Below are 60,948 nucleotides of genomic sequence, written 5' to 3'. Positions count from 1 at the left end.
AAGGGGCAATGAGAGCACCTACGATTTACTCCACCATCTTGGCTCCCAGAAGTTCAAGTAGGTGACTTGAGTGGCTGCTGCTGCTGCCACAGGCTATGCGCTTCTCTCTTACCCATCTCCAACAGACCCCCATCCTGTGCTGAGAGGTTTGGGAATTGCCACTGCTACCAGTGACTCAGTCTGCCAAGGTCTGTTCCCGCTCCACTATCTTCATCATTTCTTATACACAGTAGCATTCCATTGTGATCCTGTACAACTTGTTCAGCCATTCCACAACTGATGGGCATTACCTTCATTTCCAGTTCTTTGCCACTGCAAAAAGAGCTACCATAAATATTTTTTTTTTCAAAGAGGTCTTTCCTCCTTTTCTTTAGTCTTTTTGTGATTCAGAACTAGTAGTGGTATTGCAGGGTCAAAAGATACGTGCACAGTTTTATAGCCCTTTAGGTATAGTTCCAAATTGTTCTCCAGAATGGTTGGATCACTTCACCACTCCACCAACAATGCTTTAGTGTTCCTATTTTTCCACATCCCCTCCAGCATGTGTTAATTTTCTTTTCTGTCATGTTAGCCAATCTGATGGGTATGAGGTGCTACCTCAGAACTGTAATTTGCATTTCTCTAATTACTAGTGATTTAGAGCATTTTTTCATATGACTTTTGATAACTTTGATTTCGTCCTCTCAAAATTGCCCGGTCATCTCCTTTGACCATTTACAATTTGAGGAATGGCTCTTAGTCTTATAAATTTGGCTCAGTTCCCTATATATTTGAGAAATGAGGTCTTTATCAGAGAAACTTGCTGTAAAATTTTTCTATCAGTTTGCTGCTTTCCTTCTAATTTTGGCTGCATTGGTTTTATTTGAGCAAAAACTATTTAATTTAATGTAATCAAAATTATCTGTTTCATCTCCCATAATCCTCTATATTTCTTGCATGATTGTGAACTCTTCCCTTATCCATAGATCTGACAGGTAATTTTCTCTGTGTTTCATTAATTTGCTCATGATACACCCTTTATGTCTAAATCATGTTCCCATTTTGAACTTTTGTTAGTAGGCAATGTGAGATGTTGGTCTATGTCTAGTGTCAGAGTAAGGAACCTGTGGCCTTAAGACCATACGTGGCCCTCTAGGTCCTCAAGTGTGGCCTTTTGATTAAATCCAAACTTCACAAAGCAAATCTCCTTAATAAAAGGATTTGTTCTGTAAAACTTGGACTCAGTCAAAAAGCCACACCCAAGGACCTAGAAGGCCACATGTGGCCTCGAGGCCACAGGTTCCCCACCCCTGGCCTAGTTTATGCCCCACTACTTTTCAGTTTTTGTTGAATAGTGAGTTCTTTTCCCAATAACTTGGATCTTTGGGTTTACCAAATACTAGGCTACTGTGATCATTTAATTCCCTGTATAGTGTTGATCAACCACTCTGTTTCTTATCCTGTGCCATATTGATCTCTTCCATTGATCAGGCACTCTATTTCTTATCCAGTACCATATTATTTTGATGATTACCACTTTACGGTATAATGTGAGATCTGCTAGGTCACCTTTCTTCACTTTTTTTCATTGATTTCCTTGCTGTTCTTGACTTTTTGTTCCTCCTGATGAGTTTTGTTATTGTTTTTTCCCTAGCTCTGTTAAAAAAAAATCTTTTGTAGTTTGATTGGTATAGCATTGAAAAAGTAAATTAATTTAGGTAGTATTACCATTTTTACTATATTGACTTAGCTTACTTATGAGCAATTAACATTTCTCCAGTCATTTAGATGTCTTTATGTGCATGAGGAGTGTGTCGTAATTGTGTTCATATAGTTCCTGCATGTGACTTGGCAGGTAGGCTCTTAAGTATTTTATACTGTCTATAGTTATTTTAAATGGAATTCCTCTTTCTCTTCCTTTTGAGTTTTGTTGGTAATATGTAAAAATGGTGATTCTCTGTGTGATTTATTTTGTATCCTACAACTTTGCTAAAGCTAAATTATTTCAACTCATTTTTTAGTTGATTCTCTTGGGTTCTCTTGGATTCTCACCCTGGCAAGACAGCAGCAGGCTGAGCCTTGGCAAGCCAGCCGCAAGGCTCTACACCTTTGTGCAAGATGGCCAGCAGCGTGCCAAGCCTGGTGCAAGGTAGAAGCAGGCCTTGGGGACAGCTATATTGGCAATAGCAGGAGTTTTCAGCCCACAGATGATGAGGGGGTTGGATAACTGGTCAGAAGGAAATTACAGGGTCCCTTTGCTGGCAGTGGGTGCAGGACTCTGCTGCATTGCCCGTACACTGATCTGGATTGTAGTCTTAGGGTAAGGAGGAGCCCTAGCACATCAGAACTTGTGGCCACAGGGGAATTAGGATTCTAGTCACAGTTCCAGAGTGTAAAAGAGTGCTTGTGGTTGCTCACAGACCAGAAGAGTAGTAAACACAGCTCTCCTTAGATTATACCATCTGGGAAAAACTGAAAACTTACAGACCCCCAGAACTAGCACTGAAAACAGCTGTACAAAAAAACCCTGAAGCTTGGGACAGTACCCTCGCCACCCCAGGAACAGAGCCCAACTTTAACATAAAAGTCAAGAAATAGACTGGGAAAATGAACAAACAACAGTAAAATAGCCTGACCATGGAAAGTTACTGTGATGACAGGGAAAATCAAAACACACACTAAGAAGAGAGCAAAGTCGAAACTGCTACATTCAAAGCCTCAAAGAAAAATGTGAATTGGGTCTCAGGCCCAATTCCTGGAAGAGGCCCAAAAATCTACTGAAGAGAATTACTCCTTAAAATGCAGAATTCTTCTCCTCCTCCTCCTTTTCTTTCTACTCCTCCTCTTTCTACTTCTTTCTCTTGTCTTTCCCCAAAATCTTCTGACCACTACCTCCCTTAATCTGCCCTCCCTCTTATCACCCACCCCTTTCTGTTAGTTCCTTCCCCTCCTATTTCTCTAGATTTCCAGACCCAGTTGAGCCTCTGTGTGTGTATGTGTGTATTCTTCCCTCTTTGAACCAGTTCAGAGTGAAATTTAAGTGTTGCCTGCACCCACCGCTTTCACTCTCCAACGTAAATACTCTTCGTTGCACACTTCTTTTATAACAGATGATTTTCCACATTCTTCTTTTCTCTTCTCCCTTCTTCCAGTGCATCCCTCTTTCGCACACTTCCATTCTTTTTTAAAAAAATCATCCCAACACAGTCAACTCACAGCTGTGCCCCCTCTATGTTCACTTCTTCTAACTGCCCTAATAATAATAAAGTTCTTAGGGGTTAAGTATATCATCTTCCTATTTGGGAATATAAACAGCTTAACCTTATTAAATTCCTTATGATTTCTCTTTCCTGTTTATCTTTTTATGCTTCTCTTGAGTCTTGTTATTTATAAGTCAAATTTTCTATTCAGCTCTGAACTTCTCATCAGGAATGCTTTAAAGTTCTCTATTTCATTAAATATCTATTCTTGGTTTTAATCCTGACTCCTATAAACTAGCTTACAAATATAATTTATCAGGCCTTCTAAAAATCACACAAAAGTTTTTTACCTAAACATTTACACAAAATATTTTTTTACTTAAACATTCTTTCCTAAAATATTTTTCCTTCTTAAAAACAGCTTAAAATTTTCCATTACATAGTCATTAGAACCTAATGAAGTAAATTAGTTGGAAACCTCCAAACTTGCATATGTCTTTTATTGAACTTTAAAGCAAAAATAAATCCTTAAAGTTGGAATTTATCAAAACTAAGTTGGTATAAAATGTTTTAGATATCATGAATAAGTCCCCAAAGTATCATTTTCTCCACAAATTTCTAATTACCACCCCCTCTAGTAAAAAGGAAGAGATTCAGTTTTTCTAAGTGAAGCGAGCAATGCCAAAAATGTATCCAATTAAATTAGCCTTATCACAATAAAAAAGTTTACCATGCCTTTAAAAATGTATTCAATATCCTTTTCTTCCTTTTGTATTTTCCTAGAATATATACTCATCCTGGTGTGAAATATATTACTAGAAATCAAGAAAATAATTACATCCTGGAATCCCACATAGATAGTGAATATATGCTAGTTCACTAAAACACCTAGAAAAACACTGGCCAATTGCTGTAAACCTCCAAAGAACTTAGTTAACAATCCCTTAATTTACATAAATAATAGCCAGATAATTTTAGATGAAACTTCCTCCTAAATATAAGCAAACGTGGAAGCTTATAAGTTCTTAATTACAGTACTTCAGAATATTACAACATGTGATTAGCAGGGCTGATAAATAACAGTTTTCAGACATTTTTCCCAAGAGCATAGTTGATACAATTGTTTGCCAAATATAAGAAAATTTAGAAACATAATAATACCATAAACAATATTACGTACTATAACTTGAAACAAAACCCATTACTGATCAGGTGGCCTCAGTTCAGTTGAATGCGTCTCCAGATCACCTTACACAGAACGTCATTCATCTCATCACCATTGGCATTGTATACTGATCACATCTAAAAACCCCATATAAAGTTATCAAGTATAAAGCAATTATGTCTAAATAATGACATAATAATAAAAATACCAGTTAACATCAGTATAGTCATGTGATCTCCACAAGAGCCCTGGGAGGTGGGTGCTATGTTATCCCCTTACAGAATCGTAATCTGAGGTAAACAGACATAAGGTAACTTGCTTGAGGTCATACAGATAATAAATTTCTTAATGCCAAATAGAAAATGCCTTTTATATTATGTTCTGATTTGCCATAATTATTCTGACAGAACATACTCAGATCATATTCTGATTTACTTCAGGACAGATTTTGGCTTAAATCAAATCCAGATTTATAATCACTAATGGTAACATATCTCCAAAGCCCAGCTATTGTTAACAATTCAAAAGAAAAAATATTATTATCCATAAATTCATATATATATATAATATATATATACAGACATGTATATGCATCCATACATCCATATATGTATATGTGTATTATATATATACATTTAGAAATACATATAAAATTTTACAAACAGTTTGAATTCACACCTGTTACCATTAGGTTAACTTAAAGTGTCCTGGGCTAAAATATAAAATTCTAGACGGGTCTGTGCCTGAGCCGATAGCCCTATGCGGTTTCTGGCAAGGTGTGACCAGTTTCCTCAGAACTTTCATAGGAGGGAGTTAATTAAATAATTCTAAATTTGAATAGTACAAGGAAACATTTAAGGTCTTATGTAATAGTCACAGATTACAATAGCCAATTTTTTTGTCATATTAAATATTTGTATAGTGTTAGATTTAATACAGCTTCCCATATATTATCCTGAAAGGTGGGTGGACATGACTAACCAGATTTCTTAGACTAAAGCTGGTTAAAGACTGATTTACCAATATTATGTATAAAAACAGCTTTTACAATGGTAAAACATTTTAGACATTTTAAGCATAAATCACTGAAATCCTCAAAGCGATTGCTGGTGACTTTGCACAGCTCTCCTCACTTAAATCCAATTCACTTGCAAGTCATGGCATCACCTTCCCAATGTTAAGAATCTGGAGTGCAGAGCTTGGTTTCTTCATCTGGTCACCAAAAACTGTGATGTTTAAAAAGTTTGAGAGATGTTATTTCTGGGTAATTAATCATTTTGTTAATCATGCTAACATATAATTAATAAAAGGGGTCAGTGATACTCTTGAATGCCAAAGAATCCACTGACTGCTTATATGCCCTTGGAAGAGTAGGTACTCCTTAGGGTGGAAATCAATTCTGATTAGTTAACAATTAATGAGAGAATGAATATTATAATGAGAGACAAGCCTATTCTAATGAGGGTTTGGGGTATATGACTCTGATCACTTAGTCTTGGTCAAAGAGACTTATCTAAATCTGTATCACCCCATCTTGGATAATCTAAACAAATGAGGGAATCCACTTCTTCCCAGACCTGTCTGACTAAAACACAAGAGGCTGGAATCGACCAATTCACCTAGACTTAGAATTTCTTTTATCTTTTGATCAGATCTGAATTTCCCAGATTTCATCTCATTATTAGCCCTGCACCTTAAAGGCTATCTGAATTATCCTACAAGGGTTGATTTCTGGATGAGAAAGTAGAAAACCCTTTGTCCTAATTCAATAATTGGTTATTAATATAAGAAAGAAATAATTATTTAGAGAAACACCAACAAAGAAACCAAAAAAAGCCCCAGACAGAAATGGCCGAAAGATCCAAGAAGAAACTACAGTAAGCCCAAATCTGCAGAGACTACTGGAGGCCTGTGGGTACTAGGGAAGGGGTCTAGATAGAAAAGCCTAGCCTGGGAGTACAGTGAGTAGATACCCTTGAACTCAGAGATTAGGGACAAAGCAGGGAAGCTTAAAGCCTGAAGCTGTATGCTGAGGGGAAGGGAGATAAGAACGTGAACCAGGGTCTAGGCAAAGATGCCTGGAGCCTTCAGAAGTGCTGTTCTGACCATGATCTGGGACTAGGCCTGGAAGAGCAGTGATAAGGAGATGACTTAGATATGACTTAGAGTGTCCTGGCTGATTCCACTGGCTGGACTTGCCAGAGGTCCTTGAAAAAACTTAGCACTCATTACTTAGATTTCAAAATACATGATTTCATTTGAGCCTCACAAAAATCTAGAGGTATTGTGGCTATTATAAATGAACAGATTGAGAGTCAGAAAATCCAGTAATTTGGTCCTGGTCACACAGCTACTCCTTGTCAAGAGTCTTCCAGAGTCTCTGTCCAGCAGCTTATCCTGCTGTTTTCTTGCAAGTGAAAAGGCCTTATTTTAAGTGTTTCAAAGAGGAGAAACCAAGCACAGAGAGATGAAAGACTGGTTCCCTCAGTAGCACCAGAGCAGAAATGAAAAAAGAATCCAGGTATCCTAGCTCCCAGATTGATTCTGGAGGGCTGGCTAACTCTGTCTTTGGCAAATCAGAAGCAAACCTGCCACCTACCTGTCAGGCATCTCCTCAGGCAGCCAGGTGGTGAATATAAGGCAAAGGTGTTCTCGTAGGCAGGCCGTCCTTTCTTTGCAACTTCAGTGCCTAGAGTGATCTAAGCCACTGGCCCTCAGCTGCTAAAGCAGAGACATCTTAGGATAAACCCTAGTCTCTTCTCCTTCAGCTCTCCAAAGGTCTGGAATATGCTGGGATTGGGAGCTCTTAAAGGTGAGCTGGGCAGGGCTGGGTTGTCCCAATGGTGCAGGGTCTTCCTCTATTGCCCAATTCAGCCAGGATGTGGAGCACCCAAGGTGTCAGGCTCTGGGTTTAATTGGGACCTTTATGATGGAGGGCTGGGGGAAAGGCAGTCGTCTCTCAAAGGAGAGTAGGAAAGTATTCCCTAAGTTTTAGGAAGCTGGCCTTTTGAGATGATGGCATGCATCAGAGTGGCAGATCTAGAGAGAACGTTAGGGATCATCTGACCCACCTCCTCATTTTAGAGTGGGTAAGGTAAGGACTCTGTCAGAGCCCTGCAGTTTGAGCCTGGCATCCAGTCTACCCACCGGCAGAATTTCGTTGGAGGTAAAGGAACAGCTCTGAGCTCCTGGGTAAGCCTGACTGACCGCTGCTAAAGTCAGAGGGAGAGAGCCTGGGGGTTGGACGCTTACCTCAGTCTGGGAACCCCACTAAGCCCGGGTGTCCTGTCACCTCGATTTGGTTGCGTCTGTACCCTTAGAGGGAGGATGTACTCTTGGCAGCCCTCTGTCCTCTTCCCTCTCGTTTTGTCTCCATTTCTGTCCTGTGACTCCAGGATAGATGGGACCCAACCTGCTGTTTTCCTCTTCTGACCTTCGCATCTGTCCTTCAGCCTGCTCCCCTTCTGAGAGATTTTGTCTGAAAAGAAAATACTTGCTGTCCACATCCTTCCCCTTCTCTGCCAGGTTTTGAGTGGGTGGCTGCAGACTTTATGGTCCGCCTGGGCAGAACCTTGGTTCTGTGTTCATGGAGGGAACCAGGAAGGCAGTGGAGAAGTAAGAGCAAGAGGGGAGAAGCAAGGAGGAAGAAGAGGAGAAAGAAAAGGGGGGGGGAGAAAGCCAGCAAACAGAGGGAGGGGGAGGATTGGAAAGGAAGAGAGGGTAGGTAGAGAGGAGGAGGGAGAAGAGTGGAGGGGGAAGGAGAAGATTGGAGGGGGCAGGGAAGGGAAGAGAGTGAAAAGGAGGAAGATAGAGAAAGGTAGAGAGAGGAGGCAATGGGGAAGGGAGCTGGAGGGAACAGAGAGAAGAAGGGAAGGACAGAAATGAGAAGATGAAAAGTATGAATTCTATACATGTCCAAGGTAAACCTCATGATGAATCCTGGAAGATGGAATGCTTAGCAGAACAGGTATTTCATGCTCTTTGCTACAGATTTTTCCCATGGCTGTGCTCCAGAGTCCTGGCCACCAATCTCCAGTAACAAACTTCATGCTGGGTGGGGAACAAATCCACACAAACAGCTCTGAGTAAGGTTGAGGTCTCCCTTTCCAGTTTCTGTCTGGGAAGGAGGAGCCTGCCTTACTTGGGCTTTCCTGCAGGGGGCCAGTTGACCTTCAGGTGCCCTGAGAAAGCTATTTGCGTATATTTCTCTGCACCTGTGCCTAAGGAAAGCGGTTTCCTAACTTCTTCCCCTCCACGGCCTCCAGGTCCACAGATCACTAGATCCATGCACACCCCAAAAGGAAGGAATAGTGTTAGATAAGACTCCGAATCTGCTTTTCCCCAAGGAAGACTGACCTTGTTCAAGCATAGGTCAGCATTACTGTACTGTTCACTTATTAATAACTAATTTATGTACATTTGTGACTGAGGGTTTCTGTTGTTTCATAGTTATTGTAAAATATAAGGTGTAAACTGTTTGCTCAGAAAATTGTCTGTTACATGGACACCCTTCCACCCTTTTCCCTCCTTCTCTCCTACCTCTTCCTTTCTAACCCTCTCCCACCCCCTTCTCTCCTGGATTTCTCCTTCTCCCCACCCTTTCTTTCTCCTCTTCCTCCTTGCTTCTCCACTCTTGCTTTTACTTCTCTACTGCCTTCCCAGCCCCCTCCATGAAGACAGAACCAAAGCTCTGCCCAGGCTGTGTACTCTGACAAACACCATCAAGTCTGACGCCATCCACTCAAAACCTGGCAGAGCCAGCGGGCTGCTTTCCCAACTGTATTCTTTTCAGGCAAACCTCTCAACAAAGAGGTGGGCTGAGGGACAAATGCAAAAGCCAGAAGAGGAAAGCAGCAGGTCTAGTCCCATCTGTCCCTGAGTCACAGAACAGAGATGTAGCCTGAAATCTTCCATGTGGCTGGACCTCAGCCAGCCCAGTGCTGTAGGGACCTGGTGGGCAGATTAGGGGAAGGGATTGTGTGTAGGGGAAGATTGCCCGTTGTTGTGGTTATTGTTGTTCAGTCAAGTCCAATTCTTCATGAGGCCCATGGAACACAACTATGGAGTTTTCTTGGCAGAGAAGCTGGAGTGGTTTGCCATTTCTGCCTCCAGTGGATTAAGGCAGACAGATGTGGATATTCAGGGAAGATTAGCCTCTGAAAGGAGAGCTTCCTGAGCCCTTTTCAAGGCTGCTCATCCATTCTTGGTGTTTACTTTCACCCAACCTGTGGCTCCAAGAAGCTGTAGGGCATGCAATGGCCACACCCCGATGAACCATCTTGGCCAAATCAGGCTAAGACAGGCTAAACCAGGTTGAGGGTAACCTACAGCCCTCAAACCTCTTGGTGAGATGGGGACATGTTTACCCCAAACATGTGAAGACTGTCTCTGGTGGAATGGGCGGATGAGAAAAATTTGTTTCCAAGGTCATGAAAGGGGGCTGAAGCAGGTGCTGTGGAGTTGATGAGGTTGGGGGTGGAGAATTGAGGGACCCGCCAAGGACTGAAGTACAGGGGAGGGTCATGGACTCAAGCATTCTATAAGTCAAGGTGGCAAGGGTTTATTGTAATGCCAATATAGTGAGCACAGCTCCTTAGGAAAGTAGCATTTCTTAAGGAACTTGCCACTTAACAGGAATGATGCCAAAGTTTATATAGGAAAAGCAGTGGATTATCTGGCTGATATGCTAATTAGGTGATAACTTACAACCTTGATCACTGGTGTCATTCACTACTGGAAACCAGGGGACAGGTTTTCTCAGGGGTGTACTTTTGGTCTGTTACATTTGTAGCAAGATATCTTTGAGAGTTGATGTCTATAGCTTGACATCTGGATTGAACATGATAACTTTGGGAATCAATACATAATAATTCTGTGGTTATGCAATAGTCCTGTTTATGCAAGAGATTTTCTTCAGAGGTCAGCTTGTTCTTGTGATGGGGAAAGATAGTTTGTTTTACTGGAGACCTGCTTATGAATAATTGCGGGGAAAGGTAGTTTGTCTTACCGGGGCCCACTCATGAGTTATTGCTAGGCATAGTATCTTTGGACTGGGGAGAAAACTGTCAGGCATAGTGTTTTGAAGTTAGGGAGAAACGTGATCTTGGAATTGGGGTCCAAGCACAAGCACCCAAGCACTCCATCAGGGTGCTTAGAGCTTGTTCAGATATCAAAGATGTCAAGGTCATCCACTGCATCCCGAGCCATCAACAGTTGTCCTTACTTTTGTGTTGCTACTGGACTTCAGCGACACCGGAAGAGATGATGACTTTGTGCGACTCTGCCTCTCTTATATTCAATTCACAAATCAAGACATCACCCCATGACATAGTTGTCCTCTTTGAAATGAAAGACAAATAACAAGGCAAACTGAGATCAAGTGACTTGCCCAGGGTTGCACAGCTAGTGAAGTGTCTGTGGCCAGGCTCAGTGCTGTATCCACTAAGTCACCTAATTGCCTACTTTGATCAGTTTAGGATTTTTTTTTTATTCTGCCAGGTGAATAGTACAGTAATGTGGGCATATACTTGAAAAAAGTCAGTCTTCCCAGAGGCAAACACAAGATACACAACTTTCTGTGATTAGGTTAACAAAAGTGCAAGCTAAGCTCAATTGACCCTTGCTTTTTAAATTGTAGAACAGGTAAATACTGGATGTTTCCTAGAACAACTGAATTCTCCATATTGTGATATGCCCCATTCTCTAGTCCTTCAAAGTCCCTACAGGAAATCCCAACCAAGCTTAGGATCCAGTTCTCTAACTTTCTCCCGTGGGCGATTCTGAATGGTTCACCATTTCTTATGGACCCTGTCAGTAAGCCTTGAGGCCACATGTGATCTTCTAGGTCCTGGACCTAGATGACACATCTGCTGGAAAGCTCTGCATTTAAGTTTCTCTGTTTACTCTGGGAAGCTGTAAAGCCTTTGAGTGAGTCCAAGTTTTACAGAACAAATCCTTTTATTAAGGGCATTTGTTCTGTGAAGTTTGGATTCAGTCAAAGGGCTGCACTTGAGGACCTAGAGGGGCACTTGTGGCCTTGAGGCCGCAGGTTCCCCATCCCAACAGCCTAGATCCATCAGCTTTCATTCTGGCCGCTTCTACTTCTGAAGAGTACTTAAGTCAACGATACCATGGAGAAGGTGAGACAGTTGATTGCCAATCCAATCCAGTAGATGTATATTAAGCACCTACTGTGCTTAATGGTGCTAAGTGATGACCTTGGGCTATTTACCCCCTTCCTCCCTGCCCACACCACCCCTCCATGGTCATTTTGAAAGAAAAATAAATATCTTCCAGAAGACAAGGGTCAAGGGAGTGGCTAGAGAGAAAGTCACACTTGAGGAGAGGAGCCAATGCATGATGCTAAGTGCTAGGCATACAAATTAAGAAAAAGAAAGAGAGACCCTGCCCTCAAGGAGCTTACAGTCTAATGGGGTGTATAAGACTCAAAAAGAGGCAGGAAAGCAGGGTGGGGGTAGGATACCAAGGGATATCTTGTGCACTGGAGTTGAAATCAGACCAAGCAGCAGATACAGAGTGGGGAGAGTTGAGAACGTCCAGTTTCTACCCTCTATAAAGGAAGGCATTGGAAGGAGTTTGGCACTCCACCCTGTAGTCCTCCAATCAGAGGCCACTGACGTCTGTTCCATACCAAGTATGGAACCATATTCTCAGAGCACCTATTATGTAAGCATAGACTATATTCCCTCAAGGATTACTCTTCCCCACATCCCATAGACTTCCCAATACCACACTATAAAAAGAACCTAGGTTCCACTAGATGCTGTTGTCCCAGTTAAGCCTTTTGCACTTCCCTCCAGAAAGGTACTTATAAGAACTTAATGTATAGACTTTATGTTCCAGAAGTAATAGACACTATCGTGAAGAGTTACGTCATCACTCTGGAGTAACCAACCTACTTCTTTGGCGGGGGAAAGGTTCCTAGTACACTCATCTGGCTCTTTCTCTTACACAGTGAGTTTGTCCTTTAGCAGAATATTGGTGGTTAACAGTATCTGGTTTCAAAGTCTTTGTGACTCTTCAGAGTCAGCTTGAGTGGTGGAATAAATTTCATTCCATCCTGAAAGTCTATATACCCAAAGAACATTTTCATCACAGTCTTTAGTTCTAGGAACGTAGATGATGATGAGGTGGCGCCACTCCTTCCCAGTCATTTCCTTGGCTCCTCTCCTCAAGAATGACTTTTTCTCTAGCCACTCCCTTGGCCCTTCCCTTCTGGAAATTATTTATTTTTCTTTGAAAATGACCATGGAGGGGTGGGGTGGACAGGGAGGAGTGGGGAAGACACTTAAGAAGGGGATAAACAATGGGAGGAAAAATGACTAAGGGCCAAGGTTGTTACAGCCTCCCTCAACCAAATCTGATGACACATCTGCTGGAAAGCTCTGCATTCAAGTTCCTCTGTTTACTCTGGGAAGCTGTAAAATAGAATTAATCATTCTTATTTCTACAATTCTGAGACTCCATCCAGCAAAACTGTCCAGGTGAATATAGATCACAATTGTGAAATCTATTTTGCATTTTCTCTAGGCATATTCTCTTTCTCTCTGTCTCTCCCTCTCTGTCTGTCTCTGTTTCTATCATATGTATTGTAAAATCATCTTTAAAAGACAAGGTGAGAGGAAATAAACTTTAAAGAAATACATTATAGGAGCATGGAGAAGCAGGAAGAAAAGGAGCAGGGGAGTGAGGAATCACTAGTCCTGTTTCTGTCCCTCTGAGTAAACTTGGCAAAACTAGGATTTGCTTGTAACCCAGAAATCCAACCATATTGATTTCCTTGTTGTAACTGCTCCTGCTTCCACGGTGATTGTGCTTTGAAGTTTCCGTCCTCCTGGGCTCCTACTGTCCCTTGTTGGGGCTGCACCTGGTGTGTCACATCCTCTGTGACTTCTCTCATGTATTCCTGCCCACTTTGGTGCACATTCCCAGGTCTGTGGCTTCTGTCTTCCTCCTCCTTCTCCCTTAGGAAGGGTTAGCTTATTAGGCAAAGCGTGGTCCCTGTAAATCATAGATCGAAGGCAGCTCTGTAGGGGGTGAAGGTGGTAACTGCAGCTACAACAAGGATTCCCTAGAGCTGGACTCTGAGGTCATGAAGTATGTTTGAGCACATCCTGCTTTTTCTGAGCTCACCTAAGGGTAAGAGTCAGAGGCATTTAGGGTTAGAGTTGCTCATTCATCATCTCCTCTATACCCAAACTCACTTTTAGTACAGGTTGAACAAAGTCCTCCTGAGAATTGTAGTCTTGCTCTTCTAAATTTGAGCACAGGGAGCACTGGACTGGCCAGCAGCATCACTATGCTCTGCGTGAGTGTTTTTGGAGTCTTTGGAGTCAGTACAACTGATATTCGAGGCAGGCAAGGCATTGTCTAGGGGTTCAGTCAGAAGACCTTATCTTGAAAAGGCCAAGGTTCCCCACTGCATCCTGGGGCATCTCTAGTCATCCTGATCCATATCAGGCCACGGCACCCGGATGGCTCCAGAGGAGAAAGCGAGGCTGGTGACTTTGCACAGCCCTCTCTGACTTAAATCCAGTTCACTTGCATTTCATCCCTGATGTCATGAAGGGAAAACAACAACAACAACAACCTATCAGAACTAATTGTTGAGTTGCTGTGTACTTTTTCTTTAATTGAAACATCTTTCTCAATTTATGCAATAACAAGGACTCTGTCCAATGCAACAGTAAGCCATGAGTCCATAGTTGAAGCATGCCACTGACCTCCTGGCAGAGAGGTGATAGACTCAGGGAACAGAGACATACGTTTTTGGACATGACCAAATTGAAAATTTGTCTTGCTGGACTATGCATATTTATTATGAGAACTTTCTCTCTCTCTCCTCCCCTCCCTCTCTCTCACTCCCTCTCCTTCTCTCTCTCCTTCTCCTTCTCCCTCTCCCTCTCCTTCTCCCTCTCCCTTCCTTCCTTCCTCTCTCCCTGCCTCCCTCCCTCCCTCCCTTCCTTCCTTCCTTCCTTCCCTCCTTCCTTCCTTTTATTGTTCAGTGAGAGGTTGGGAAGAGAAGTAGGAGAGAAAGATAAGAAATGCTTGTAAAAATAAATAACTAAAATTTAAAAAAAAAATTTGAGCCATTGCCCAGTTCAGAGAGTCTTTGCACAATCTTCAGGAAGTCTCTTGCTGGTAGTCACAGCTCTTGTTCATCAGGCAGTCCATTCACCTATGAGCAATAGGTGGTTGCGGTGAATTGTCTTTCCTGGGCCCCCATCCATCTCTGGTGGTATTTGTTAATGGGCAAATTGTTCAGATTCTCCACGTCTAGGTATGGAGCAGCTTTCCAAGAATCTGCTCGTTTGTGTGTCCAGCCCTTGAATGCCAAGACTTCTCAGCAAATTTCTGTCATTTGACAATGAACTCTGGCATCATACCATCATTTGTTTTTGCCAGAGTTCTTCTGAGATGAAGTTGTATCTGGAGCATCAGCCTCTTTTGTTGTTACCGCAGCCATATACTACGTGAATCACATATTTAACAGAGCCTCTGCAGTGCTTGAATTTGCCTTTTGAAAGCCTCAGGCCTTTTTCCTCTAGCCAATCCAACCCTTTTGTCAGTCTCTTCTTTGTCCTGTTGACAATAACAACTACCTGCAGAAAGTTTCAGGATTACTCTGCTGTACGTATCCCAGATATGACTATTTTTTTGTTACCCATTCTTCCAAGTCTAAGCCTTTTCAGGCTAAAAAAGGTTGTCTTCCCCCTGCTTCCCCCCCCCCAAAAAAATCTTTAATGAAGCAGTAGAATATGATCATCACTTTACCAGCACCTCTCAGAAGTCTAGATAGAATAAACCCTTGAGGAGTTGATGATTGGGTCATGCTTACTACTGTACTTATGCAGTCTGGGTAACCTTTTCTGGCCCTGTTTCCTTCTCCCAATGCCATTCCTAAAGACCTTTGCTTCTGCAGCAGCAAAGCTTCATCCTCCTTACAAGGGCATCTAACCCTCACATGACAATCTTCCCCACAGTTGTTATAGAAGTATTGTTTTTCTGTTTGTCTCCTGATAGTGATGTTTCTTATCAGGTTGTCCTGGTCTCCATTCCCTTGACCTGATGACCTTTCCCATTGGAGGGGTTTTGTTTGGGATTTCTTCCTTCATGAGGTTTCCAGAAGCCTTCTTCTCTTGACCCTGCATCTCTAGTATCTTGCTTTTCCCCCATATACACTGGAACATGTTCTCAAGCTGTTTGCCAATGGGACTTCCCAGTGAGAATCCTTCTCAGCAGCTCTAGAGATTGCCCTGACTCTTGTCAGCTCTTCAAAATCTGGTGCATTCTGTCAAAGTTCTTGGCTACCCAATTATATTCTCATTTTGTGGGATATCAAGTCACTGTGCGCTCAGTGTGATCTGATCTTTTTTCTATTTCAGGCCATTCACCTCTCTCTATCACTGAGTACTAGCTAAGTGTTTGTTTTCCCCAGCTCTAACCTTGATATTATTGTGGTCAAAATAAGGTAAACTGAGGCACAAAGTTCTGAGCATATTCAATTTATTGGTAAGGTTAGCAATTACCAATAAAATGTTTCCCTTGTCCCCTCAGTCAGCCAAAAGACCATGAGGTAAGGCTTACTAGCCTTCTTATAGTTCTGAGAAGTCCAAGGGAACAAAGAGTAAGAAGTATAAAGCATATAGATGATGGAAAATGATATGGTTGTATGGAAGCCAGGAATGCAAAATTAGCAGCAGTTCCTCCTTCCATCTTGTTGTTGTGGAAAGTCCATTAGTGGTGTCTACCTGCATGGTTGGTTAGAGTCATAGCGACAATAGTCCAGATCAGGGATTGGGAACCTGTGGTCTTGAGGCCACATGTGGCCCTGTAGGTCCTCAAGTGCGGCCCTTTGACTGAACCCAAACTTCACAGAACAAATCCCCTTAATAAAAGGCTTTATTCTGTAAAACTTGGACTCAGTCAAAAGGGTGCACCCAAGGACCTAGAAGGCCACATGTGGCCTCAAAGCCATAGGTTCCCCACCCCTATTCCAGACTTTCTTGAAGGACAGCCAGCATTACAGAGATAACATACTTCCTGATGCCCACCTGCATCTTACAAGGCTTGTTAGCCAGATAACAGATCTCCTTTAATTGTGCATGGGTAGTAAGATATGTAGAGGTAATTTTTTGAATTAAGATGATTTATGGACAACTTAGCTTAGAGAAGAAAGCTAAACTTCTGAATTTAACTCAGAAACAAAGAAACCTGGCTTAGGAAATTTTATAATACAGAATAGAATCGATTACAAAATGGGATCACAATCAATTTAATTTTCTCTAAATTATTTTTTTGTCTGTTTTTTGGCAGGCAGTTGGGGTTAAGTGACTTGTCCAAGATCATACAGCTAGTACATGTGTCAAGGGTCTGAGGTCAAATTTGAACTCAGGTCCTCCTGACTCCAGGGCTGGTGCTCTACTCACTGCACCACCTAGCTGCCCTGATTTTCTCTAAATTATTTGCAGTCTTCCAAATCTTTGACCTTTCTTTTCAATTTTCTTCTAGTAGTTTTATTTTTATTCTTTGTGTTCAATTCTAATATCAAGAGATCCTTATGAATTTCTAGATATAAAAATTACAAAACTTTTGAAGCAACTTGGACCTCATTAAGGTCAAATACATCATCCCTGAAAGCAATATTATACATACCACAATATGTAAGCAAACTAGATACAAACTATTATACCACAATGACATAATAAAGAGATCCTCTAAGCAAATGACATACAGCATTAAAGCAAGTATTCAAATTAATAGCAATGTCTGCAGCCACACAGGAAACTAAATTACACTTAATGACATCAGCAGCATCATTGAATTCCATTCTTTTTTTTTGTTTAGTATTTTGTTTTTTCCCAGTTACATGTAAAAAAAAATTTTTAACATTAGTTTTTAAAACTTTAAGTTCCAAATTCTCTCCCTTCCTCCCTGCCCTCTCCCCGCCCCCCATTGAGAAGGTAAGCAATTTGATATAGGTTATACATGTGCAGTCATGGAAAGCATATCCATAATAGTCATGTCATGAAAGAAAACATAGACAAAAAACCCTTAAGAAAACTAAAGAGAGCAAAAAAAAAAGTATGTGTCAATCTGCATTCAGACACCATCAGTTTTTTCTCTGGGGATGGAGAGCATTTTTCGTCATAAGTCCTTCAGAATTGTCTTGGATCGTTGTATAACTGAGAATAGCTAAGTCATTCACAGCTGATCATCTTACAATATTGCTGTTACTTTGTCCATAGTACATTTCACTTTGCCATCAACCCATGCAAGTCTTTCCAGGTTTTTCTGAGAGCATCTTCTTCATTATTTCTTATAGCACAATAGTATTCCATCATAATCACATAGCACAATTTGCTTAGCCATTCCCCAATTGATAGGCAACCATCAATTTCTAATTCTTTGTCCCCAGAAAAGAGCACTATAAATATTTCTGTGTACATAGGTCCTTTTCTTTTTTGTTTTTTATCTCTTTTGTACTCAATTACATTCTCATACAAATATTCAACAAAAGTGCAGCAAATTTCGCAAAGTAGCAAAATTGTTCATAAGAAACTAGAAGACAAAATGCAAGGCAAAAAGAAAGTCAAAACAAAAACAAGCTAAAAATAGTAATAGGATTTGAAAGAGTCTATACAACTTAAGTGACAAAAGAACAAAAGCATATTTTTTAAAAATTGGGCACCAAAATTACAAAATAAACAAACAATAATTCTTCCCAAAAATAACAACAAAACTTGAGCTTAATCCAACTCAAAACTCATGGGGAAAAAGGGTAAATTGCAGAAACACACAATGAATAAAATCTGAAAGTATTTTTGTTTGTAAGCAATAATGCTGGAAAATTTTGCTTAAAAAGAAAAAAGAAAGGAAGAAATACAATAGTATTCAAATGTCAAAGCTAGAGAAAAAAAAATATCACCATTCCTGCCCCTACTTTTCATATTATCCTGTATGTAGCTTGCTTTGTATATATTTGTTTATATACTATTTCCTCCATTAGATTGTAAGCTCCTTGAGGGCAGGGACTGTCTTTTGCCTCATTTTATATCCTCAGTGCTTATCACAGTGCCTGGTATATAGTAGGCCTTAATAAATGTTTATTGATTGATTAAATAATCAATGTTGGTAGTAGTACAATGTTGTATGTAGTAGTATGGAGCTATACTGAAGTTGTAAGGGGGTTATCACTGGCTTCCACCTTTGTGTGAATTGGTCTACTCTTTCCCAGCCATTCCAGGGGACTTGGTTTTCCTTTAAGCCCTGTGTAGTGAAAGGAATGGAAAGAAGAAGTCTCTAAAGCCTAAGACCTACCATTGAGTCAAAGTTTTAGGAGTCTGAACTGTCAGGGCACCTCTAGGCATAGGTTCCCAAATGGACAATAGTACCCCTTGGTGGGTACTGGAATGAACCAGGGGGATGATAGTAGCCTTCTGTGCAATTGGGGGGCCTTGAATGAAAATAAGGGGGTGGTAGATGCATAAGGAAAGAAGAGAAGAAAAATTTGAAAAACCTTTCATGTATATTTCATCTGTTGTGTAACAGAGTTAAAGTCATAATTATTACATTATTTTCTAAATAAACACACAGAGTGCAAGTTATAACTGATCAATGGTCAAGTCTGCTGACAGGTCTTAACAAGCTGGTATTGGCAGGTGAGCGTGTTGTGCATTGTCGCTAAGTTCAGGATGCATTGGCAGGAATATGTGCGTGTAATGACTTGTTTTCAATATATGGTTACGTGATGCAATATTACATCATCAAAATTTCAATGCAGGAAAAACCCCCACAAATTTGCAGTAAATTATTAAATTTAAGATGCATTATTTAAAAAAATTATATATTTTTGAAATGGTGCAATTTAAAAACCATTAAAGGGTTAAAGAAAGTAGATGTTCCGGGGGGGTGCTGAGTGATTATTTCTTTTTGAAAAGGAGGCAGTAGGCCAAATAAGTTTGGGAATCTCTGGTGTAGGGGATGTGAGATTAGTTATTCTCTTTTGTACCTCTCATCTATAGTCAGCTGCTAGACACAATTAGTTCAAAACAAAAAGCTTTTATTAAGATGATATGTAAGACAATAACTAAAAAACATTTCTCCCTACAGTCCTAGAGTACACTCTCCTACTAATGCACACAGTACCTGTGGTCTACAGGTACAGATTTAGAGTATACTAATAGTGAGGTCTACATGTAGGGAACACTATTTCTTCCTTTTTTTTTGGAGGGGCGAAGGCAGGGCAATTGGGGTTAAGTGACTTGCCCGAGGTCACACAGCTAGTAAGTGTGTCAAGTGTCTGAGGCTGGATTTGAACTCAGGTCCTCTTGACTCCAGGGCTGGTGCTCTACTAACTGCAACACCTAGCTGCCCCAGGGAACACTAATGGGGAAGTGGTGGGGGGGGGGGGGTGGTCCAAGTTTTCTATCCAAGGCTTGACCCCTTTTCCCCAGATACCAGCTCCAGAATGACCACACGTAGCAAAAATGAAAGAAATTCAAGTTAATAACAAAATAGAGATCAGAGGAAGTATACATATGAGAATATGTACTAGGCAATATAGAGTGAAAGAGCTCTTTCACTGAGGATAAGGTAATTCAGCTTAAGTGAGAGAGAGAGTGAGAGAGAAAGAGGGAGAGAGGGAGAGAGAGAGAGTCAGTTCCAAATCTCACCCAGGGAGAAAATTCCCTGAAGTCTTTACTGTAACAAACTGAAAATAGGGACATGATTGCAGTTCTATGTGTTTACTTCTTCCTAGAGTCTTTTTCTCTTCATGGCCATAATACTAGAACCATGAAGAGACTAAAGAGACTGGATCTCCCTTTTCTTCCTTCTCACCAATTCCTCCCATTCCAGCTATGCAGCCTTGGAGTACCAACCACCACCAACGAGGGGGAATTCCATGTCATTGGCCTTTTAAGCCAGGGTTACATTCATTTTTGAGGAGTCTAATGGTTTTTAAACTGTCTCTCCTTAACCTGTTTTCTAGATCAGGGTTTTTTATATCAGACATCCTATGTTTTCTTCATTTTTTTAAAAATTTGTTTTCATATTTCTTGATTATGAGAGTGGCCAGCAACTCCCCAAATTAATCAGTATTAGACTTTATCCCTGACTACCTGTGTATGCTAAAGGAAGGTCTGGAGTTAGAGGATTCCTAGATTGATAAAACAGGCTCCAAATAATCTATGATTTCTTTTTTGCAGAATGCCTGAGTAACAATTCCAAGCGCTGGCTGTGGGCAATATTGGTGTTGGCTGCCTGCCTAGGTGTATACAGGTAAGGAAAGGCTTTGTTTTAGTTATGGTCCTTGGCAACAATAGGGATATGACTCAAAAAGTCAAATGTCCTAACTCCAGAGGGAAAACAAAGATTCATTCATGTTGCTTTCCTTGGCAAGGCAAATAAGGAAATGAGTCTGGGTGTTTAAGTTTCAATAGTCTGGCCACCAAGGTATAAAACTTCTAATTAATTTGGACAGGGGTCTGAGCTCAAGTCTAAATTTGTGCAAGGTAAGAAAAAGCATTTTTCATCCCAAATCTAGATGTCAACAAGACTGTAACTTAAATGAGGTAAGGGGCCAAACTTCTTTTAAGCATTTTGGATGTCTGCTAACCATACAAAAAGATACAATGATTATCACATCATCTGTCTCTAATGCAAGTTCAAGAACCTATTCATGGCAATGCTTTATTAGATTCCTTTGTTGCTATGGAATGAACTTGAAAGTTGTGGAATCACAGACACACAACTGGCCAGGAGTTCTGGGGTCTTTATTCTAAGCCCCTCATTTTGTGGATGGGGGGACTGACACTCAGAAAGGATCACCTATATATAGTGCTTTAAGGTTTGCGAAGTACTTTAGACGTGTTGTTACACTGGATCCTAACATTTGATGCCTGGGAGGTATTATTACTCTCATTTTACAAAGGAGGAAGCTGAGTCTAAAAGAAGTAAAGTTACTTTAGTCCGTCAATTAATCAGGATTTATTAAACCCCTTCTATACGCCAAACACTGTGATAAGGGATGGGGTTATAAAGATAGACGGGGTGGACAAACTAGGAGGCTATCACAATATGTAAGCATGAGGAGAGGAAGGCCTGCACCAGGGTTGTGGCAGTGTCAGAGGAAAGGAGGGGGAGTATGTGAGAGTTATTATGAAGGTAAAATTGACTGAACCTGGCAAGAGATTGGATATAGGAGATAAGAGAGAGTGAGAAGTCAAGGATGATGCCTAAGTTGCAAGCCTGGGGTACTTGGAGGATGGTGGTATCCTCAACAGTAACAGGGAAGTTAAGAAGAGGGGGGCTTTGGGGGAAAGATGATGAGTTCCGTTTTGGTCAGGTTGAGTTGAAGATGTTTATGGAACGTCCCGTCTGTGATGTCTAATAGGAGTTGGAGATGGGAGTCTAGAGGTCAGCAGAGATGTTAGGGCTAGACAAGGAGATCTGAGAATTATCAGCATAGAAATGATCATTGAAACTATGGGAGCTGATGAGATCACAGAGTGAAATAATATAGAAGGAGAAGAGGGAGCAGGAAGGAGCCCTATAGTAGCCCAAGGTGGATGTGACCTGAATGATGATGCAGTGAAGGAGACTGGAAGGAGCAGTCAGATAGGCAGGAAAAGTTAGTGTCTCAGAAAACTAGGGAGATGAGGACACCAAGGAGAAGAGAGTTATCAACAGTGGCAAAGGCTTTAGAGAGGTCAAGGAAGAGGATTGAGAAAAGGCCACTAGATTTAAGAAATCACTCGTAACTTTGGAGAGAACAGCTTAGACTGAATGATGAGGTCAGAAGCCAGAGTGCAGGGAGTTAAGAAGAGAGTAAGAGGAAAGGACGTGGAACAATCTATCATAGTCAGCCTCCTTAAGGAGTTTGGGCAGAAAAGGGTGGGGGGAGATGTGGCACCACAGCTAGCATGCATGCATGGATCAAGTGAGAGGTTTTTGAGGACAGAGGAAACATGGGCACATTTGTAGGCAGTAGGGAAGCAGCCAGTAGGTGGGGAGAGGTGGGGAGAGACTGAACATAAGAAAGAGTGGGAATGATAGAAGGCGCAATCTGCTGGAGAGGACAGGGTAAAATGGGGTCACTTGGGTAGAAAGGAGGTTTATCTTGGCAAGGAGAAGGATGTGAACTCAATTCCTACTGGTTCCAAGTCCGCTATTCTGTCTACTAGACTACCACATGAGAGAGAAATGGACTGCCCCTACTGAGGAGTGGGAGAGAAGAATTACTATTTATATTGTGTTTTAAAATTCTCAGAACACTTAACATACGTTATTTCTTTGGAGCCTCACAATAACTGTGATTTGTAGCTAGTACCCAACAATATTATCTTCATTTTTCAGCTAAGGATACAGGTTCAGAGAGGCTAAGGAACCTTCCATTGGCCCCATAGGTAGTATCAGAAGGGCCTTCCTCTTTCATTTTGTCCTCAGAAAACCCTTCACCCCCTACTCAAATCACCTTTTGGCTTCAGTTTCTTCATCTGAGAGGCTTGGGCCGGATGAGCTCTATGGGTCCTTTCTTAGGATCACACTCTCTCTGTCTTCTTCTGTTCATGGCAATCTGGTTTTCTTTTTTGTATTATTTTAATTGTAGTAGTACATATGCTGCCAAATAGAGCATAAAAACTGGTTACGCTGAGAGACCTTCTCTATTACAATTGAAAACACAGGTCAACAAAAATGTTAATTCTTTTTCTTATCTGTTTTGGTTCAAGCTTAGGCAGGGAGAAACTTTAGTTGGCATACAGAGAAATGGGTCTCCCTGGGATAAGTGGGGGTTGGGAAATGTGCCATTTCTCCCAAGTCCTACTATAAGCATAGGGATTCACAGCCTTTAGCTGTGAATTAATTAATTCACAGTCATTAGCCTTCGGGGCATTTTGTTGTGTCTCAGGGGAGAGATAACAGAGTTTTTCTGAACTGCAATTCTCTCATTGACCTCAGTGGACTCTACTCTTTTCACTGGCCTTCCAAAGAATTGGGAGAAAGGAAGGTAAAACATAAAGGTTAGACACAACTGCCTGTTTAAACTTGAATTGTGACATTCTAAAATGGCATTACTCATGGTAAGAAGGGAAAACATAATGACCCGCTTCCTATGTCACCATATTTCTCCCTTTAAAGATGCCCTAAGAATTCCATAGAGGAGGTGAGATGGTGCAGTGGGTAGAGGAATGGGCCTAGAGTCAGGGAGACGAGTTCAAATTGGGCAGTAGCTTATTAGCTGTGTGTGACCTTGAGCAAGCCCCTTAACCTCTGTAAAATGAGGATAATAGCAACAGATACCTCATAGGGTTGTTGTGAGGATCAAAGAAGAAAATATTTATAAGTGATTAGCACAGTGCCTGGCACATAGTAGGTACTATAGAAATGCTAATTCCCCCCCCACCCATTTTTTTTTTTTGTTTAGATGTGACTTTATATTTGGTGGGTGTTTTTTTTTTTAAAGAGTTTTTTTTTTATTTTTCCCCACTTACATGTAAAAACAGTTTCAAACATTCATTTTTAAAACTTTGGGTTCCAAATTCTCTGCCTTCCTCCCTCCCCATTCTGCTTCATTGAGAAGGCAAATAATTCTATGTAGGTTATGTATGTGCAGTCATGCGAAACATTTCCATATTAGTCATATTGTGAAAGAAACATAGATAAAAAAAACTCCTGAAGAAAAATAAAGAAAGTAAAAAAGTATGCTTCAATCTGCATTCAGATACCATCATTTCTTTGTCTAGGGATAGCATTTTTCATCATAAGTCCTTCAGAGCTGTCTTAGATCTGTGTATTGCTAAGAATAGTAGTCATCCCTAGCTGATCATCTTACAATATTGCTGTTACTCTGTACCAGTATATTTCACTTTGCATCAGCTCCTGTAAGTTGTTCCAGATTTTTCTGGAAGTATCCTGCTCATTATTTCTTATAGCACAATAGTATTCCATTATAATCACATAGCATAATTTGTTTAGCCATTCCCCAATTGATGGGCATTCCCTCAGTTCCCAGTACTTTGCCACCAGAAAAGAACTGCTATAAACTTTTTGCACATATAGATCCTTTTTGGTTTTTTTTTTTTTAATCTCTTTTGGGATACAGACCTAGTGTAGTGGTATTGTTAGGTCAAAGGGTATGCATGGTTTTATAACCCTTTGGGCATAGTTCCAAATTGCTCTACAGAACGGTTAAATCAGTTTACAACTCCACCAACAGTGCATTAATATCTCATTTTTCCCACATCCCCTCCAATATTTGTCATTTTCCTTTTCTGTTGTATCAGCCAATTTAAAAGGTATGAGTTAATACCTGAGGATTGTTTTAATTTGCATTTTTTCCAATCAATAGTGAGAATTTTTTCATATGCTATTAGACTACTTCATCTGAAAACTGTTCCTATCTTTTGATCATTTATCAATTGGGGAATGGCTCTTATTTTTATAAATTTGACTCACTTCACTACATTTGAGAAATGAGGCCTTTATCGAGAACTTGCTTCCATTTGCTCAATTCTAATTTTTAGGGAATTATTTTCTTCAGTGAGCTTTTGTACCTCCTTTTCTATTTGGCCAATACTACTTTTTAAAGAGTTTTTTTTTTTTCTTCAGTGAATTTTTGTGCCTCTTTTTCCATTTGGCCAATTCTGCTTTTTAAGGCATTCTTCTCCTCATCGGCTTTTTGTACCTCTTTTTTGGCCTAGTCTGTCTTTTAAGGTGTTATTTTCTTCAATATTTTTTTTGTGTCTCTTTTACCAAGCTGTGACTTGTTTTTTCATTATTTTCTTGTATCACTCTCATTTCTTTTCCCAGTTTTTCCTCTACATCTCTTACTTGATTTTCAAAATTCTTTTTGAGCTCTTCCATGGCCTGAGACCAATTCTATTTTTTGGAGGCTATGGATGTAAGAACTTTGACTTTGTTATCTTCTTCTGAGTGTATATTTGATCTTCCTTGTTACCATAGTAACTTTCTACGGTCAGAATTTTTTCTGGTTTTTTGTGCATTTTCTCTATTTCTTTGTTAAGATGAGTTCTGCTTCCAGTATAGAGGGCATACTGTCCCAAGCTTCAGGGATTTTGTGTAGCTATTTTCAGAGATACTTCTAGGGACCTGTAAGTTTTCAGATCTTCCAAGGTGGTATGATCTAAGGAGAGGTTGTTTACTACTCCTAGCATGTGCTCTGGTCTATGAGAGACCACAAGCACTCTTTTCTGTCCTGGAATTGTAAGGAGGGTCCCTGCTCCACTGCAGCCACAAGCTCCATTGTGCTAGTGCTCCTCCTTGCCCTGAGACTACCACCCAGGACTGTGAGCTGGAGCCGAGTGTGGGTAAAGCAACAGACTCCTCCCTCAGTGCTAGCAAAGAGGCCCCTCTAATCTTCTTCTGATCAGTTGTTTGACCTCCTTACTGTCTGGGGGCTGAGAACTTCAGAAGCAGTGGCTCCCAGGGCCTGCTCCTGGTTTGCTGGGGCCCAGTCTGTGCTGGCGCAGCCTGCCCTGGACTGTGCTCCACTGTCAGCTAGGTGCAACAGACCTTTCCTGCTGTATGGGACAGAAATTTTAAATAATAGGAGAGATATCTTTCAGAGCAACAAAGTAAATTTATTATACAAACCTTGCAAGACTCGGGCACACCTCCATAAGGGAGGAGGCAAAGTAAAAGAGAACCTTCCTTAATTTATAGTCTTAATGAAGAAGATTCCCACCCACCTCTATCCCTTCTCACCATTGGCTGGGGTGGGTGGGCTTACAATCTAGGCGCGAAAACTACACAGAGGACCAAGATTGATCCGGTTCGTCCAGGTTTTTCCCTATCAGAACTCAGCTGCCAAGGTGGCGTCTGAAAGTCTAGGAGGAGAAATGGGATGGGGGAAGGAGAGACCCTTCCTGGAGCAGAGAACAAATAGCTCACAGGAAGTTCATTATCTTCTAACATCTGAGAGAGAGAGGGAAGGGCATGCCTTCCCAAAATTACAAGACCAAATCCCAGAACCTCTCCATTAGACATACCCTGTGAAGTCTTCACAATTATCCAACCCACACACTGCTGACCTTCTAAGTTGTCTTTGGCTGGAAAATTGTTTCATCCCATCCTTTTGTGGGTTCTGCTGCTCCAGGAATTGTTTTATGGCATTATTTACAGGTGTTTGGAGGGGTTTAGAAGAGAGCTCAGGCAAGTCGCTGCCTCTTCTCCACTATCTTGGCTCTTCCCCTCTCCCTCCTCCCCTTTTGCCAGAATCTGGGGAACAATCAGCTGAGGATGTGTGCAGGACTTTGAATCATTTTGCAACTCTCCCCTCACCAGTACTTTTTTTTGTACTTATTGAATAAATTTGTTTTATTTTATGTTTTTTTTTTTTTTTTCTTTTCACTTGGTTTTCCTTACAATGTCTTTATTACTGTACATCAGTCCATAAGTCTTCCAAAGTTTCTCTGAGACCATCCTTTTTGTCATTTCTTTTTTTTTAATTAAGATTTTTAATTTTTAGTTTACAACACTCAGTTCTGCATGTTTTTGCGTTCCAGATGTTCTTCCCCTCCCTCCCCTCCCCACTCCCCCCCAACATGGCATGGAATCTGATATCTGTTTTACATATCCTTTGCATTAAACTTATTTGAACAATAGTCAAGTTGTAAAGAATTATGACCAATGGAGGGAATCATGAGAAGAAGAAACACCCCCCCCCCCCCCAAAAAAGAGAGCAAACAGTTTGCCTCAATCTGCATTCAGACTCCACAGTTCTTTCTCTGGATGTAGCCAGCTCTCTCCATCATGAGTCCTTTGGAGTTGTCTTAGAACCTTGTATTGCTGAGAGGAGCCAAGCCTATCAAAGTTAGTCATCACAGAGTTAATATAGCTGTGGCTGTGTACAATGTTCTCCTAGTACTGCTCTTTTCACTCAGTGTTATATCATGTAGGTCTTTCCAGGTTATTATGAACTCTGTATCTTCCCCATTTTTTATAGCACAATAGTATTCCATTACATTCATATACCACAACTTGTTCAGCCATTCCCCAAATGATGGGCTTCCCCTTGATTTCCAATTCTTTGCTGCTACAAAAAGAGCCGCTATAAATATTTTTGTATATATGGGTCCCTTTCCCACTTGAGTGATCTCTTTGGGATACAGTCCTAGAAGTGGTATTGCTGGGTCAAAGGATGTGCACATTTTTATAGCCCTATGGGCATAGTTCCAAATTGCTCTCCAGAATGGCTGGAGCAATTCACAACTCCACCAACAATGTAACAGTGTTTCAGTTTTCCCACATCTCCAGCATTTATCGTTTTCCCGTTTTGTCATGTTAGCCAATCTGACAGGAGAGATGGGTACCTAAGAGTTGTTTTGATTTTCATTTCTCTAATCAATAGTGATTTAGAGCATTTTTTCATATGACTATAGATATCTTTAATTTCTTCCTCTGAAAACTGCCTGTTCATATCTTTTGACCATTTCTCAATTGGGGAATGACTTGTATTCCTATAAATTTGGCTCAGTTCCCTGTATATTTTAGAGATGAGGCCTTTAGCAGAGACACTGGTTGTAAAGATTTTCTCCCAGTTTTCTGCTTCCCTCCTAATCTTTGTTGCATTGGCTTTTTTTTTTATACAAAAATTTCAATTTAACATAATCAAAATTATCCATTTTGCATTTTGTAATGCTCTCTATCTCTTGTTGTGTCATGAATTCTTTCCTTTCCCATAAATCTGATAGGTAAACTATTCCTTGCCCTCCCAAATTGCTTATAGTATCAGACTTTATTCCTAAATCATGAACCCATTTTGACTTTATTTTGGTATACAGTGTAAGATATTGGTGTATGCCCAGTTTCTGTTCTACCATTTTCCAATTTTCCCAGCAGTTTTTGTGAAATAGTGAATTCTTAGCCCAGAAGCTGGATTCTTTGGGTTTATCAAAGAGTAGATTGCTAAAGTTGTCGACTACCACGTCTTGTGTACCTAACCTATTCCACTGATCCATCACTCTGTTTCTTAGCCAGTACCAAGTAGTTTTGATGACTGCTGCTTTATAGCACAGTTTGATATCTGGTATGGCTAGGCCATCTTCCCTAGCATTTCTTTTCATTAATTCCCTAGATATTCTGGACCTCTTGTTCTTCCAGATGAATTTTGTTATTATTTTATCCAGCTCTGTAAAATAATTTTTCGGTAGTTTGATTGGTATGGCACTAAATAAGTAAATTAATTTAGGTAAAATTGTCATTTTTATTATATTAACTCATCTAACCATGAGCAACTGATGTTTTTCCATTTATTTAGTTCTAATTTTATTTGTGTGAAAAGTGTTTCATAATTATGTTCATATAGGCCCTGGATTTGTCCTCATCAGTACTTTTTCGTAGCAATTTATTTTAGTTATGATCATTCATATAAAAGAAATGTTCATTCTCTCAGTTCCCTATTGGTACATATCTATGTATGTGAGTGCATGCCACGTCCATATGGGTATAGTGGAGTGAGGGGTGGAGTCAAGAAAACAAGCCCACAGGTATCATAGTCTAGCTATGGCTCTGTGCAAAGTCTTCTAGAATAGGGCTCTCTCCCAACCTTTCTATGCCTGCCTTAAGCAGAGAGTCACAATTCAGAACTTGATAACCTATATCTCAGACCATTGGTAAATGGTTTTGAGATTGGCTGTGCCCCTCAAATTTATCATCTTGTGATAAGTGTGGCCACCCAATTAATTGCCTTTCTATCTCTCCTGAGTCGTGTTTGCAAGTTGTTCATGACAAGATTCATTTTTTCCTCTCTTAAATTTTTTTTACATATAACACACACACACACACACACACACACACACACATACACCTTTATTTCCTAATATATCCCTCTTCCCTCCTTGACGTCAGTGAAATTTTTTCTTTCTTTCTTTCTAACGTTAGCTGAAGTATCAGATCCATTGACATTCATGCTTACATATTGTAGCATTTAAAAAAGGTTTGAGAGACATAATTTCTGGATAATTTAATCTTTTGGTTAATAAGGCTAGCATGTTTATTAATAAAACAATGGTCATTTGACCATCTTTCTTAGACCAAAGACCCCTAATGGTGATGGGCTTACAGTTTATACGCCCTTCGAAGAGTAAGTGTTCCTGAGGATGACAAATTAATGAGAAAATGAATATTACAATGAGAGAATGGGCTATATTACAGTGAGAGTCTTGGGGTATGTAACTTAGATCACCCAAATCTTGGTCAAAGAAACTTACCAATCTTCTTATCACCTGTCTGACAAAAGAGAATTTCTACATTTTCCCAAACCTGTTGAGCAAACACAATGAACCAGAATGCACTCATTAGCCCAAACTTAGAATTTCTTTTACTAATTAGATCTTGCTCTGGGTGAATCTCTGCCTAAGATTTCCCACACTGGTTGATTTCTGGATGAGGAAGTAGAAAAGGGGGAAAACCTTGGTTCTGATTAAATAATGAGTTATTAAAAGCAAGAGAGAAATGATAATTTCTCATAATATCTTAGTGTAACTTATGCTCTTCTCTGGGACCATGGGCTTCCTGCTGGTGAGTGAGTAATCATCATAACAAACATGACCCATACCTAATTTGTTGCTACTCTATCTTCCTGCCATGTCGCAGTGGGCATACATCGTTCTCCCTGCTTTCCAGATCCAACTCCAGAACTAGTAATCAAATCAACAGTACCACACTATGGCTCCTGGAAAAGACACATCAATTGTTTTGTGACTTCATTCATTAACCTTGTGGCTTTCCTGACCAAAACACACTTCCCTGGTCAATATCGCCTTATATGTGTTGTTTCCCTCTTTTAGAATGTAGACTGCTTGAGGACAGGGACTGTTGCTTTTTAAATTTGTATCTCTAGCGCTTAGCACAGTGTCTGGCATGTAATACTATTTCCTTCCTTCTTCCCTCCTTCCCTTCCTCTTTCCCTGCTTTATTTCCCTTCCTTCCTTCCTTCCATCCTTCCTTTCTTCTTCCCCCCTCCTTTCTTTCTTTCTTCTTTCTTTTTTCTTCCTTCCTTCCTTCTTCTTCTTCCTTCTTTCTTCTTTCTTTCTTTCTTTCTTCTTTTCTTTCTTCTTTCTCTTTCTTTCTTCTTTCTTTTCTTTTCCTTCTTCTTCTTTCTTCTTTCTTTCTTTCTTCTTCTTTTTCTTCCTTCCTGCCTTCCTTCCTCCTCTTCCTTCCTTCCTTCCTTCCTCCTTCTTCCTTTCCTTTCCTTTCTGTTTTTTTCCTTCCATTATCAAAGGGACCATATTTCATCTATGTCCTTTTTTTTTTTACAGCAGATTCTTTCATTTTGAAACTCAATACCCCTACACCAGGACTAGAACCACAAAGGTAAGTGACCTTGCTCACTGAAAACTCAGAATTTCTAATGTGAAAGAGACCTTAGAGATTGTGCAGAAAAACCACTTTGCCCAAGGCATGGACTAAGGCATTAGCTCTCCTTTCAGTGTAGGATTACATACTGGGCCTATGATGATTTGGTCTAGGGAACCCCTGGGTGGGAAATCTCCCTTTGACTGGTGCAGGTGGTTACCTTCTCTCCAATTTACAGGCTTAGAGAGTGTCTAAAACATGGAGAGGTTAAATACTTGCTCAGGGTTCCATAGTCACTATGCGTCAGAAGCAGAACTTGAACTCAGGTCTCTTGGCTCTCTCTACCACTATCTCATAATGCTTCTCTCATTTTAGAAAGTGTTGGAATTGGTGAATCTCATTTCTGGAATTTTTTCAAAATACCAGTCAACATGATTATTTTCTCCTGTGGGGGTGCTATGAAGACTTATCTGACTAGTCCTTTTAGCTCTCATGGAGCTAAGAGCCTTAATTGGATTCACTCATGCCCAACACATACTATACAAAGAAATTCATTATCAGTCAAATCATTTAAAAAAAATTTTTTTTGGTTGATTCTAAAATCTACCATACTGGCCAGACTCTTAAGGAATCTGAGCATTGGCTAGACTCTTAAGGAATCTGAGCATGGCTGAACTCTTAAGGAATTTGAGCCAACAAGCATTTTTAAAGGACTTAGGTAATATAGTTCCCCCAGGCTTGTTGTGTGAACAAAATGAGATATTTGTAAGTTGTTATATAAATGCTGCCTATTGTTATTATTTCAAAGCACTTGAAAAAAAAATGAAAGCCATTCATTCTGTTCTTTTCTCTAGTCTCTGATGAAGTGGCAACTTTTCATGTCAGGCCAGGTCTTAAATTTTTTTCAATACTCTTGACAACACCAACTGATCCTATCTCCTTTCCCTTCTATTGACTACTGATAGTTTGGATTTATTCCTCTGAAAACTATTTATTCATGTTCTGTAACGATTTATGAACTGCTGAATGGCTCTTATTCTTATAAATTAGAATAAATAAGTTCCCTTTTGTTGTTGAGTCATTTTTCAGTTCTGTCCAACTCTTTGTGACCCTATTGGTGGTTTTTATTTTGGCAAAAATGCTGGAGTGGTTTCCCATTTCCTTCTCCGCTCATTTTAGAGATGAGAAAACTGAGGCAAACAGAGTTAAGTGACTTGCCCAGAGTCACACAGCTAGTAAATGTCTGAAGCTGGATTTGAACTCATGAAGAAGAGTCTTCCTGACCCTAGGCCCAGTGATCTATCCACTGTGCCACCTCGCTTCCCTGTGCTACCTACCTGCCATTGATTCCCTATATATCTTTGAATGAGATCTTTATCAGAGAAATTTGCTATAATGGTTTTCCCCAGTTTCATCCTTCTCATCTAACTTTAGCTGCATTGGTTTTGTTTGTACAAACCCTTTTAATTTTATGTAGTCAAAACTGTCCATTTTACCTCTTGGGCTCTTCTATCTTTGTTTGTCTTGAATTCTTCCCCATCTATAGATCTGACAAGTGATTTCTTTCATCTTCTCCAATTTGTTTTGATACCACTCTTTATATCTAATCATGTACTCATTTGAAGCTTGTCCTGATATATAGTGTGAGATGTAGGTCTACATATCTTAGTTTCTATCATCAGACCACTTTATGATTTTTCCCAGCAGTTTTTGTAGAATCATTAGTTCTTGAACCAATACCAGAATCTTTGGCTTTACTAATACTAGTTCTTTTGCTTTTTAGTTGTATACCGGTAAGGACAATTTAAATTGAAGATCTTTCCTACCCATTAACAGGCCATATGACCTGCTTATATCACAGAAAGTCTAAGTCACATGTGATGGGAGGAGCTTGCTGAGAGGAAAAGGAAAGTGTGCCCCAGGAAATGCTGAGAGAGAGCAGTTAGAACTGAGGGAGAGAACAGACATGGTGGCTGTGCTGTGAGGATTGTGTCAAGGCCCCAGCAGGGGATATGGGATGGAGCGATATCAGCTGTGATACTGTACATGAATCCTTTGCTGCTATGATGGATTGTGCTTATTGGTTTTGGGACCTGGTTCTTTGGTGTCTGAATAAATGGTTTACCTCTTCTACCTTTGTATCATCATTAAGGTACTGGACTTTTTGCTGTTCTTCTCTTAAGTGCCTTTAATGATTCTGGCCTTTGTTTGAAGGGCAGATAAAGTGGGATCTTGTCTGGGATGTTTCTCAGCAGTAAGATAATCAGGAGTCATTGACTTGTATATGGTGGTACTAGGGATGACTTTCCCCACTCTAAATGGGATTTTTTCACTGTCTTAGTTTGAGTGCTTTTCAGCACGGAGGTAATCAAGTGCCCCAGGGCCCTGAACGTTACATGAGATCCGAGGTTGGCCGTTGACTTTTGGGACTCTCAGTCACTGCAAGAGTGATGTGGGGCTCTGGGCAAGCCATAATAACTGCCAACCCCCCCCAACCCCCCAGTTGCTAACCAGACCCGTTGGTTCTTTGGTAACCATATATTGTGATTTGGTCTGTTTATATTGTCTCTGTAATTTGTTTGTATTTGCTCTGAAGTTCAGGGTGATGGCTTTTCCTGCTGAACTAAGTGAGTTTATATATGTGTGTATATGTGTGTGTGTGTGTGTGTGTGTGTGTGTGTGTGTGTGTGTGTATGTATATATATTTGATCAAAGTAAGATTGTTAACCCCTTAAAGTTACTTTCCTGGCTTTTCCTCCTGAACTAAGTGAGAGTGTGTGTGTGTGTGTGTGTGTGTGTGTGTATACATATATATATATACATATATTTGATTAAAGTAAGATTGTTAGCCCCTTAAAGTTACTTTCTTTAGTAAAGCAGATCAAAGAATCTGTGCTGGCAGCTCTTGTTGCTGCTCTTGTTGGGTCTTACACCCCTACAACAGCTGCTGCTAGCTGAATTGTCATTACAACCTTCTATATGGAGAGTCTCTTATAGTTTGCAATACAAAACCACGTAGGAATTTTGACAATTATCATCTATATTGTGATTATGGCCTTGCTAATACAATACCTTATCTGTTCTACTGAAAAACCCCTCTATTTCTTATCAATTACCAAATAGTTTTGACAATTATGACTTTGTCATATAGTTTGAGATCTGGTACTCCTACTCTCATTTCTTTTCTACTTTTTTCATTAATTCTCTTGATAGTCTTGACCTTTTGTTTCTCCAGATGATTTTTGTTACAATTTTCCCAGTTCTATAAAATAATCCTTTGGTATTTTGATTGGTGTAGTACTAAATGAATGAATTAACTTGGGTAGTTTTTATTTATATTGTATTTTATTGGTCTCTCCATGAACAAGGAATATTTCTCTATTTAGATTTCTTTTTGTGTGAAGAGTATTTTGAAATTTTGTTTATAGTTCCTATGCATGTGTTAGCAGATATACTCTCAAGTATTTTATATTTTAAATGGATTTTTTTCTTCCTATCTCTGTTGAATTTTGTCGGTAATATACAGAAATGTTGATCATTTGTGGGGTGTTATTTTATATCCTATAATTTTGCTGAAGTTATCATTTGTTTTGATTAGCTTTGGTTCTTTAAATAAACTATCATATCATCTGCAAAAAAATGGTAATTTTGTTTCTTTTTTCTGCCTATGCTTATTTCTTCCATTTCTTTTTCTTATTGCTATACCTCTCACATCTAGCACTATATGATTAGTGATGGTGATAATGGACATACTTGCTTTATCCCTGATATTTTTCATTTTGGATTCTTGTAATTTTTTTCTTTCTTTTTTAAAATTGTGCTTGCTAATGGATGATGCATGAGAGGAATGATTATTCCTTTCATATATTAATAGCTAATTATTGAATTACGACCCAGGTTCTCCCCTTTTCTACTTCCTTATCCAGGAGTCAGCTAGTGTGGGGAATCTTGCTCAAAGACTTACCCTGGCTAAGATCTAATCAAAGAAAATAGAAGAAATTCTAAGTTTAGGTGAATGAATGGATTTCTGCTCATTGTGTTTACTCAGACAGGTCTGGGAAAATGTGGATTCTCCCTTTTGTCAGACAGGTAATATGGAAATTGGTAAGTCTTTTTGACTAACACTTGGGTGATCCAAGTCACATAACCCCAAGTCCCTCATTAGAATGAGCCCACCACATCTCATACTAGCATTTGAAATTGTCTGCAGCATGGACTAGATGCCTTCAAATACTTTCTTGTCCCTAATGTTTGTATGGAATCAGTCTTTTACTAATCCTGGATTATATTCTGTCAGATGTATATTTTAGTCAATTTAACCTTGTTAACTCTTTCCTTCAGGAGCACTAGTATCCAACACCAAGATAACCCTACAGTTCAACCCTGTGTCCAACACCAACAAAAGCCTAAGGCTGAACCTCAAACTAAATTACAAAGGTAGTCCTCTGATTTTGTAACTAGTATGATCCTTGATATTCATGTCACATATCCATACTGAGTTTATTGTGGAATATAGTACAAATTGTGGTCTAAACCTATTCTGCCAGACTTCTTTCCAGTTTTTCCAGCAATTCTTTTCAAATAGGAAGTCCATTCCTGGGTAATTTATGTTTCTGGGATTTATTAAAAACTGGGTTATTGAATACCATTATTTCTTATTCTTCCTTATCAAATTTGTTTCATTGATCTACTTTTCTGTTCTTTAACGCATACCAGATAGTCTTACTGACTACTGCTTTGTAATATATCTTGAGGTCTGGAAGTGCTATTCCTCATTCCTGCTTCCTCTTAAAACCCTGAATATTCTAGATCTTTTCCTTCCTCGAAATCAGTTTTGTCATTATTTTCTTTTACTTTGTAAAACATCCCCCTAACAGTTTGGTTGATATAGGACTAAATCTAAAAATTAGTTTTAATAGCATGATTACTTTTATCATATTGGTACTGCTCAACCACAAGCAATGAATATCCCACAATGATATAAGTTGTTTTTTTATTTTTAAGGACTATTTTTATAATTGTATTTGTACGAATATTAAGTATAATTTGGTAGATTGACTTCTAGATATTTTATTAATTTTGTGGTTATTTTGAGTATGATGCTCCTATTAGGATTTTGTTGTTCTTATATGGAAATGCTATTGATTTTTGTGGGTTTGTTTTTCAATCTGTTACTTTGCTTATGCTACTGATTATTACATTATTATGCATAAAATATCCATTTAATATTCCTACTTTTCTGCATTTGTTTGTAAGGTATCTATATCCTAATATGTGTTATTAGTTTCCTTGCTGATTCAATAGAATTTTCTGAGTAAACCATGATCTCATTATTAAATTCAGATGGTTTTCTTTCCACTTTGTCTATCTTCATGCCTTTAATTTCTTACTTTGACTTATTTCTGTCATTTCTAGAACTATGTCTTATGACATCTAAGAAAGTGAGCATCTTTCCTTTGCTCTTGTATTTATGGGAAAAGCTTCTGCTGTTTATTCATTGCATATGAGAAAGCCTTAAATGTCATGCTATAATCAATTGAAAAAGGATCAGATAAAGTATCTTTTACAGTTATGGCTTGGGAGTGAGTTCTTAACCAAACAAAAAATGAAGGTAATTACAAAAGATAAAATATAAATCTTTGATTACATGAAATTGAAAAGTGATTGTATGAAGAAAATTGATGTGTGTAGGAGAAAAAGGGAAGAAGTCAACTGCGAAAAAAATTTGGTATCAAAAATCTTTGAGAAGGGTCTGATATCTAGGTCATATAGACAACTAATAGAACTATATAAGATGAAAAGCTATTCCCCAATAGATGAATGATGAAAAGATATGAAAAAATCAAACAACAAACTGAAAACATTCAATAGAATTGGGTGAACCCAAAACACAAGGGAACTCAAAACACCAGCTTGGTTAGACCCAAAATAAGTCCTGGTTGTGGGAATCTGAAATAAGAATCCTTTGGGTAGATCTAGGACCTGGGGGGATCCCCAAATACTTTGTAACCATCTGCAGCTTTCCTGGAATTACTGAGATCAGGCTATGGATAAACCTTTAATCACATAAAGTTGGATTTCAACAGTACAATAATTTTTCCCAAATAATATATAAATCATTTCCCCCACAAATGGATGTGGGATGGAAAGGAGTAGAATATAGAGAATGGAACCAGAGACTAGGCTCCAAGGATCTGAGGTCAGAAAGAGAGCTACAGCCCTGCCCCTCACATGGCTTAGAGCCATGAAGACCTGGGTTCGTGTTCTGTTTCATTCACCTACTAGCCATATCGCTCTTAGCTGGATAAATCACTTAAACTCCTTGGGTCTTAGTTTCTTATAAAATGGGGCTAATGATAGCACCTACCTTCCAGGAGTGTTGTGTGTAAGGGCAAGCAAAGTGGGACTTTTTACTGTTTTTTCTTTTGGAGTGCTTCTGAGCACTAAGGCAATGAAGTGCCTTTGAGTGAGTCTTGCTTTTGTTTGTAAGAAGGCCCACACCCTTTTGCTAATTAGGTCACAAGAGGTGTGAAGCCCTCAGGCCCAGATAAAGGGTATATATACTCTGAGGGTAGCTGTTAAGCTAGAACTCTCAGAGTTGAGGGAGGAGAGATTTCGCTTTGGGGGCACACTCATTGGAAGAGTGTTGGTGCTTTGCCCTGATGAGACTCTGGGTAGCTGTTGGAGCCCTCCCCCCGCCCCCACCCTGAGCTTTGAAACCCCAGATGTTGGTGCTTCTCTCTGGTAACCGTGTATGTATTGCTATGGTCAGACGGATAGAAGCCTGTCTGTTGATTTGTGTGATTTTGCTCTGTTTATAATTTCTGCTTGTAATTTCTGTTTGTATTTGCTCTGAAGTGCAGGGTGCTGACTTTTTCCCCTGAACTAAGTGAATGATATATGTATGTTTAGTTAAAGTGAGATTGTTAACCCTTTATAGTTGCTTTCCTTAGAAAAACAGATCAAAGAACTTGTGCTAGCAGCCCTTCTGTGTGCTGGTGTTATTGGCCTTGCACAGCCACAATAGCTGCAAGTAGCTGCGTTGTTACATTGTGAGACTCAAATGAGATATTAGAGAATCTTATGTTCATACGAATTATCATTATCAGTACAGGAAAAGGGAAAGGAATTTATTAAGCACCTACTATGGGCCAGAGACTGTGCTAAGTACCTTATCAACATGATATTGTTTGATCCTCACAAAAACCTTTAGAGCTAGGTGCTGTTATTATCTCAACTTTACAGTTGAAGAAACTGAGGCACTTGCCCTGAGTGGCACAGTGAGTAATTGGCTGTACCTGGATTTGAGATTAGGTCTTCCTGATTCCAGGTCCAACACTTTTTTTTTTCTTGAGGTGAGAAGGCAAGGCAATTGGGGTTAAGTGACTTGCTTAAGGTCACACAGCTAGTAAGTATGTCAAGTGTCTGAGGCTGGATTTGAACTCAGGTCCTCCCGACTCCAGGGCTGGCACTCTACTCACCTCGCCACCTAGCTGCCCCCCCCCCCCAGCAGTCTTTTTACTGCTTCACCTATCTGTCTATAATTGGGTAAATCTCTTTCACTGTCAGGACCTCATTTTCCTCCTCTCAAAAAGGAGCTAAGGGATCCCTAAAATTCTCAGCCCCAATATAATCTTATGATTCCATGTTATATAGGCGTATTGATGTCCCCCTCCTGACTCCTTGGCTTGCACCCATTGTTTGGGATGGAACCTTTGATAAGGATATCCTGAATGAGCAGTTCCAGGACAGGAATATCACCATTGGATTGACAGTATTTGCAATCAAAAAGTAAGTACTGGGTTCTGAAGGGCCTATGTAATTGGGGGAGGAGAAGGATGTTACTTCATAGTAAAGAAGGAAATGCATCTTTTGTTCGCAGCCATATTGATCCCAACCATATTAGTTATGTTTTGGTTTTTGTTTTTAATCTGGAGGAAGCTTTAGGACAGCATAAATGTTCTGTGGTTCCAGGTAAGGCTGTCCTTTAAGGGAGGTGGAGCAATCACCTACATGATGGGATTGGAAGGGGCCTTGCATCAGGCTTCTGAAGTGGTCTGTTGCTAAGGCTGAGTAGAGGCTTCACAGAAGAATCTGCTGGTTCAGTAACATAAAACAATAGTCCTCTAATTGGAATGTTGTGACTTTGCTGGAGACCTCCAAGGCTGAGAACACTGTCGGGAATGGGGACAAAAAGCAAAAGACCTTAGGCAGCAACCCACCTCAAGTGGCAACTGACAGCTTCAGAGCTGAACAGGGAAGGACAGGTAAAGAATTCAATAATGGAGGCTATTAGGGAGACTCAGGCACAATAGTCTTTAGGGCATAGAATGAGAATGAAGTCTATGACGGTCCTCTGAGGGGCTGAACTCAGGTCTTGGAGTAAAAAATGGAATGATCATGGTAGAAGGATGTAGGTTTCTAAGTGATTGAAAGTGAACAAATGCCAAAACTGGGCTAGGGCCTTTATAGGCATGGCACGGAAATCATTATTAGGATCGTGAAATGATCTCAACTGGATAGCCAGCTGAGGGAATGATTGGATAAACTCAAGTGAAGTGAAACCGTAAACAACTTTTTGTTCGAGACTCAGTCTACACTGGGACTGATAATAAAGTATTCAAATTTATTTCCATTTGACAATTCCCCCAGAGAAATTTCAACCAGTTTTGTTTGTATATAGGTTTATGATTCTGTATTAAGGAAATCATGCTTAGTTGTCGAGGAGTCATGATTTAGCCTCTTTGTTTTAATGCAATAAATCTTAGGAATGCCTTTATCTCTTCTTTTTACTCTATAGTTCAGGTCAGAATAAAAAGGATTAAATAAGGACTGAGAATAGGCCGCTAGGTGGTGCAGTGGAGGCTGGCCTGGAGTCAGGAAGAGCTGAGTTCAAATTTGGCCTTAGCTTACTAGCTTTGTGACCCTGGGCAAGTCACATAATTCTGTTTGCCTCATTTCTTCATAAAATGAGCTGGAGAAGGAAGTGGCAAACCCACTCCCGTATCATTGCCAAGAAAACCCCAAAAAGGGGCCATAAAGAGTCAGACGTGACTGAAAATGCCTGAACAACAACAAACGCCAGATATTGTAGAAGCTTCCTATTCTTTATAAAACTGAGTTTTCAACTAATTAATTAAGGGTGGGTTGACCTTCTCTTAAAAGATCTAATCACACACAAATGAACAGTTTTCCAGTATTGACGTAATTCATCAATAAAAAATTGCTGAGACTTTGAAGTCAAATCTTGGTATCCTTTTACCGCCCCTGTGTGCCAATCAGAGAGGTTCCAATTTTCCCCCCTTTCTCTCTTGCTCTAATATGGCACCGCAGACTTCAAATGTTTGCATTTTTCTTCTTAAGTGCACCAAAAAACGTTCCTTATTTCTTTAGTGGAGTCACCCATAGTATACCAGCTCTGCTTATCCAGAAGATTTACAGCTTTGGAAAGAATAATGAAAATACGTAAGCTAGAGTTCCTTTGGGTAAGAACTGGGATGTGCTTCTCCACTATTGTGCCCTCCTGAAGCCATATCATTGGGCCTGCCCACAGCACAGCTTTGCTCAATTGCAAGTCAGCTTAGATGACCTGTCTCCACTGTAAACAAGTGAGAATGATAAGGAGAGGCTTTTTTTAGAGCATCCCCATTACCTCTCATCAACAGGCCATGTGACTGGGCCTTGCCAGTAGTAGGACTTCTGGAAGTTGGAGCCCAGAGAGAAGATTCATGAATTCCGGAAGCACCGAAAGAGAGAGGGGTGACAGAAACAGACAATGGAGATAATCAGAGATGAGCATAGCACACATACCCCACGAGTCTTCAAACATTTGTTTCAGGCAGATGAGTAGGGCTGTTGGAGTTTCCTTCCAGGAGGTGAGCCTATAGAAGCCTTCCAGGCCTCTGGGGGATCCCTTGTAGGAGACACTCACTACTGTGACCAGACAAAACAGTTGAATCAGATGATCCCTCTAACAGCAAGCCCCTTTTCTTGTGAGCCTGATGTGTTTTGTTGAGTGGAGTAAATTAAACAGATTTTCCACATAGAATTTTACCTCTGGGAATCATACATAGTGGAGCAGAAATAAAAGATTCTCTGACCTGTCCAAACCTTCTTCCCCCTACCCATCACTCTTGCCAAAAAAGAAGTATCTAGGTGTCTTCTGATAGGTTTGGAACATGCAACTCAGGAGAGTGCTTGTAAATTTTTAATCTGCATCATTCATATTTTCTCCATCACTTTCTTAAGTCTAAGCAATCAACAGACAGTAAATCAAACCCTGATTTATAGTATTTGATGATTTCTGAGGTATAAATGCTTACCTTGAAAATTTAACAGTTTGTGACTATTGTGTACGTAAGTTTAATGCAAAGGTATGTGTACAACCTGTATCGGATTGCATGCCATCTTGGGGGGGGAAGGGAGGAGGAGAGAGAGGGGGAGAAAAGTTGGAACTCAAAAACTTGTGGAACTGAGTGTTGTAAACCAAAAATAAAAAATAAATTAAAAAAAAGAAAATTTAAAAGTTGGCTCTAAGGAACTGTAGGAACTGCCTCCAGTTCACCTCTCCTGAAGCTTCTCCTTTGTGGTTAACATCCTGAATTCTTGGTCCAGGTACAAATTCAGTCCTGTCCTTCAGCTCTCAACTTAGGGTATGGGTCAAATGAGCTTATCTTGAAGCCATAAGCTATCATAGGTGTAGAAGAATTTCTCCAAACTCTGCTTACTTGGACTTTTTATACTCTGAGAGAAGCCACTCATCTTTGAATCTGTTTGTAGCTCACCTTGCAAGCCAGATAGGACATCATTTTTTTTTCTCCATAACTGATCCAGAGCAGATTCAGGGACGTTTCTTTAGCTAGCATTTGCTTTGGGAATGGAGCAGAAAAAGGTCTTAGAGGGAGGAGGGGGTTGCATTTTGGAAAGAACTCAAATCTGAAATATCTAATCTGCTAATTTTGCCTGAAAAAGAGTCACTCATATTAAGACAAGGTAATAAGAAAACCCTTTTCTCAGTGCCTCTTCAAATCTAACCCTTTGATTCAGTGTAGTCAGTTGACCACCAAAAAACTCAAATCCCTCTGTCCTATCCGTGATCTGTGTGAGCATGTCTGAATTACCAAACCACTCTTGAACTTGCATTTCCTTATCTGTAAAACTGGGGTCATCATAATACTTTTACTATCTACCTTTCATAGTTGTAAAGAACTTGATTTGTAAACTTTAAATTTCCATATAAATATAAGTTGTCATCATCCTACGAGTCAAAAAACAACCTCACAGAGTGAAGCGATCATATCACGTAGCTACTTAGAGACACAGTAGGTACTACAAGCCCAGGCTCCTGCTTCAAATCTTACTACTTAATGAATAAATGAGATAATCTCTTTCCACTGAGTAGTATAAGTCCTTTTCCCCCTCTCTTCTTGACAGCACAAAAGAGACCCACTCCTTTGGATGTTATGTTACACCCTCCTCTGGGGGCATTGTGACTGTATCCCTAACAGAGACTCAGCTGAATTATTGGTTGAGCAAGGAATTGTCCCATACTGCCCTTGTTAGATTTTATTTATTCTTGCCTGTTTCTTTGCTCGTGCTGTTCCCTATGCCTGGAATGCCTTCCTTCCATATCTGCCTGATAAAATTTTAGTCACCTTTTAAGGTTCATCTTAAATACCACCACTTCCATGAAGTCTTCCCTGACCTTCCAATTAGATTAAAATGACCCCCCTCTTTAGACCCCAATTTTTGTTGTTGTTCAATCTTTTTTCAGTCGTGTCCAACTCTTTGTGACCCTATTTGGGATTTTCTTGGCCAAAATACTGGAGTGGTTTGCCTTTTCCTTCTTCAGCTCATTTTACAGATGAGGAAACTGAGGCAAACAGGGTTAAGTGATTTGTCCAGCGCCACATGGCCAGTAAGTGTCTGAGGCCAGATTTGAACTCAATTAGAACCCAATTAGTAACTCTATTATTAATAATAATAATAGCTGACCTTCCCATGGTGCTTTCAGACTTATGAGGTAATTTGCGTACATTATCATATTTGAGCCTCCCCATAACCTTTATCCTTGAAGGTTGATTTTTCTGATCATTTTACAGGTCATTATAAGTAAGTCATTTTACAGATCATTATTATAAAGAAGTCATTTTACAGATGGGTAAGCTCAGAACCGTTCAATGATTTCTTTGTAGCTACCTACATGATATGAGCCTTTTCTTCCAAGAATCACTGACTGTGAGAGTTAGAAGGGCCCTCAGAAGCTCTCTAGTCCAACCCTGCCCCATAAGGAATCCCCTCTACAAAGTACCTGCCAAGTCCTAACTTGGCATCTGCCTGAATTCCTTCCCTAAGGGGCCAGGGCAGGGCAGGGCTGGGAGGGGAGGAGGGGACTCACTAGTTCCTGAGGCACCTCATTCCCCTTTTAGACTGGTGTAAGTGCCAGAAAGTTTTCTCAACATCAAATGTAAATTCTCCTCTTTGTAACTTCCATGCATTGCTCCTGGTTCTGTCGTCCAGGGCCAAACTAACAGCTCTAAGCCCTCTTCCTCATTGCAAGTTGAATGCTCTATCCTTAATGCTACGTTGCAATGATTTTCATCCCTAATTCTGTATCATATTGTATGACAATTCTTTAATATACGGACACAAACACCAATTGTGGACTCCATGAGGGCAGGTGCTGTCTGTTTTCCATAGTGCCTGGCACAAGGGTAGCTGCTTTTAAAGTATTTTGTGATATTCCTGGAAATAAAGCTTTTCTCTTATTTGGGGGGGAATTATTACCCTTAGGTATGTGGTCTTCCTGAAACTGTTTCTTGAAACTGCAGAGAAGTATTTCATGGTGGGATACAAAGTGAATTACTACGTGTTCACTGACCGGCCAGCCGATGTTCCAAAAATTCCCCTCCAAGAAGGAAGGAAGGTCATTACATTGTTGGTCCAGAACTATGCCCGGTGGCAAGATATCTCCATGCACCGGATGGAAATGATTAGCAATTTTTCTCATCAACACTTCTTCCAGGAGGTAGACTACCTTGTATGTTTGGATGTAGACATGAAGTTTAGTGATCACCTGGGGGTAGAGATCCTTTCCAGCTTGTTTGGCACCCTTCATCCTGGCTTCTACGGAGCTCAGCCAAAGGCCTTTACTTATGAACGCCGGCCTCAATCCCAAGCCTACATTCCCAGGGGCAAGGGTGATTTTTACTATGCTGGGGGCTTTTTTGGGGGCAAAGTACAACAGGTTTATGAAATGACCAAGGCTTGTCATGAGGCTATGTTGATAGACAAGAGCAAAAACATTGAGGCAGTGTGGCATGATGAAAGTCATTTAAACAAATATCTGTTTCTTCACAAACCTACCAAAGTCCTTTCTCCAGAATACCTGTGGGATGAGCAACTGCTAGGGCGGCCAGCCTTCCTTAGGAAACTGAGGTATGTGGCCGTGCCGAAGAACCATGCTCAGATTCGGAACAAACGAAGGGCCTCTTCCTAGGCAGGAGCTGTTGAGGGATTGTTTTAAAAGACAGTAAAGCCAACACCTTCCCAGGAGTCAGTTATAACCCAGCCTAAGCTGAAACTAATTTGAAAGCAATCCTCTATCTCTAGTGTGATAAATTCTAAAGAGTACTAGAGTCAGGAAGACCTAAGTTCAAATCTCGCTTTCAACCCTTACTAGTTCTGTGACCTTGGACAAATCATATGACCTCTCTAAGCCTCATTTTCCTCACTGATACAATGAGGATAATGATAGTACCTGCCTTCCAGGGTTGTGAGAATCAGAATATATATGTGTGTGTGTGTGTGTGTGTATATATATATATATATATATATATATATATATATATATATATAAACACACATATATACATATAAACACACATATATAGATACATATACACACATGCCTATACATACACATATACACACATACTATACATACACATGCATCTATACACATGTGTATACATACTATATATAAGCACTTTACATACAATATATGTTTATATATAAATATATAATGCTCATATATACAAATGTATATAAAAGAGCTATATATGTGTATATATGTAGACATACATATACACATGTGTGCTTTGCAAACCATAAAGTGTTTTATAATGCTAGATATTATTATCAATATTATATTAATCGATAAGCATTCACATAGTACCTACTCTGTGTCAGACCCTGTGCCTGTATATAGCTGTACAAAGATAGAAACAAAACAGTCCCTGCCTTCAAAAAACTTGCATTCTACCAAAGGACATAATATGTATAAATAGGAGTATATGCAAAATAGATATAATATAATTGGGGGTAGGGGTAGAGGAAGAATCTAGCAGGTATAAATGGGAGTTATTGTTTCCAAAACATTCCCTTACTTTGCACAGTCATGAAGAGGTAGGGCACAGTTTAAAGAAAACTTTCATTTGCGTAGTTCATTTGCATCCATTAACCCTGTTGAATCTTTGAGGCAAATGCAAGGGGAATTATTATCTTCACTTGACAGTTGAGGAAATGGAGGTTGAGAGATGAAGTGACTTGTCCAGGTGCACACTGTGAGATAGGGTCAGAAGTAGGCCTCTGCCTCAGTTCTTCCTTCCTGCCTTCCTTTTGTCCCATCCCATCTCCTCCTGCACCTCTTCAGTGCTACGTGGGGCATGTCCTTCTCTGGTGCTCTTTCTGTTAGATTACACTATGTTATTGATCGGCATGCTCTTTCGTAGCTCCAGTGAACAGTTCCGGGGCACACTGCTTTCAAGTGAGTTACTTTCCTCTGGTCAAAGTCAGGTCAGATTTTAGCAATTATAATGTACTGAAAAGCTTCCAAAGTAAGAATGTGCTACTTTTCCAGCAGGCAAGATGATAGCTTGATACCAGACGCCAGCAGGCAACAGACTCTTAGTATCTTGTCAGTCACTCAAAACATATTCCCTGAGTACAATCATATATAAGTATTATAGATTTTAACCTCTATTTCTGAAGATTCTCATATGAACATATTAACCAAAAAATAAATAAGGCAGTATTTATTGTATGTATTGTATTGGCACCTACCATGTGCCAGGTACTGTGCCAGATTCTGAGAATATAAAGACAAAATGAAACCATGCCTTCCCTGAAGGAACTCATATATTATTGGGGAAGACAATGTGTACCTACATAGGGAAATATAAAATATAGACAAAGTTGATACAAGATGATGGGGGAGAGGGTATGAGCAGCTAGGGGCATTAAGAAAGGTGATGCTTTTATAACTGAGCACAATAGTTTATGATAGTTTCCATTATTTTATCTTTAATTGTTGTGAATTCTCTTCAATTTTGACACAATTTGGTTTCCCTCAATCTTTTTTTTTTTAAATAAGCTATTACTTTTTTTTCTTCAAAAAACCAGGTCCTATCTTTATTTATCAATTCAACAGGGATTATGTTTTTAATTTTGTTAATCTCCTTTTTGAGTTTCAGAATTCCTAATATTTTTAACTGAGGGCTTTATGGTTTTTTGCCTAATTTTTTTTTTCGTTATATACTCAACTTATTTATCTGTTCTTTTTCCTTTTGGTAATGAAAATGTTGAAAAAAAAAATTTAACTGCATACCATAGTGTCTGTATGTTGCCTCATTATTGTTATTTTATTTGATGATGTTTTCTGGATTTTTTCTTATGATTTGCTCCTTTTATCCATCACTTCTTCAAAATAAAATTATAAATAAAAAAAAAGAAAAGGTGATGCTTTGATATAAGGTAACTTTGATAGGTTGATCCTCCCCCAAAAATAAAGGGATGAGAATGAAAATTGTACTGGATGAAAAAGAAGGGAGAAGATAGAATGGGGTAAATTATCTCACATAAAAGAAGCATGAAAGAGCTGTTATAATGGAGGAGAAGATTGGGGAGGCAGGTAGCAGGCAAAGCTTAAACCTTACTCTCCTCAGAATTGATGCAAAGAGGGAATAACATGCATACTCAGACGGATACAGAAATCTGTCTTACCCTAAAAGGAAGTAGAAAGGGATGGGGATAATAGAAGGTAGTGGGGGGACTGAAAGAAGGGAGGATGGATTGGGGGAGGTGGTGATCAAAAGTAAAACATTTGTGAGGAGGGACAGGGTGGGGATTAGAGAAGGAGAAGGATAAACAAGGGAAAAATACCATGGAGGGAAATACGCAGTTAGTTGTCTGTAGGGAGTTAGTGCCGACCCCGGGGCTGCTCGGACCCTAGCGCTTGGCCTGTTTCCTGGGTAAAACCAGACAGGCTTAGTAGGAGTTGGAGCAGTAGGAGCCCAGAGGAAAGACTTCCGTCCCTAGTAGCCCCCCTAACGGCACCCCCCTCCTGCTGTGATAGCCATCCTTTCTCATGCAGGCAGAGTCCATCCACCAAGGACTCACAAGCCCAGTAGGAGGAACCCAGCTGGCCATTACCAAATGCTCTTGAACAAATGCCTAACACAAACATGCTTTAATTAACGGGAACTTCTTGGATACTTCACAAGGGCATCTTGCCCCATGCCTCACATAGCTCATACAGTATTGATACCAGTTTGTATCCTGCCCGAGCCTTTCCATGCCTCTTTAGATACTGTACAAACAGCACTCCCCTCCTGTTCCCAGCCTTCCCTGTCACTGTAGAATAGCACTCCCCTCCTGTTCCCATACTCCTATGGAAACCACCTTACCACAGCCCTAGTTTTCCCATACGCTTGTAGGCAACATAGTTTACAATAATCCAGATTCTTCCCACCAGATATCGATCTTCCCATGCTCTCATCCCCTTACCCCTTGAACACCTGCTTCTGCTTATGTAGTGCAAAACCCTATAAAACCGGATAATGTCTGCCAATAAATCAGAGTTATAACCATCGTTGTTCCCGCCTCATCATTGCGTACTGAGATAGGGCAACTTGCTGGTCAACACCCTAACAGTTATCATAACTATAAATGTGAATGGGATGAACCCGCCCATAAAACAGAAGCAGATAGCAGAATGGATTAAAAACCAGAATCCTACAATATGTTGTTTCCAAGAAACACATTTGAAGCACAGAGACACAGAGTAAAAGTAAAGGAATGGATCAGAATCTATTATACTTCAGGTGAAGCAAAGAAAGCAGGGGTAGCAAGAATGATCTCAGACAAAGTAAAAGCAAAAATAGATCTAATTAAAAGAGATAAGGATGGAAACTATATCTTGCTGAAAGATACCATAGACACTGAAGTAATATCAATACTAAATGCATATGTACCAAAAGGTATTGCATCTAAATTTTTGAAGAAGTTAAATGAGTGACAGGAGGAAATAGACAATAAAACTACATTAGCAAGGGGACCTCAACTTTCTCTTCTTAGAACTAGATAAATCTTACAAAAACAAAACAAAACAAGAAGTTAAGGAGGTGAATAAAATTCTGGAAAAGTTAAGTATGATTCTGGAGAAAATTGAATGGGAATAGAAAAGAATATACCTTTCCTCAGCAGTACATGGTACCTACACAAAAACTGACCATGTATTAGAGCATGAAAACCTTGTAACCAAAGGCAGAAAAGCAGAAATATTAAACACATCCTTTTAAAATCATAATGCAACAAAAATTGCATGCAATAAAGGTCAATGAAGAGATAGATTAAAAATTAATTGGACACTAAGTAATCCTAAAAAATGAGTGGGTTAAAGAACAAATCATAGAAACAATTGATAATTTCATTAAATAAAATGACAACAATGAGATAATATACCAAAATTTATGGGATGCAACCAAAGCAGTATTTTGGGGAAATTATGCTATTTAGACTGTATTGTCTCTGTATGCCTCTGGTTGTACTACTGATATCGTCATGGACCCTGGTGATGGTGTCACTCATGCTGTGCCCATCTATGAGGGTTATGACCTTCCCCATGCCATCTTTCATCTAGTTTTGCCTGGCTGTGACCTGACAGACTGCATCATGAAGATACTGGCAGGAAGAGGGTACAGCTTCATTATCACAGCTGAAAAGAAAATTGTTCATGGCATCAAGGAGAAGCTGTGGACTTTGCCCTGGACTTTGAATAAGAGATGGCCACTGCTGCTGCTTCATCTTCTCTGGAGAACAGTTAGGAACTTCCAAATGGCCAGGTAATCACTATTGGCAATGAGAGGTTCAGGTGTCCAGAGGCCCTCTTCCAGCCATCTTTCCTGGATATGGAATCCTGTGACATTCATGCAATCACTTTTAACTCTGTCATGAAATATAATGTTGATATCCAAAAAAATCTATATGCCAACACCATATTGTCTGGTGGTACTACTATGTACCCTGGACAGAATTCAGAAAGAAAGCCCAGCCCTGGCACCTAGCACAATGAAAATAAAGATCATTGCTCCTCCTGAATGTAAGTATTCCATCTAAGTTGGTGACTCTATCCTGGCTTCTTTTTCCACCTTCCAGCAGATGTGGATCAGCAAGCAGGAAAATAATGAATCTGGCCCATCTATTGTCCATCACAAATGTTTCTAAATGGATTGATAAAAATGCATAGCATTTGCTGCATGAGTATTCACAAAGTATACATTTGCCCTGGCAAATCGTATATCTCATGTTAGCTTCATGAAGCTGGAATAAGCCTTGTTTGAAAAGAAACTTGTCCTTGGGGAAGTTTTTATCTGATATTAGACAAATACCAACACGTTTTAGATTGTTGAACCATTACAGATTTAACCTCATATTCAGTTAACAGTTGTTCCCTTGGCATAGATTTTAGCATACCACGTATATATATCTTTGATCTAAACCCTGATACAGGCTCATTTCATTTTGACAGGTAAGGCTAAAAGTTAACTTCTGTAGAGAATTGACCTAATAATAATAATAATAATAATATATATATATATATATATATATATGGCTGATTAATGGCCATCAGCTTTATAGTCTAGTTCTATAAAGCATCAGATCTAGGGTGGAACCAAGATGGAGGAGTAAGGCAGGAACTTACCTGAACTTTCCAAAATTCACCTCCAAACAACTATAAAATAATACCTCAAATTGAATTCTAGAGGGGCAGAACTCACAAAAGGAAGGGGTGAAACAATGTTCCAGACCAAGAGAACTTAGAAGTTTTGCAAGAAAGTTCTGTCTCATTGAGATAAAAGGGGAGTGCAGTCCAGTGCAGGCAGTGTCCAGATAAGCCAGCAGTAGGCTGGGTCCCAGCAAGCCAGCAGTGAGGCCCCATAGCCCTAATGTAGGTCAACAGCAAGGTCTTATGCCCCCAACACAAAAATCTTGGGATAGTGCCCCCTCCGTCCCAGAAGCAGAGCTTAACTTTAACATACAGTTAAAAGTCATGGAATGAGCTGGAAAAATAAGCAAAAAACAAAGAACTTGAGCATAGAAAGCTACTATGGTGACAGAGAAGATCAAAACACAAACTCAAAAGTGGATAACAATATCAAAATAGCTGTATGTGAAAGGGCAAAAAAAAAATGTGAATTGGTCTCAGGCCAAGAAAGAATTCCTGGAAGAGCTCAAAAAGAATTTTGAAAAAATAAGAAAAAGAAAAGAAAAATTGGGAGAAGAAATGAGAGTGTTGCAAGAGAATCATGAAAAAAGAGTCAACAGTTTGATAAAGAAAGCAGAAAAAATGGGAAAAGATGTACAAAAATTCATTGAAGAAAATAACTTCTTGAAAAGTAGAACCAGCCAAATGGAAAAGGAGGTACAAAACTCACTGAAGAAAATAATTCCTTAAAAATTAGAATTGGGAAAGTAGATGTTCAAACTCTATGAGACACCAAAAAACAATAAAACAAAATTTTAAAATGGAAAAAAACAGAAGAAAATATAAAACATCTTTTTAGGAAAAAAAATTGGCCTGGAAAATAGATCCAGGAGAAATAAATTAAGAATTATAGGACTACCTGAAAGCCATGATTAGAAAAAGAGCCTGGACATCATATTTCAAGAAATTATCAAAGAAAGCTTCCCAGATATCGTATAGCCAGAAGATAAAGTAGGAATTGAAAGAATCTACCAATCACCTCCTGAAAGAGATCCCAAAATGAAAATTCCTAGAAATAATATGCACAAATTCACTGCAAGCAACTAGAAAGAAACAGTTCAAATATCATGTAACCACAATCATAAGATTTAGCAGCTTCTACACTAAAGGAACAGAGGGCTTGGAATATGATATTCCAAAAGGTAAAGGAGCCAGGATTACAACCAAGAATCACCTACTCAGTGAAACTTAATATAATTGTTCAGGGGGAAAAATGGATATTCAATGAAATAGAGGATTTTCAAGCATTCCTGATGAAAAGAACAAAGCTGAACAAAAAAATGTAATTTTCAAATACAAGACTCAAGCATAAAAAGGTAAACAACAAAAAAAACATAAGGGATTTAATAAGGTTAAACTACTTACATTCCGACATGGGAAGAGGTTACTTGTAACTCTTAAGAACATTGTCACTATTAGGGCAGTTAGAGGATACATACACAGAGGGTGCAAATATAAGTTGACTATGATGGGATGATATAAAAAAAAATAAGGGATGAGTAAGAGGATTGCACTGGGAGAAAAGGGAAGGGAGCAGTAAAATGGAGCAAATTATCTCACATGAATAAATGCAAAAGACTTATTACCATGGAGGGAAAGATGGGGTGGGGTGGAGGGGTGGCAGGCAATATTAGAACTTTGACCCAGAGGGAATAACAGACATACTCAGTTGGGTATAGAAATATACCTTACCCTATAGGAAAGTAGGAGGGGAGAGGGATTAGAGAAGGGGGGCAGGGACTGATAGAAGGGTGGTGGTGATCAGAAGCGAAACACTTGTGAGGAGGGATAGGATGAAAGGAGAAAGAGATGGATAAACGGGAAGATAGGAGGGAAATATACAATTAGCAATCATAACTGTGAATGTGAATGGGATGAATTTACCCATAAAAGAGAAACATAGCCAAGTGGATTAAAACGCAGAATCTTACAACATATAAGAAACACATTTGAAACAGACAAAATAAAAGTAAGGGGCTGGAGCAAAATCTATTAAGCTTCTGCTGAAGGAAAATAAACCAGGGTAGCAATCATGATCTCAGACAAAGCAAAAGCAAAAATAGATCTAATTAAAGGAGACAAGGAAGGAAATTACATCTTGTTAAAATGTGCCATGGACAATGAAGTAATATCAGAAAATAACATACAAGCACCAAATGGCATAGCATCCTAATTTTTAAAATATTTTTTATCCAGATTTTTAAATGAGAAGTTAAATGAGTTAGAGGAGGAAATAGACAGTTGTTTCAACAATCCGGCTAGCAGCTGTTGTGGGGGTGAAAGACCAACGCAAGCTGAACAATAAGCATGCTGCCAAAGCCCAGGTTCTTTTGATCTGCTTTACTAAGGAAAGAAATGTTAAGGGGTTGACAAGCTTACTTTAAACCAGTATACAAATACCATTCACTTAGTTCAGGGGAAAAAGCCAGCACCCTGAACTTTGGAGCAAATACAAACAAGTTACAAACATCGACAGACAAACCAAATACAGATTCATACTTACCAACATCTAGGTTCAGCCCGGGAGCTCATAACAAGGGCTGGCCCAGAGTCACGCGCACCATCACTGCTGTGGGTAAGAGCTCCGAAAAAGAGAAAGCTAACCCCTGGTTTTATATCTTTTTCAGAGTCAAGGGTGAGTCACACATGTGACTCACCCACGTGACCTAGAATCATCACAAAGAGGCCACTTAAACCCACATGGTCTAAAACTCTCTGATGTACCAAACATGTCGTTCAAACTCAAGTGTAAACTAGGCCCTCCCCTGAGGCAAGGAAGTCGTGAAGGACTCCCAAATCTAATCAAGGAAACAAAGGCCAACTCTTCAAGGGCACTTGGTTGAACTGAGTGCTAAGAGCCCATTTTGTTTATCAACACAACAGTAAAATTATACTAGTGGGTGACCTCAACTTTCCCCGCACAAGACTGGAGAAATACAATAACAACAACAACAAAAAAAAAAACAAAACAAGAATGAAGTTAGGAAAGACAAACAGTATTTTAGAAAAGTTAGGTGTGATAGAACTCTGGAGAAAATTAAATGGGAATAGAAAAGAATATACTCATATGTTTTCTCAGTGGTACATGTCACATACACAAAAATTGACCATGTATTAGAGCCTAAAAATCTCACAACCAAATGCAGAAAAGCAGAAATATTAAATGCATCCTTTTAAGATCATAATGCAATAAAAATTACATGCAACCAAGGGCAGTAGAGAAATAGGTTAAAACTTAATTGGAAACTCATAATCTAGTCCTAAAGAATGAGTGGATCAAAGAATAAATCATAGAAATAATAATTTCATTAAAGAGAATAACAATGAGACAACATATCAAAATTTACGGGGTACAACCAAAGCAATACTTAGGGGGAAATGTATGTCTCTAAATACTTGTATCAATAAAACAGAGACAGAGCTGATCAATGAATTGGGCACACAACTAAGAAAACTAGAAAAAAAAACAAATTTAAAACCCTAAATTAAATGCCAAATTGGAAATCCTGAAAATCAAAGGAGAGATGAATAAAATCAAAAGTAAGAAAACACCGAACTAGTAAAACTAGGTTCTAGTTTTATGAAAAAAAAAACCCATTAAGTAGATAAACCATTGGTTAATTTGATTTTAAAAAAGAAAACCAAATTACTGGTATCAAAAATGAAAAGGATGAATTCATCACCAATGAAGAGGAAATTAAAGCAATTATTAGGAGCTATTTTACCCAATTATATGACAATTAATCTGACAATTTGACAAGTGAAATGGATGACTATTTACAAAAATATAAATTGCCCAGGTTAGCAGAAGAGGAAATAGAATATTTCAATAACCCCATCTTAGAAGAAAGAAATTGAACAAGCCATCAATGAACTCCAAGAAAAAAATCCCCAGGGCCAGATGAATTCACAAGTGAATTCTACCAAACATTTAAAGAACTTAATTCTAATACTACATAAACTATTTGGAAAAATAGGCAAAGAAGGGGTCCTACTGAATTCCTTTTACAATGCAAATATGCCGATACCTAAACCAAGAAGAGCAAAAACAGAAAGAAAACTATAGACCAATTTCCCTAATGGATATTGATGCAAAAATTTAAAATAAAATACTAGCAAGGAGATTACAGCAATATATCACAAGGATCATAGTATTGACCAGGTGGGATTTATACCAGGAATGCAGGACTGGTTCAATATTAGAATAACTATCGGCATAATTGACCATACAAATAACAAAACCAACAGAAATCATATGATTATATCAAAAGATGCAAAAAAAACCTTTGACAAAATACAACACCCATTCCTACTAAAAGCATTAGAGAGCATAGGAATAAATGGAGCTTACCTAAAAATGATAAGTAATATTTATCTAAAACCTTCAGCAAGCATTATCTCTAACAGGGATAAGCTAGAAAGCAAGGACACCCATTATTACCTCTATTATTCAATATTGTACTAGAAATGTTAGCTATAGCAATATAAGAAGAAAAAGAAATTGAGGGAATTAGCATAGGCAATGAGGAAACAAAATCACCCCTCTTTGGAGATGATATGATGTTATACTTAGAGAATCCTAGAGACTCAACTGAAAATCCAGTTGAAATGAGTAACAGCTTTAGTAAAGGTGCAGGATAAAAAAAAACTCACATAAATCATTACCATTTCTGTATGTTACCAACAAAGTCCAGTGGCAAGAGATAGAAAGAAAAATTCCTTTCAAAATAACTATAGACAATATAAAATACTTGGAAGTCTACCTGCCAAGACAAAACCAGGAACTATATGAACACAATTACAAAACACTTTTCACACAAATAAAGTCAGATCTAAACATGGAAAAATATTAATTGCTCATGGGTAGCCACAGCCAATATATAAAACTGACTATTCTACCTAAATTAACATGTTTATTCGGTACCAGACCAATCAAACTACCAAAAATTATTTTAGAGAGCTAGAAAAAATAATAACGAAATTCATCTGGAAGAATAAAAGGTCAAGGATATCAAGAGATTCAATGAAAAAAATGTGAAAGAAGGTAGTCTAGTTGTACTGGATCTCAAACTGTATTACAAAGCAGTAATTAACAAAGCAGCCTGGTACTGCTTAAGAAATAGAGTGGTGAATCAGTGGAACAGATTAGATACACAATACATAGAAGTAGATGTCTATAGTAGTCTAGTATATGAGAAACCCAAAGATTTAAGCTTTTGGAACAAAAATTCATTATCTGACAAAAACTGCTGGGAAAACTAGAAAACAGTATGACAGGAACTAGGTATAGACCAACATCTAGCAATGTATACCAAGTTAAGGTCAAAATGGGAACATGATTTATACATAAAGGATTATACCCTAAGCACATTAAAAGATCATGGAATAGTTTATTTGGCATATTTATGGATAAGGGAAGAATTTAGGACCACAGAAAATATAGAGAGCATTACAAAATGTAAAATAGGTAATTTTGATTTCATAAAATTAAAAAGATTTTGCACAAACAAAACTAATGAGACCAAAATTAAAAGGAAAGCAGAAAACTGGGGGAGGGGGGAGATTTTGCAGCAAGTGTTTCTGATAAAGGCCACATTTTTCAAATACGTAGAAAAATCAATCAAATTCATGAAAATATAGGTCATTCCTCAGATGATAAATGGTCAAAGGATGTGAACAGGTAGTTTTCAGACAAATCAAAGCTATCTATAGTCATATGAAAAAATGCTCTAAATCACTATTGATTAGAGAAATACAAATTAAAACAACTCTGAAGTGTTACCTTGTGCCTATCAGATGGGCTAATATAACAAAAAAGGAAAATGATAAATGTTGGAGGGGATGTGGGAAAACAGACACTAATGAAATCTTGGAGCTGTGAACTGACCCAACCATTCTGGAGAGCAATTTGGTACTATGCCCAAAGCACTATAAAACTGTGCATATCTTTTGATTCAGCAATACCACTGCTAGGTCTATATCCCAAAGACATCAAAAAAAGGGAGAGGGGGAGAATGTATTTGTACAAAAATATTTATAGCACCTCTTTTTGTGGTGGCTAAGAATTTGAAATCAAAGGGATGCCCATCAATTGGGGAATGTCCAAACAAGCTGTGGTGTATGATTGTGATGGAATATTATTGTGCTATAAGAAATGACAAGCAGGATGATTTCAGCAACACTTGGAAGGACTTACATGAACTGATGCACAGTGAAGTGAAGTGAGCAGAATTTTGAGAATGTTGTACACAGTAACAGCCGTATTGTACGATGAAGAATTGTGAATGACTTAGGTGTTCTCAGCAATATAAGGCTGAAATCCAAGACTCCCAAAGGACTAATGATGAAGCATACTATCTGCCTCCAGAGAAAGAACTGGTATTTTCTGAATACAGACTGAAACATGCTATTTTCAACTTTCTTTCTTTTATTTATTTTTTGTTTTTTTTGAGTCTTCTTGTACAAAATGACTAATATGGAAATGTTTTACATGATTGTACATGTATTTTGACCTATATCTGATTGCTTACTATTTCAGGGAGGGGGGAGAGGAGATGGATAGGATTTGGAACTCAAAACTTTAAAATAAAACCCAAATGTTTAAAAGATTATTTTAACATATAATTGGGAAAAATAAAACATTATATATTAAAAAAAGAAAGGTGCTGCTTGAGCTGAGTATTACTGAGTATCGAAGGTTTCTGAGAGGTGAAAGTAAAGAGGCAATTTATTCCAGGCATGAATTACTATGAAAAAATACAGAAACAGGAAATGTAGTGAGCTACAATGAGAAGGTCAATTTGACTGGATGGTAGCCAACATAGAGAACAATATGAGATAAGACTGCAAAGGTGTGTTGGGATCCTGTTGTGAAGGCATTCAGTATGAAACAAAGGAGATTATATCTGATGCTGAAGTTAGTGGGGAGCTGTTGGAGTTTATTAAAAAGATAATGCCATGTTCAGACCTGTGCTTTAAGAACATCATTTTGGCATTAGTGGGTAAGATGGTTTATAATTTAGGTTCCCTCTTTCTATATTTTTCATATTTTTTACATACAGAATATTTTTTGAGTGGCATTTTGAGAAGTTGATTAATTTCCCCCTTCATAATAATTTCCATATTGCTGAAATTATTCTTTAAAAACTGTACTTCGCTGAAATAAAGTGTATCATGAACATTTGTTTACCAATCATTTTTATGCTCCTGTTACCTGCCAAATGGGGAAGATGGAATCCAGTAGAATCATGATAATGTATAAGGGAAATGCCTTGAAAAAACCGTAGACGATGAGCGGACATGTCGTAACTGGTTTCAGGTGACTAATTTTGTGCCTGGTAGGAGGCTCTTTTGATGGTGTAACAAGAACTGGGAAGGCCTGAGTAGACTTTGGGTGTCTCTTTGTATCATTTGAGTCTGAGGGAGCTCCGTGGTACTTTTGCTCACAGTTTTTGGTAGAGGAATGGTTTCTCCAACTTGTGATTTTGGGAGAGAGAGCCATAGAAATCTGAGTTGGAATCCAAGCTGAGTGTCCCAGACAGTACAAGCATCAGTGCCAATATTCAGGAGCAGCCTTTTGGATTCATGACAGTGAAAGCTGACATGACAATTTATCCAGCAGTGATGCAATCTTTGGACATGAACTTGGTGAGATCAATGCTGCATGGGAACTGAGCCAAATTTTGAGCTTATTCCTCCAGAGACTGAAATGGTATAGGAGAGAGTATGCCCTTGGAGCTATTAGAGAAAGTGCTTGTATGTTTGTTTTTGCTATATCTTTGAATTAAATATCCCTTTGTAAAAGTAACCTGTTGTTAACTGTCCCAATCATAATCATATGTATAATAATACACATAGCCTCATTTGTGAGGTCTAATGAGAAACTGAGTTTAGTGCTATAAAACTCTTCCAACTGGTTGTCCAGCTACAACAAACCAAAGCCAAATGGCTTTGGTACCAATCTCCTGTGAAACATTACTTGCCCAGACTGAGAATTTTCTCTTTTTGTCTCACATTTGCTTTGAAGGTTTGTCTTACTAGTTCTGAGATCTGTGGACTTGGTTTTAAAAAAATGTATTTTAATAACTATACCTCAAATATAACGGGATTTCCTTTATAATCCTATAGTGTTATTGGTGGTTTTGCATTTAAAAACATCATTCTGAGAAGGGATTCATAAGTTTCACCAGACTGCCAAAGAGGTCCATGGCACAAAAAAAGATTAACACCACCCCCTCCGCTCCCTGCGGAATAATAAGGAATAATGTTGGTATGAACTCTTTCCTCTCTTGTGGACATGCAGGGCTGACCCTTCCCCTTTCTATTGAAGAGTAACAATACTTCCCTTCTCTTTAAGGGCAAAGCACCTTCTCCTAAGTTTGCTCCAGCTGCTATCATTAATCTGTCCAGCTGGCTTGTTTTTATACCAAATGCATAAAATGACATCAAAATTAAAAAAGCTATCAGCTAGGAAACAAAAGTCTAGATGTCAACTGCTTTGGTGAGCTTCCAGGGAGGGACAAATCCTGTGTGTGTATATGTCTGTCTGTCTGTCTGTCTGTCTGCTGTCTGTCCATCTGTGTCTCTTTGTTTCTCACAATCTCCCACTTCCCCTCCTTACCAAGTGGAAGGGAAACAGAAAACAATGTAGATCATATATCTATCTATCTATCTATCTATACATACATACACACACACACACGCACACACACACACACACACACACACACACATATGAGTTGTCTAAATGCAGCTTCCAGGGAGACATGATTCATATCTCTGGAAACGTGCCCACCTGTCACCAAGGGAGACTCTGATTTCTGTCTGGAAGAGGAGAAGGAACCACTCTATTCTTTTAGAGGGGGTACCAGACTTTTTCTGCTCTCCTAAATATTACTGGTCTAGGGGCACAATCTTTAGGTTCAAGCTGCTTTAGAGATGATACTCTAAGCTTACACTTTTTAATTTGACTCCTTCCCATCAAATACTAGTTACACAAAATGACCATCACAAGTACTAAATAGTGAATAAAGCCATTTATCCAAGCAAATAGTGAACACAAACTGAAGAAGTTATACAAATTAAAATATACCAAAAAATGCAGAGTAAATGAGCTTTCCCACTGGGATTAAGTTATCTCAGCCAGTGGTGGGATTCAAATGAATTAATAACCATTTCTCCATGGAACCGAGCTGAGGTGCTGTCCTTGCTGCTAATGTGGCAGGCGTAGGCCCTGCCCCTGCTAACAACCTCACGGAACTAAACCTAAAATTAAGTACCGGTTCTACGGAACTGGCTGAATCCCACCACTGATCTCAGCTCAAATGAGAGTCCCCAGTCTCACCCAAGGGGAAATTCTCTGAAATATCTAGGGAAGCAACCTAGAAATCAGGGGTATGTTGAGGCACCAGCTTCTTGACATGTATGCTGATCCCCCAAGTCTTTTTTTTCTCACCATGGGTCTCTCCCTGAAGAGAATCTGGAATATCTGTGCCTCTTATGAAGAAGGAATGGGAAAAAATTAGGTCTCCTCTCCAAAGCTTTCACATCAATTCCCACCCCTCATGTTGGCACACAGCTGGTAGCCATCATTCTCTCCATCAATTTGGAGTCATGCCTGAGCAGTCGCTTGCAAAACACCTCAGGCTTTAAACTTGGATTACCCTGGGCATAGGGGTTTGGGGCTAAGCTCCTTCTAAAGGGAATAGGGGAAAGTGAAGACGTACATGGGGGAATGTGAAGGCATGGTAAAGTGAAAAGAGCACTGGCTCTAGAATCATTTGAACTGGGTTCAAATCCTAGTTGAGACTTACTACCCACATGACCATGGGCAATATATTTAATCTTCCTGGGCCTCAGTTTCCCTATTTGCAAAATGAAGGGGTTGGATCATAGCATCTTTGAGGTCCCTTCAACTCTAAATTTATGATCCTATGACTTGCCCTGCCTTTTAGTCCTACCCAACCAACTTCTAGCAGCTTCTGGCTTTGGTCTTTAGCCATTATTTACAGCAGCAAATAAAAGTCGTGGGGAACAAGAACAGGGTCCTCAGGGACAGAGTTCATTGCCAGAGCCCCAGTTCAGTTCAGTCTTGGGACATTTTTTCACATGACTAAATAGTCTACAATTCTTCTGAGAACTGTTCATCTGTTGAGTTATATATTTCTGTTATTTGGTATTACATGTATGTTAGTTTCCTATATATCTGTATTATAGGTATAGGGACCACAAAATAGAAGTGGGAACATACATACACACCATATACATGCATACACATGCATGCATGCATGTCTATTCACACATGTATACACATATACGGGCATATCTGTACTGCATTATGCACTTGTGTGTGAACATGCACACATATGTGTGTGTGTAGCCTATGTGTTACTAGCCTATATGTGTGTATATGCATATATACACATACATACAAGCAACACCTGAAATGCAACTACAATGCAACATGGATAGAGTTGGACTATTGTGGGCAGTGGTACTGAGGCTGGTCATCTGCTGGGAGCTTCAGAGAGCAATAGGAGCAGCCCCACTTTGAGAAACAGCAAGTCTCCTGAGAGTTTTACCCTGTGTATTCTGGTTTTGGGGGAAAAAGTTTCTCAGTAGAAGTGACATTGTTTTCCTTGAATTCTGCTGTGAGATCTATTTGTTTTCTTCTTCCTACAAATAAATTTTTCTTGTCTGAGTTGTGTAAGCTGTACATTTGCAAGAAGAATTTGTGACGATGAAGCATATAATGTCATAAAATGATTCTTCCAGGTTTTCTGAGTGGGGCTACTGAGTCCTCAAGGTGTGCTATCAATCATTTGATCAAGGGCGGAGCCAAGATGGCTGGAATGCAGGGACCTGCATAAGCTCTCCCCCAAATCCCTCCAAACACCTGTAAAAAATGGCTCTGAATGAATTCTAGAGCTGCAGAACCCATGAAATAGCAGAGGGAAACAGGTCTCCAGCCCAGGAGAGCCTGGATGGTCACCGGGAAGGGGTCTATCCACAGTGGTGAGAGCAGAGGGCAGCTCAGCATGGGCCACACCAGGACAGACCAGACCTGGAATCAGCCAGCCAGAACAGGCCTTGGGGCCATGAAACAGTGAGCTGTGGCAGTTACCAGACTTCTCAACCCACAAATGCCAAAGAGTAGGTTAGGGGGAAACTGTGGGATTGAGTTCAGAGCGGTCTGGCCACCAGCTATGGGGATGGAGGAG

At 39.4% G+C, this 60,948-nt stretch overlaps 1 protein-coding gene across 1 annotated transcript; it reads left to right on the top strand.

The window, feature by feature from the left end:
* Positions 1–2,097: 2,097 nt before the first annotated feature.
* ABO (ABO, alpha 1-3-N-acetylgalactosaminyltransferase and alpha 1-3-galactosyltransferase) lies at positions 2,098–44,182 on the top strand. Its single transcript, XM_036749868.1, has 7 exons — positions 2,098–2,128; positions 20,574–20,646; positions 21,761–21,783; positions 30,648–30,702; positions 35,026–35,121; positions 38,341–38,475; positions 43,477–44,182. Exons 1-7 carry the CDS (start codon positions 2,098–2,100, stop codon positions 44,180–44,182), a joined length of 1,119 nt encoding a protein of 372 aa, XP_036605763.1.
* Positions 44,183–60,948: the final 16,766 nt, after the last annotated feature.

This window comes from Trichosurus vulpecula, chromosome 3, assembly GCF_011100635.1.
Source record: "Trichosurus vulpecula isolate mTriVul1 chromosome 3, mTriVul1.pri, whole genome shotgun sequence".
Lineage (NCBI taxonomy): Eukaryota > Metazoa > Chordata > Mammalia > Diprotodontia > Phalangeridae > Trichosurus > Trichosurus vulpecula.
Note: the sequence above shows the minus strand (reverse complement) of the source record. Positions and strands in the feature narration are given on the sequence as shown.

Excerpts from the sequence above, each read along its gene's own strand:
- ABO (XM_036749868.1), top strand. The coding sequence starts at position 2,098 with ATGGCCAGCAGCGTGCCAAGCCTGGTGCAAG. Across the intron at positions 35,122-38,340 it reads CCTCAAACTAAATTACAAAG|GCGTATTGATGTCCCCCTCC; the intron begins GTAGTCCTCTGA and ends CATGTTATATAG. Across the intron at positions 38,476-43,476 it reads ACAGTATTTGCAATCAAAAA|GTATGTGGTCTTCCTGAAAC; the intron begins GTAAGTACTGGG and ends TATTACCCTTAG.